The 72,089-nt window shown below is 38.3% G+C and overlaps 2 protein-coding genes and 1 pseudogene across 10 annotated transcripts in view; 1 reads left to right on the top strand and 2 right to left on the bottom strand.

Moving 5' to 3' along the window:
* Positions 1–34,563: 34,563 nt before the first annotated feature.
* LOC147494175 (pentatricopeptide repeat-containing protein At1g20230 pseudogene) lies at positions 34,564–36,945 on the bottom strand (annotated as a pseudogene).
* Positions 36,946–37,843: 898 nt separating this feature from the next.
* LOC147494174 (pentatricopeptide repeat-containing protein At3g48250, chloroplastic-like) lies at positions 37,844–46,655 on the top strand. 9 transcript variants are annotated; one of them, XR_015199349.1, is made up of 4 exons: positions 37,844–39,836; positions 39,922–40,129; positions 45,990–46,064; positions 46,238–46,655. XR_015199349.1 is itself a non-coding variant. In XM_086566995.1 (3 exons), the coding sequence occupies exons 1-2, from the start codon at positions 37,946–37,948 to the stop codon at positions 40,112–40,114; spliced, it is 2,058 nt and encodes a 685-aa protein (XP_086423121.1). In that variant the 5' UTR covers positions 37,846–37,945; the 3' UTR covers positions 40,115–40,129; positions 45,710–45,887. The 9 variants fall into 9 exon arrangements, 3 of the variants coding, with proteins under 3 accessions (XP_086423121.1, XP_086423122.1, XP_086423120.1); XR_015199350.1 differs by having other exon boundaries at positions 45,914–46,064; XR_015199346.1 differs by having other exon boundaries at positions 37,846–39,836; positions 39,948–40,129.
* A 24,796-nt stretch (positions 46,656–71,451) lies between these two features.
* LOC147494173 (uncharacterized) overlaps positions 71,452–72,089 on the bottom strand; it is a 741-nt gene continuing 103 nt past the window's right edge. Inside the window, exon 1 of the mRNA XM_086568061.1 lies at positions 71,452–72,089. This exon is cut by the window's right edge and continues 103 nt beyond it. Within this exon, the coding sequence (XP_086424187.1) occupies positions 71,452–72,089 (638 nt within the window).

Genomic DNA, 72,089 nt, shown 5'->3' with positions numbered 1-72,089 from the left:
CGGGTGCGCTCTCGGTAAGGCAAAATCGAGCACGTGTCGCGCTCTCTTATTTTCCTCAAACTCAAAACTCCAGTAACTTTGTTTCATGAGAGGCTGAAAAAAACTATCTCTTTTTCATGGCAAGGGCGCGGGCGCGCCTTGGTCACGACCAATCTGAGCACGTGCGCGCTCAGACTTCTTCACACGAACAATACTGTTTCTCTCTTTCATCCTCATCCTCATGTGAGGGATAACTCCAACAATCTCCCCCTCCCGAACAGTGAGGGAGGCACCTCCATGCATTCCCAAATCAACAGGAGGAGTGTGCTACTATTCCAGCGGTAGCGTAACAAACATCAAACTTATCTTTCGGTAAGACTTTGGTGATCATATCCGACCCGTTCTTGTCGGTATGGATCTTCTCAATGCTCAAATGCTTGTCTTTGAGAACTTCTCTAATCCAATGATAACACACATGTATGTACTTGGATCTAGAATGAAAACTTGGATTCTTGCTCAAATAGATGGTGCTCTGACTGTCACATAGAACTACAAACTGTTTCTACTTTAGCCCTATTTCATCGAAGAACCTCTTCATCCATAGCATCTCTTTGCAACACTCAGTGGCTGCAATATACTCGGCTTCTGTAGTAGTGGAGAGAGCAACACCCTTTTGCAACTTAGATTGCCAAGAAACTGCTCTCCCTGCAAAAGTAAACAGATAACTAGAGGTGGACTTCATAGAGTCAACATCACCTGCCATGTCTGCATCTGTGTAGCCTTCAAGCAAGGTCTTACTTTCACCAAAACACAAACACGCTTTGGAAGTGCCATTGATCTCAATATCCACTGAACACCTTCCCAATGCTTTTTACCCAAATTTGACATAAATCGGCTTACAACGCCAACGGCGAAAGCAATATCCGGTTTTGTACACACCATTGCATACATCAAGCAACCAATTGCGGATGCATAAGGAATCTTTTCCATTTGACTCTGCTCATGCTCACCCTTTGGACATATATCTTTGGTCATGCGGAACTGGCCACCAAGCGGACAATTGACTGGCTTCGCTTGATCCATGTTGAATCTCTTCAACACTTTCTCAATGTAGTTTTCTTGAGAAATCCATAACTTCCCACTCTTTCTATCATGAGTGATCTGCATACCAAGTATCTGCTTTGCTTGACCAAAATCCTTCATCTCAAAGGACTTACTCAAGTTTTTCTTCAGCTTAGATATCTTGTTAGTGTTCTGGCAAACTATCAACATATCATCCACATACAACAAGAGCACTATAAAATCCCCATCTGGAAATTTCTAAAGAAACACACAATGATCGGAAGAGGACTTCATGTAGCCATGCTTTACCATAAAGGAATAAAACTTTATATACCACTGTCTCGGTGCCTGCTTCAACCCATACAAACTCTTTATCAGCTTGCATACTAGGTGCTCCTTGCCTTTGACCTCAAACCCTTCTGGCTGGTCCATGTAGACATCTTTTTCAAGGTCTCCATAAAGAAAAGCTGTCTTGACATCTAGTTGCTCAACCTCTAGGTTCATACTTGCGGTCAGACCCAATACCACCCTGATAAAAGTCATCTTAACTACAAGAGAGAAAATTTTATCAAAGTCATCAATACCTTTCCTCTGACCGAATCCCTTCACAACAAGGCGAGCTTTGTGCCTTAGTTGTGGATTACTCTCCTCATGCTTGGCTTTGCAGATCCACTTATTCTTAAAAACTTTTCTTCCTTTCGGTTTCTCAACTAAGTCATAAGTGTGATTCTTATGCAAAGAATCCATCTTATCATGCATTGCCTTCAACCACTTCTCCTTGTCTGTACCTTCAAGAGCCTCTTGATAGTACATAGGTTCTGCACACTCAGATAGTAAAGCATACGTATGAGGTGGATACCTAGTTAAAGTTTGTCTCTCTCTATCAGACCTCCTTACCCTATCTTCTTGTGGCTCAGGAGGATGCACTTCTGCTTGCTCAGGTGGTGGTTTATGCACTTCATATGCATCTTCTATATCAATAGGTTCTATCCCATCATGAGCAATAGGATCATCATCATGAGCTTCAAACTCATGGTTCTCTACATTCTCAATGCCTTCTGCACGTTCCACAATAGGAACTTCTGATTCTAAGTCAACAAGATCACCAATGAAAGCTTCTAGCTTCTAACTATTCTCAAACTCTGCTATGGTTTGGTCTTCCAAGAACACAATATCTCGACTTCGGATTACTTTCTTGTTGATCGAATCATAGAGTTTGTAGACAAACTTCTCATCCCCATACTCCAGAAATATGCACTGCTTGGCTTTGTCATCAAGCTTGGATCTTTCATCCTTGGGAATATGAACAAATACCCTGCACCCAAATACCCTCAAGTATCCATAATCAATATCTTTGCCTAACCATACTCTTTTTGGATAATCACTATTCAGAGGCTTCGAAGGCGATAGGTTGATCACATGTACGGTTGTGTGCATTGATTCTACCCAGTAACTCTTGGATAACTTAGAGTGAGACAACATGCATCCCATCCTCTTTACAATGGTCCGGTTCATCCTCGCGGCTATACCATTGTGTTGCGAAGTCTTAGGAATGTTCTCATGGTGAATCCCATGACTCTTGCAATACTCTTCAAATGACCCAATGCACTCACCCCCATTATCTGAGCGAATACACTTCAAAGGCTTCCCTGTCTTTCTTTCCACCATGCTATAGAAAGTTTTGAACGTGCCAAGTACTTCATCCTTGGTCTTCAGACTATATGCCCATATCTTTCTTGACGCATCATCAATAGGACTACATAAGTCTGTGTGTACTAGCTCAAAGACATTGTCCTTTCTGTGAGACGAGAATCTTTGGAAAGACACCCTTTGTTACTTTCCTACCAAACAATGTGTACATCTATTTAAATGCGTACCTTTGATGTTTGGCAATGCCTTTTGCTTGGCAAGAACTTCTATGCCTCTCCCATATGACAGTCTTTTATGCCATAGTTCGGAGGAACCTTCTTCTTGTGCCGCATTTAACTCTGCTTTACATAAACTAGCCTGTGTCTTGTAAAGCGAGCAAGTTTTCTTCTCCTTGGCTACTACAATAGAACCTTTGCTCAGTTTCCGTATCCCATTACCAAACGAGTTTTGAAAGCCATCATCATCTAACTTCCTAGTGGAAATTAGGCTTAGCCGAATGTCAGGGACATGTCTTACATCCTTGAGTGTCAAGGTGTAGCCGACATTGGATTCTACATGAACATCCCCATGCCTACAATCTTAGAGACTCCACTGTTACCCATCTTTACCTCACCAAATTCACCACAGCTGTAGGTAGTGAAGAATCCCCTGTGCAGTGTGATGTGATAGGATGCTCCTGTATCTATCACCCACTCTGTATGCTGGCATGAGGTACTAACACAACACTCACCATAATCTGACACAATTCCCACTAGATCATCATCGACTAGTGCGGTAGTATCTCTGCCTGTGTTTCCATTCCTCTTTACCATGTCTTCATGTACACATTTATTCTTCTCATCCCTCTTCAGTGTTCTACACTCATACCTGAAGTGACCCTTGGTGGCACAATAGTAACATTGTCTCTCTACCTTAGGAGTCCTAGTTTCACCCCTAGATTTGCTTATGTCATCACCTCTAGAATGAGATGATTTTCTACTCTTACCTCTCCCCCGCTTCTCTGTGACAAAGATCTCTGAGTGAGAGAAGCTGCTTCGTGAACCCCTTCTATCTTATCTCCTCATTCAATAATGCCCCGATAGCCATCGCCATGGAAATGATTCCATCCTTGGCGGCTCCGTTAAGAGAAACTGCTAATGTCTCCCAATTGTCGGGTAGAGAGTTTAATAGGAACAAAGCCTTAACTTCGTCACCCATATTAATCTTCATCAAGTGCGACTGATTGATGGTATTCTGTACTTCATTAAGATTCTTAGACATTGAAGAACCTTCTTTGTACTTCGTGTTAGCAAACTTTTTAATTAATGAGCAATACCTTGTTTCCGGCTGACTTCCTCTCATAGAGGTCTTCGAGTTTCTTCCACAAGCCAAAAGCGGTAGTCTCTTGGAATACATGGTGGAAGACACTGTCGTCAATCCACTGTCGAATATACCCAATTGCTTTTCTATCAAACTTGCTCCACTCAGCCATGACAGTCGCTTCCGATTTTACTCCTCCATTTTCAATGGGTTGTGCCAAGTCCTTGCAATAGAGCAAGTTTTCCATCTTAGCTTTCCAAATAGAGTAGTTAGTTTTATTCAGACTAGTAATACAAGTGTTTATATAATGGTCCATCTCTACAAGCTATTTCAACTCAAACCTCCTCTCAGGAATTTTATTAAACACCTTCTGGGCAATATTTGGATAACAACTTTGTTGGGCTTAATCCAACCTGACTCTGATACCACTTGTTGGGAAAACTGATACCAATCGATCCCCACTAAGATAACTTGCAATTGGACAAACTACTACTCCAGACAAAAATCTAACATTTTACTACAACCAACAACAAACCCAACCTTCCAAACAATCAACAATTATCACAAACATATAATAATAATGCAAAGAAAGTAAAGCATACCACAACACAAGATGTAACGTGGTTCGGCCAATGATGCCTACTTCCACAAGAGCTAATCCTTTTTATAAGTGTGGGAAGAAAGATTACAATTACTCCTCTCAAGTCTCTCTACCTTACTAGATCACTTCTCTCTCCTTACAACCTTTTCTCTTTGCAAGGGTTTTCTCTCAATTTTAATTGCTATCAAAATTAGGTTTCTATTCAAGACTTGGTTTTCCAAAACCTAACTTCTGTTTTTATACTAAACTAGTTTGCAATTTTGCTGTTATTGTAGAAATAGAAACTGACAAGTTTAGGCATGAGCGTGGGCGCGCTCTCGATAAGGCAAAATCGAGCGCGTGCGCGCTCTTTTTTTTTCCTTAAAGTCAAAAGTCCAGTAACTTTGTTTCGTGAGAGGCTGAAAAAAAACTATCTTCTTTTTCATGGCAAAGGCGCGGGAGCGCCTTGGTCACGACCAATCTGAGCATGTGCGCTCTCAGACTTCTTCACACGAACAGTACTGTTTCTCTCATTCATCCTCATCCTCATGTGAAAGATAACTCCAACAAGTTATATAATAAATTAGTTTTCTTACCAACCAAAAACACAAACAAAAATATTAGGAGATTTACTGTATCACAATATTATTGCCTCACAAAAATGACTGAACACACGGCCTGTATGAATGTGCAAACGAGAAGAAAAAAGGCAGCACATAATGATATAATCGTCCAAGGATTGTTGAAGTAATCCTTCCTTAGGTTTGCCTTCTATTGATGCCATGGTCTGTTGTAGTAAGCATTTAGATCTTGTAAAAGCGCATCGTAATAATGGGAGTCTACACTTGGAATTAGGGGTGACTTTGGATCGGATCGGATATAGGGCTTTCGGAAAAATTTCCAATTTGTTTTTGGATGGCAATATCCTTTCCAAATCCGATCTAATTATTTTTCGGATAGCAATTATTTTTCGGAATTCGGAAAGTTCTGAAAATTTTCGGAAATTTCAAAATCCGCAAAATATGAAAATAAATCGGAAATTTGAATTATATAATCGGATTCTCTTTTAGAATAACCATTTTTTTTTTATCCAGTTAATACATTCATTTAGTAATCATTTTGAAATGTATTAATTCAGTAAACAACTTAGACTTTTTAACACGTTCATTCAGCAAATTTTTTCTTCATGTTAATGCATTAATTCAGTAAATAAAATAGAAATATGAGATAAATTGAGACATGTACTAGAATGACAATATTGATTTCTTGAAGTTGTGAGAGAGACAATGTTTTACTTCTCTAAGGTTTTTATTTGGTTTGTAAACTATATGTAGTTTTAATTTAGTAATTATATGAAATAGACCGCTATATGTTAAAAATTCGAAAATTAATCGGAAATCGGATCGGATCGGATCGGATTTTGAAAGCACATCCAATTATTTTTCGAAAAAATCGGATATCAGAATTTCAGATATTGAAACACAAATATCATTGCCAAATTCGGAAAAATATGGGATCAGAATTTGGAAAAATTGGGTTTTCGAGGCACCCCTACTTGGAATTATCACCCTTTTCCGGATATTTTTAATCATTTGCGCTATTTCCTCATTGCTACCAAGCCAATTTTCAATAATTCCATTGGATTGGAGCAATGCAACATCATTAGCAGTATTGACGAGGCTATCCAATATATGGAAATACCCACATATGAAAATAGTATTATCATTTTGACATTGCTCCATAGCGATCAAATTTCGGAGCACCAATTCTGTTATGTCCTGATCATCTATGGTTGGGATGTTTATCATCCCGTTTGTAAATGCTGTCTAAAAAGCAATTGGTTGTACCCTTCTTAAATTTTACACCAGACTCATGAAGTGTAGTTGCACTCGGTATTCCTCAAGATTTTGCAGTTTCGTTGGTCGGTATTTTGATTGTTGAGGGCACAAAAGAAACTAGCAATATATCCAGGAGATGCTTTATATCGTAGCTGATCAAGTGATCAGGCTGACCCATTTTCACAAAATAGTTCAAGTAAGAGCATCTCTAGGTAGTAGTATAACCTGTCAAAATCTTCAAATTTGAAGAAATATTTCGGAATTTCCTGGAATTCTAACTCTAGGTGGCCTCAAATTCGATCGCATCACCTGTTCGTTCGCATTCTTGTTCGCAAATTTGACAATTTGGATGCGGATGTGGAGCGACATTGGTAATGTCGCCTTAATTTTTTTTTGTTACTTTGACCAGCACCACGCGCCAGTGGTACTATTGCGCGCCACTACTACTGTCGCGTGGGTTTTTTTTATTTATTTATTACTTTTGGAATAGTTGCACGCCACTCCTAATGTCGCGTGGGTTGTTTTGGAATTGTACATGCGACACTCCAACTGTCGTGCGATAGTGGTAATATCGCGTGGGTTGTTTTTTACTAATGGAATTTGCGACCACCTAGAGTTGGTCGAAATTTGCAACCAAATTCTCCAAATTTTTTCTTCAAATTTGAAGAGTATACTACCACCACCTAGAGATGCTCTAATCTAACGTGAGCTGAAGTAACGAGCCTCTAAAGCAACGCTGTTCAGGACCATTTACTAGGTTATATAAATTATTAAGAACAAAATATGGGAGCTGATTTTCCAGTAGCAATATATCACGAGCAATGCTATTCAAAAGTGAATCTGACTTGATGACTAGGTCATATTTATTTACTTCGTGAGGCTTCACCAGCAAAAGGAAAAGCTCAATTATAGAGCAACCGTCCAATAACATCATTCTAAGAAATTTGTCGTCACTGCTATAGCAACACTAAATTGATCTTCAAAATAAAAATTATGAGCCCTTTCTTCCAATCCCCTCAAAAGTTTCACACAATCTTCCAAGCTTATGTCTGAATTTCTTTGAAGAAAGGAACTTAGATACCTTTTTTTGTGAGCTTCAAAGGGCTGCAATTTTTTTTCCTCGTGGTGTAGAGGCCCAATTGATATTACTATGGGCGTGTAGGCTTCCTCATTTCCACTTCGCAAAGACTCTGGAACCTTAAAAATACAACACTCTGTTGGCAATGGAGGCACTTCTCGTAACATCTCAACCATGGTAGTTGCCAATTGACTGTCTGCACCAACTTGAATGCTTGGACCGGCCATTGTCTCTTTTCTTTGACTTGATTACTAAAAGAAATAAATAGACAAGTATATTAAGTGATCAGTGATGGGACATAATATTAACTAAAAATTAAATCTTACTCGGCATAATAAAATTTAGCAGGAAGGCTCGTACCTTGGAATACAGAGAGTTCTTAGAAATATCGAACGCCGTACTTCTGCCTTTTTACGTAGTTGTTGGAAATAAGGTTGGATAGACGCCCACCAAGATAAGGATAAACCACTGAGTATAGGACTCTATCCTATCTGATATTAGATGAGTATAGGACTCTATCCTATCAGATATTAGATGAGTATAGGATTCTATCCTATCAGATATTAGATGAGTATATGACTCTATCCTATCTGATATTAGATGAGTATAGGACTCTATCCTATCAGATATTAGATGAGTATATGACTCTATCCTATCGATATTAGATGAGTATAGGACTCTATCCTATCAATATTGAGGAGGTGGGAACCTCTATAAATAGACCCCCACCTCTCTCATATTAATAATCATCCAACAACAAGAAAAGCTCTCTCTCCTTTAATGGCGACCTCCAACATTTTCTAAAGTAGAAACCAGTAATTTGTGGAGATTCCATAGGTGGTATCCTCCCTAGCCATTGTCAGTTCTTGGTTCTTGGTTCGTGAAAAAAGGTTGCTTCCCGTTTGAGGTTGGAACTTGACTCCAGCAAAGTTAAGAAGAAGAAGATCTTGAGTGTGCCAAGAACATCTTCTCCTGTAGATCAAAGCTTGGAACTTCAAATTGAAAGCTGTGACCAAGGTACGATCTTTCATGTTTCAAGGCTATTTTATGCATGTGGTATAACGTAATTGTATATATCATAGGAATCATGCATGAGATACGATAAAATCCTACATTGGTATCAGAGCCAGTTTTCCATGGTTTGCATGCTTTTGTTTGCGATTTTGATCTTGTGATCTACAATTTTTGAAAAACTGCGGTTTTTTCAAAATCTTTTAATTAATTTTTAAATAATTAGGTTGTTTAAAATTAATTAGATATTGCTTAATTTTTTTGCAAAATAAATTATTTATGGGAAATAATTAGTGAAAATTTTTTCTAGGAAATTTTTTTTCTTAGAAATTTATACATGGAAATTTATTTTTGAGATTATTTCTCTATAAATTTTAGGATTTTTTTTCACATGTATTTTTCCACAATTAAAAATTGACATTTGGATGTTTATTTTACCATGCAAGAATTATTTGAATGGATTTTTACTATTGCATGTATATAAAATTGTTTGTTTTCTATCAACGGTCATATGAAAACTAAGGCACAATGCCTAAGTCACATAGACCAAACTTGTAGGAAAATCGAACCGGATCTTGGGAGACGGGCTTCCAAGAAACGCATATTTGCTAAGCAATATAGGAGAACCTTCAAGAAATCTTGTCTTGAAATCTGATAAGATAGAGACAGAGCCACCATTACCAGAATATACACAAAAGAGCCCCAAATTCTATTCGGGATAGGAATGAGGCTCGACCACTTAAATCTCCTACATCGATTATGGGGACGATGCTAAGGAACCAAATCCATATGATGTGTCATCGGGGTTTATTTTCCCACCTCACGGGAAATAGAGGAAGTGGCTAGTAATTTTCAAATGGTCGATAGTGATTTGTGAGGATGAGGATGACTCCCCTGGGCACCCAGGACGCTTCTATGTTCATGGTTGACTAGCTCTGTTTAGTTCTACATTGTTTTTTGAAAGATAGGAAACTCTTTTTTGTAGAAACAATTTTATGAAATGGAAATTTAAGTAGTAGATTTTTTGCATATTCTATGTTATTGATAGTCAAATGCATTGATTTTATTTAATGGCTAGAATCATGCTAGTAGATTATCATGATCATCTCATATGTGAAAATGTGGATTACTTAGATTTAATTTAAGAGATGATTCTTATTCGTAGTATCTTATTTTTGGAATTCAAACTTGATAGAATGGCACCCGATGGAAAATCCCCGTTTACGATGCTACCTGAAAAGGACTTGTTAAACGATAAGAATTACGAACTTTGGTCTAGGAAAGTTAGGCTAATTCTGGCAGATAGGAAGGTCATTGATGTAATAACTGAGACAGTAGCAGAACCTACCGCTGAAGGATTAACACAAGCTGCTTATACTGCTGTACTTAAGAAGTACAATAAGTATACAAGCAAAGATAATGTTGCCCGAATTGCCATACTTGGCACCATGAGGAATGACTTCATGATGCGGTATGATGGCCTTAGATCGGCTAAAGAGCTATGGGAAGCAGTAAAGGCGGACCTTGGGGGTACGACTACTGCACAGCTAAGGAGGCTACAAATGAGCTTTGACAAATTTATCAAGCTGCCCCATACCTCTATGACACAACATTGCATGGTGATGAGAAACATGGTTGCTGAGTTAGCCCAAGCAGGACAGGTCCTGTCAAATGAACAACAAATTCAAGCTGTCATTAGGTATTTACCTAAAACTTGGGAACAATTTTGTCTTATCTTGACGCATGGCGACAGTATCACAAACTTTGCACAGGTGCAAAGGAAATGTGAGCTTGAGGAACAAAGGCTTCTCAATGAAAAGCCTGTTGTTCAAATTGAAGCAAATGTTGTTAACTCCAAAAATAGGAAGGCTCCTTGGAACAAGAAAAGTGGAAAAGGGAAAGGCAAGGAAAAGGCCAAGCCTAACCCACAGCAAAAGAAACCTAGGAAGTCGATAGACATGACTAGTGTTGAATGCTTCCGTTGTCATCAGATGGGACACTATGCTAGGGCATGTCCTTCTCCTGAGGTGAGTTTTACTTTAAGTACTGTCAATGTGATAAGTAATGTCATGCTGTCTGATTCATCACAATATTGGATTGTAGATTCAGCAATGACATTGCACCACATAAGCCGGGATAGGTCCCCGTTTGAAGATTTCGGAAACTTCCACAAGGAACTCGAGTCCACATGGGAAACCAAAGTGTAGCTGATGTTTTGGGCAACGTGCACTTGTAGGTTGGATTTTATGCGAGTGGGAGATCCATCCTTATTGAAGAAGTACTCTTTGTACCCTCAATTAGGAGAAATCTTTTATCGGGTTTTGAAATTACTTCAAGAATCCTATGTGTTTAATTTTTCCCTTAACTCGCTTGAGATATCTTTAAATAACAGTTTGATAGGTCATGCTTATTTAATGAATTCTTTTATGACATTACACTTAGCACAAACTGAAGTTTTTATGTCTAAATTGGTTGGTTGCCAATTGTGGCATGCTAGACTAGGACATATTGGACACGATGGGATAGACCGCTTAGCAAGGGAGGGTTGTTAGGTAACTTAACCTCCGTTAAAATGGAAACTGTGGAAAGTTTGTCTTTTGGAAAAGCCACCAAGAAACCTTTTGGGAAAGCCCAAAGGGCAACTTATCCTTTACAACTTATTCACTCGGACATCGTGGACCAATGAATGAATGTAAAGCAAGGCATGGGGCTTTGTATTTCATTACCTTCACGATGAGATGACTATACACGTTATGGGACCGTGTACTTGATGTCTCACAAATCGACGCCTTGGACTGTTTTCTAAAAGTACAAGAACCTAGTTGAGAATCAACTTGATAGGACAATAAAGGCCTTAAGAACTGACCGCGGATGTGAATATCTTCACGATGAGTTTAAGGAACTCGCGGAAAATAAGGGTATAGCTAGATGACTAACTATTCCTTATACCCCCGCCAGAATGGTGGTCTCTCGAGAGAAGGAATAGAACCCTCTTTGGACATGGTTAGATCTATGATGGTTCGGGCTAACTTGCCTATCTCATTTTTGGGGTGATGCATTGTTAACGGCCCAAGCACATACTTAACCTAGTTCCTTCAAAACCGTTGACAAAACACCCTATGAACTATGGACCGGTAGACAACCCATTTTGAACTACCTTAGACCATGGGGTGTCTTTGCCTTTGTCACTTCTCAAAATCGAGAATTTGGAAAGTTGAGTGCTCCTGGAAAGAAGTGTATCTTTATAAGATACAAAGTGAGACTTCTAAGGGGTATGTCTTCCTAGGGGAGGATACTCAAGGGCATGTCACGTAAATAGAAGCACGTAACGCCGATTCTTAGAGGATCAATACCCAATGAGGGGTGAGGTTGATAAGGATATACAACTTTACGGGTTGATAACCTTATAATAGCTGATGAACAAGGCTTAAGATGAAACTTTCATCAACCCCGATTCTAGTAACAATGGCTTTGGTCAAATGATTGATCAATCCCAACCTCGTAAGAGTGTTAGAGGCCATATCCCCAAACGCCGGTTTGAGATTGAAGGGGGAGATAAATATGACCAATGCACTTTACAGAAATATCTGATGAACCTAAAACGTTCAAGGAGGCTATTTCTGGGTCCAATACAAGTAAGTGGATGGAAGCTATGAAGGAAGAATTGGAGTCGATGAAGAAAAACAAAGTATGGGACTTAGTTGATCTACCTCCAAACAGGAGATCTATTGGGAACAAGTGGGTTCTCAAGATCAAGAAAAATGCGGAAGGGAACATAGACAAATTCAAAGCTAGGCTTGTTGCAAAAGGTTACACCCAAAAAGAAGGAATATACTATGAGGACACCTTCTCACCAGTAGTGAGATTTGCCTCCATACATCTCCTCTTGTCAATGGTTGCCCATTTAGATTTAGAGCTTTACCAGATGGATGTCAAAACTGCTTTTCAATAGAGAATTACAAGAGGAAATCTATATGGATCAACCCAATTGGTTTTTCAATCAAGTGGTCGGGGAACACAAAGTGTGTAAACTGAACAGATCCATATATGGTTTAAAACAGGCCTCTAGACAAGTGGAATTGAGATTCCATGAAGCAATGCTTCAAGACAAATTTGAAATGGTAAATGAGGACCATTGCAGATATGTCAAGACATCTAAAAATGGTTTTGTGATTCTATCTCTATATGTGGATGACATTTTGTTAGCAGGTAACAATAAGGCATTGATAAATTCCACTAAGGAGTGGTTGTCATTAAACTTGAAATGAAGGACATGGGTGAAGCTAGTTATGTCTTAGGAGTTAAAATAACTCGCGGATCGCCCAAACGCTTGTTATCTTTTTGTCTCATGAGACATATATCAAGAAGGTTTTGGAAAGATTCACAACATGACCGATTGTAAGCAAGTGGATCTCCCAAGAAGTCTAGGAGAGTCTTTGAGTTCTAAAATGTCTCCCAAGAATCCCATCAAACTCAGGCTATGAAAAATGTACCATACTCAGCGCAAATCGGAAGCCTTATGTATGCAATGTTGTGTACAAGGCCGGACATCCGCTATGCAGTTGGGTTAGTATCAAGGTTCCAAACAAATCGGGTCGCATTAATCGAAGGTTGTCAAGAAGATAATGAGGTATCTAAAAGGCACCGTGGACTACTCACTTGTCTACCAAGGGGAAAGATCTTAAGTCGATTGGGGTACTCCGATGCCGATCGGGCTGGAGACCTTGATGAGAGGAAGTCAACTTCGGGATATACCTACATAATGAATGGAGGTGTTATATCCCCGAGCAAAGAAGAAGCAAACTTCCATAGCACTTTCAACTATGGAAGCCGAGTATATTGAGATGTTGCTCGCCACACAGTGAGGCGTGGTGGCTCGACGATTCATCAAACACTTGTCAAGTGTTCTCAAGAGTCTTGAACAGGTTCATATCGGATCGACAAAGATGGCTGCTCTTGCATATGCTAAAGATCCAAAGTACCATGGAAGAACCAAGCATATAGAGTTAAAATACCACTACGTACGACAAATGATACTGAAGAAGAAAGTGGTTCTAAAACATATATCCACTGATCAGATGGTTGCGGATCCACTGACCAAACCTATACCAAAGGAACTCTTCCTTGCACATGTAAAAATGCTTGGGTTAAAGAGGATGTGATTATGTTAAGAACACTTTGATGGTTTAATGAATAAAAGTGCATTCTTTCCAGATCGATTGCATTCTCATTATACTGTTTATCATCTCATATGTATGTCAGTAGGGTTGATTGGTTCACTCACATGAACAGTCACTTCCATTTTAAACAGTGGGAGTTTAGCTTGACAAGTCACTAAACCTTATAGGAAGGGTGGAGCTAGTGCCGAGTCATGCCCCTTCTTATAATTGGATAAGAAGAAACAGGCTTCATAGGGAAGATTCTGTCTAAACCTACAAACGGTTATTGCCAAGTGGGAGCATAGTATCCTTGGAATTGTCATTAGGGATGACAACACTTGCATGGTATGAGAGGACATACAGATATCTATTGTTGAGTAAACAAATTAGATACTCTTGCCATGACATGTTTTCACACAATATGTGTATAGTTGACCACCTGAGAGCAAGAAAAGAAATATCCCTAAAATTCTTGCTATGTGAGCTCTATTGATATATTTTTTGTTTAAAACATATCGAATGGTACCCTCCTTGAACTTTTGACCTTGTCAAGAAAATAAGAGGACTACTCGTAACTTTGGTTTGCTCCCCACAAGCTCTTACTAAAAGGCTGACTGGATGCATACTGGGAAGTTGGTAGAACTCTGACGACAATGACTTGCGTGCAAAGGGTAAAAGAACTGAAGGTTTATCACACAATCACTGGGATTCTACCTGGCAAGGAAAATTGATGATAATTGTGAATCATGTGATACGTTTTTGACTTTATGGTGTGGACTCATAGGGATGAGTGCTATTTGTCAAAGTGATGAAACAAACAGATCTTGGGGTATACATACACTCTCTGGATATTAGGTTTTCGGATTCATCTTCTTTAAGATCACTTTCATGGTAGATCACCGCGGTCGTGCTTTTCATTGCGACTTGCTACTTCACAGATATCATGATACGTGTGCTAGGGTCACACGAACCATTTGCCGTGTGAGACACACAAATGGCTAAGCATTATACTTAAATGCTTCTCTTAGAAACCTTCTTCGTTGTGGGCGAGTGGGAGATGTTGGAAATAAGGTTGGATAGACGCCCACCAAGATAAGGATAAACCACTGAGTATAGGACTCTATCCTATCTGATATTAGATGAGTACAGGACTCTATCCTATCAGATATTAGATGAGTATATGACTCTATCCTATCAGATATTAGATGAGTATATGACTCTATCCTATCTGATATTAGATGAGTATAGGACTCTATCCTATCCAATATCGAGAAGGTGGGAACCTCTATAAATAGACCCCCCACCTCTCACATATTAATCATCCGAACAACAAGAAAAGCTCTCTTTCCTTTAATGGCAGCCTCCAACATTTTCTAAAGTAGAAGCCAGTAATTTGTGGAGATTCCATAGGTGGTATCCTCCCTAGCCATTGTCAGTTCTTGGTTCTTGGTTCGTGAAAAAAGGTTGCTTCCCATTCGAGGTTGGAACTTGACTCCAGCAAAGTTAAGAAGAAGAAGATCTTGAGTGTGCCAAGAACATCTTCTCCTGTAGATCAAAGCTTGGAACTTCAAATTGAAAGCTGTGACCAAGGTACGATCTTCTTTTTTTTTCAAGGCTTATTTTATGCATGTGGTATAACGTAATTGTATATATCATAGGAATCATGCATGAGATATCGATAAAATCCTATAGTAGTTTATCCAACCCCAGGAAAGAAGCTCAAGTTTGTAAGTCCACAGTTGGTAGAAAATAATATAATGAAATTTGTGCTGTAAGAGATCAGGGCGTCCAACCACTACTTGTCAGCCTCAACTTTGTCAACAGGGGAGAAGCTCAAGTTTGGCAGTTTACGAGTCGATCGATGCAAAACTTCCCTACACTAAGTAGAAGAGGTGAATAGACTTGTTTGAATGAAGAAATACAGACTTGATCAATGTGAAGGGCAACAACACTATACCATTCGCTCTTAGAAGACATGGGCACATGAGTTGTAAAAGAAAGCATATTGTGCATGGGCAATGCTCTGGGGCCATGGAGGTCATACCTTTCCCACTTTTCCTTTGGTTTAGCACACTTTTTGAACTACTAGCCTCTATGCACGTATTTTCACCAAGTATTTGTGTTTTTTCTCAATGGGTGGGTCCTATGATGTGACGGGTTTTTTGGGAATTTATAAATTTGTCTATTCACTGGAGTAATTTCTAATAGAATTGTCCCTTTCAAACTTGACCTAATGGACTTTGGGCTCACTTTAGAGGCCCAAAGTCTCATTTTTTTACCTATGCACGAAAATGTAATTCTAACCCTCTCATATATAAAAAGGGTTAAGCCTAAACACTTTTTCTCTTTCACCTCCTTAGTTAATAATTAGTTTAGTTTTTATTAGTTTTACTTTCTTTAGGGTTAGAATAATTTAGTTTGTAACCACAATTAATTCCCATCAATAAAAGCTTAGTTCTTCAATTAATTTGTCTTTTCAATTATGTCTTTAGTTTATTTATTTAATATGATTCCAATGAAACAAGGCTAAACCTCTATTAGAGGAGGTTTATGAGGTCATGTGAGAATAAGTAGCTATTAGTTTTATTGTGTTGTATAAAAGAACGTCAAGTTCTTCGTTATGAGTAACTAGAGATAGAGCTCATAACGGAGAACTAGAGTATAGAGCCACCACCAAATAGATTTGTGGTGGAGCTATACTCTCATGCTAGTGGAACTTTGATCCAAGAGGACTTGGTCTTCACTAGGGATCAATACAACTGATTCTATACTAACTAATAGTCAATCGAATCGCATGGCGGATCTTTATTCGTCATTTAAATTCACTATTTTTCACCTCATATCTACTATTTGGACTCTCATTAGTGAAGCATACTTCTAATCTAGACTCGCATTCAAGTAGTGTACGACTAGAGTTTAGCGAACACGACTACTCCTCTCTATCTCACATGATTTAGAGAGTTTCATATCTTGATAAATTAATGTTTCTCCATCTCCATATCTATTGTTCATCTAGTCTATTTAAATTATTTCTTATCAATTGCATCGCCCAAGGAAGCTCCGCTCGGGGGCGCCATGCAGTTGTCTTAATGTATGGTTCTCCAGAGGGAGTGAAGCTGCGATTGTGCTTGAGGAGGTGTGAAGCCAACGAGGAAGAGATGTCCTTATTGTGGCTAGGCAGTTGGTGGAATGGCGGCCTCAGTAGGTCATCCTAACTCGGGTGTTCATAAGCTTTGTCTTGACGACTGCCGGTGTAGTTCGAGAGGAAATTGGGTTGGCACCGGCAAGGGATGGATCACTTGGCTTTGGCGAAACCTTGTCTAGTGTGATGGCAACTTCGGCATGGGGATGACTTCACGACTCCTACTAATTTGCCTCGAGTGGGCTGTGTTGTTATCCCTGCTTTCCTTGGTTCGGTCTCTGGGGGCAAAGAGAGTTGATTGAAGCTAGCAGTGGCTTTCACTTGAGGGTGAGGCTCGTCTTATGCTGGCTTTGAATCACTTCTTGCTTGCTTGCTGGGATAATTAGTCGTCGACAAGCGATTGTGTCTGGGATGAAGGCGGGGTCATCATCTGCTTTGATGAGGTGGCCATTTTGTGTTGGTAGACTTGATGCATGATACATGTCGAGGAACGTAGAAGTCTGCAACGAATGGATGGGGCGAGGTGAGCCCTCAGTGTCTTTGAAGAGTGGGAGAGTGACTGGTGATCATGTAATATGAGAATTGTAATATGAGAGAATAACTTGTACTCATGTAATATGAGAATTGTAATAAAAGAATGCCTTTGCCTTTTATTCTGTTGCGAAAGAATCTCTGCTTCCATGTGATTGATGTAGCTGTCAAATGTAGCTAGCATATTATTGCCTATGACTTGTTGTCTGTTGTTGTTGAGTATTTGTTGATGACTAGTTGGCTGGTTTGATTGGGTTGACTGGAGAGACAACCCTCAGTATGTTGAGGTGTTGAGTCGCGAGTCATATTTGACTAAACTGACCGAATGGCCTATGCGCGCAAATGAATGATTCTTGTTGAGACTGTAGGTCTTGTCTTGATTTGAAAAGGAGTGATTCTCTTGAGTAAGAATGAATGTAGTCTTGGAGGAATCGTTGGAAGACTTATTGTAAGAACTGAGTCTGTGATAGTCGATTTTGTAGGGAGCGATTGAATCCCTGAGAAGTCATTGTAATACTTGTTTGTATAGTGGCAGTCTAATAAAGGAGTTGTATGCATGGAAACTCCTTGAGGTTGAGCCTCAGTAAAATGTGAGCAGGAGAGGGCTTATGAATTGCCTCAGTAAAATGTGAGCGGGAGAGGGTTTACAAACTGTGTGTAGCCCTTGGTTATTGTAGGCCATGGGTGCGGCTGTTAGCCCTCAATGTGGAATTTGAGGCATCGTGCCTTCATCATTTTGAGGGCATGATTTTAATTTATCCTTCAATTGTCGAGTATTGTTTGTAGTGTGATGCTTTTTGAAGCCGTTGGGAGGGCGTTGAGCATATGTCACTAAGAGTTAGGCCATTGGCCTACTTGGGTTTAGGATTTGATCGGTTGAGTACATAAATCAAAATCAAGCCCCCGGTGATCGAAAGCTGTTGGATTGACCTGCAATGTGTCAAATTATGCCATAAAAAATGTCGATGGCAGTTAGTAAAGGTTTAGAATGTTGTGAGTAAAATGAAGATGAAAAAATAGAAACGTTTTAGTTTGGTTGTCAATGACACTTCTGTATTCACTATGACTTGGTTTGGTGAGGGCTTGATAAAAATCTACACCTCAGTCATCAAATATTGTTTTTAGTGGAATGATGTATGAGGCTGTTGTGAGGGGGCTCAACATATGTACCAAGAGTTAGGTCGTGGACCTACTTGGATTTTGTAGTTATGCGTTGATGAGGCCGCTGTAAAGGCGCTCGGCATGTGAATTTTGAAATTGAGTTTCAAAGGATATAAATTAAAGCCAAGCCCTCAGTGATCAAGCACTGTAAATACTGAAATGTCAGGTTATTGTTAGTAAAAAGGGAAAAATGTAAATGAAAAAATAAAAATACTTAGCCTTGAATATGTTGATGCTTTGGACAAATGCCTGAATCGATCTGGAATGAAATTCGTGGTGCCTCGAGCAAATAGTTGGTGGAGGTGCTGGTTCCCCACAGACGGCGCCAAATGTAAATGTCTAAATTTACACCAAAGATTAAGAATTAATTCTTAGCTTTTAAGTTGGAATAATAAAGAGGGGATGGTTTTGTTTGGTGTTAATGGTTACTCTTCATGAGTAAGAAGATGCCTACGTATCCAACACAGTGTCCGTGAGACTGGAATCAAGCCACACGTAGCTCTAGAGGGTGGCTTTTATAATCATCAGGAGTAGGCATCAGGTGCGATATGTGTACTGATGAGTACAGATGTGCGGTCGAGATGGATGACATGTGCCTGTAAGAGGCACGTGGATAGCAGTTGTAGGTGTTTAGGTCTATCTGAGTTGGCATATAGTGTAATGATGGCGAATGGCTGTAATGGTGCATGTATTATGACGTAAAAGGGGCTTAAGGATAAAGTTGGTAATGATGACAGTGGCATGTGATGACATCACGAGATGGGGAGTGACGAGTCATTGGGCTGCTAAGTATAGTGAGTGCTTGGAGTTGTTTGCAAGTGTGATGGGTGCTCGTATGTCTGGGGGTCGCATTATATTGGGGGAGTCGTTGGATGTGAGCCTCGCGCACATCACGTGACTGGTGGGATGTCCCTTACACACCATCATAAAGATACTCCACATTTTTTACCCATTGGAAATCCACATATATTATGCTATATATAACCTGATAATTCAAATCCAAATTTGTGCAAAAACATGAAGTTGCAACATGATATATCACAAGTTGTAGGTAACTGATATTTACCAATTTATGTAAACTAACTATCTATGCGTAAACACAAATAATCAATTACATAAACAAGTGCTTAGATCAATATTCCTACTCTCAATTTATTATACAATATAGAGAGTCAGGATTCGTTCTACTTTTAATCTATCAAGACTAAATAGAATCCAATTAATCTAACACAAAGAAACAATGGTGAGAGTAATATTATGTTGAGAGATTTCTATTCTATGATTATACTATGTATTCAAATAAATCTAAGTTAACTAAACTAATAAAAATAGGGTTTTGATGGAAGAGAAAGTTATAGAGAAGAGTAATCAATCTACCTAATAACTAGTTTCATGCAAGAATCAAATTATTCATTGAAAAGATATCATATTTAGGTTTTCACGCAATGATTCAACCTAAAGCCTCAACCTTTATCATCCTTAGCAACAACCTACATCTCTATAGTCATTATTACTAACATATATGATTATTACAACCAAGTCTCTCGACTTAATTATAATAATCCCTAGTTTAATTTACTATATGCTTATTTTGGAAGTCATACAATAAACTAAACTCATTGAAATACATACACAATTAAATAATTCTACTAGCAATCTATTCCTCATTAGGCATCATAATCACTCTCTCTAATGAAGGGGATTAACCTAATATCATTGGATTAATTAAACTAAAGCAAGAAAAAGAAGACATAATAATAACTTGAATTGGATTGAAGTAATGGTGGGTAGGCTAAAGAAAACATAAATTAGGTTATACTAAAGAGAGAGAGAGAGCTAATTTAATTAAACTAAGAGGGGAGTAGCCAAGTTTTGCTTTGCCTTAACCCTCTTTATATAGGAGAGGGTTAGGTTTACAATTTCGTGCATAGGCTTTTAGGCTAGGTTATGGACCCATAAATCAAGTCCAGAACCCAATTTGTTGAATCAAAGACTTCCAATTCTAGGTGTGTTACTGTAGTGCAAGTTTTCACTAACTTATATTATTCTGATCGAGTCAAGGTTTTGATCATTGGAAAGAGCTTTCTGAGCTGGTCATTTTGATATAAAATGGGCCCAAATCCGAGGTCTGAGTACAAAGATATGGCTTTTTGAAGTTATATTGACTTTTTTTCACTTTTCTAATCCGGTTTGACTTTCACTTAACAACTTTGACTTGGGTTTTTTAAGAGTTTTTTTTCTATGAAACTTGGGCTTTCTTCATAGAACTTTCATAGCAATCACTTTAGCTCCTTTTAGCGCCTAATTAGTAACGAATTTATATTTATTCAACTCCGAAGCCTGAAAACTCAAAAGCACGTAATTAGTGATAAAATTATATTATTAATAACATAATTGGCTAAATAGAAATACTATTAAAGGGTTTAAACTACAGTTTTGGGCTCTTATCAAACCACCCCCAAACAGCATTTTGCTTGTCCTCAAGCAAATATGTGAAATTAAAATATGTGGCCAAAAATATATTTTTAAGTAGTCTCATTTCGCTGAGTGCGACTGCATTGACCATATGCAATAAGGTCTTAAACCACTAAGAATTCCCTAGTGGACGAGTTATAGCATCGTGAGAGTTTTCTAGAGAAGGTACTCACAAACTTCATTTATACTATACCGACTAAGAAATAACAGTAATTGTTCCCTAATTTTATCTCAAAATCTAAGCATCTCACTAGTATTTAAACAAGGATGATCATTCTAAAACTTAAACTAATACATGCATAATACTCAAATCCTCTTAAAATAAACAACTATACAATGAACTATGATATGAAATGCAATGGCAGGTCTATTTCTGAAACTTTTGGGTAGCGTGCCCAAGTAGGTTCTCACAAGGAATATAATGTGTCAAAATATATAACACTCTGATTTTTCCATTCAAGTTTGCTAACTCCAGTATGCAGTGGGCACACATTTCCTGACAATCTCAATGACAATCCAAGGAAGCCGAGGTCGATCAAACACATCTACCACTTACTATCACACCAACCTATTCCTAATTGAGCTAGAGGTCTTTATTAGGTGATACGGGGCATAGGTGTTGGTTAAAAAAAGGAAGAAAATGGATATTCAAAAAGACAAGTATGAGAAAATAGGGTCTTCATATTATGTAACTAGAGAAAACCTTGTTATTTTGCTTCTGCACTTTGTTTCCATCCTTAGCCTTTTTATTTTGGTTTTTTGACTCCTTTTATTCTATTTTTGGAGTTTTTATTTTATTTTTATTTTCTTTGGATAGAAACTTCTTTTTCTTTTTCTTTTCTGAAGCAACTAACTAATTTTTGTTTACACATGTTTTTCTCTTCTCTTTTCTTCACTCATCCTGTTTCTCAGACTTATCCAGATAGTAGGCTGATTTTATTTTTTATTTTGTTTTATTGGGTAAAGGATTTGTGGTTTGTGAAAAGGCTAATGAAAGGCTCAATGGGGCGACTAGTGGATAATAAATTTCATATAGTTGCAAATTTCTGGCTATATCGATCCAAAGAGAGCCTAAATTCTCGCATAGGATATGGTGTGGTAATCAAGCAAGTGGATGCATGATTTCTCTACTCGGATTTGACTTCCCCTTGTGTCATCACTCAGATATTTCACTCTTATGAGGCTTTTAGGCTAGATGCTCATATGATATGTATTAAGTACTCTAACCTAGGTCTCAGAAAATTACTGCCAAGTACAATCAAAGATGCTCATGCAAGATGTTCGTGAAAAGATGCAATGACTATTACCTACGTAATAATATAAGTTTCAAAAATTAAATCCTAATTCAAGTACTATGTGAGATTTCTAGACTAATATAATCATGGAGAAGGAAACAATACCATTATCACTAAGTGCCTAGTATAAACAATATTTATGATTTTTAATATTTTATAAAGAAAAGTGTGTAATTTACATCCTAAAAGTGCCTAATTTTTGCAAATGTCTCTATCCCACCCCAAACAATCGAACGTTTTGTCCTCAAAATGTAAAGAGATAAGGAAAGAATTTATCATAGAAACGTGATAAAAATTGGTAGTACCTGTAACAGAAATATTATAAAGATGATATAATAACATGAATCACAATATAATTAAACTGTTACGTACTAACTAAATTGGAGTAAACATGACAGGCAATGGGTGGCAAAATGTTTTGAAATGAAATACCAAAATATGCCACCCCCAAACAAAATTGGAAAACTCTTTTTAAGTTTAAAATTTTTTGTTTGGCCTATACTCCAGAAAGGTGGTATTGTACAAAAATTTGGGTATTTTAAAGTCAGATTCCCTAGACTTAATGTGATATATATGTATTAACATGTAGTTTACCATATATCAATAATCTAAATAATTGTGGATCTTTCTATAAATAGTTAACACGGAATGCACCATCAAACAGAATCAAGCACCAAGATTTTCTATGACGTGGCTTAGTGGAATGGGAAGGAATTCTGATGGATATATAACCTAATCGAGCATACAGTTTCTTCTTTTTCCTCCTACGAAAGGGAGGCCAAGTGAATGAACATAAGAAAATGGATGGTTGTGGAAGATACATGGGATGTGGATAATTTTGAGAAGGAAGGAATGGAAAAAATGAAAAAGTGTCAGGTGGCTTGTCTTTGGGTGTTACTTCTTCACCAGATGGGTTTAGAAAGTTATGAAGCATAGGAGAAACAAGAAGGTCAAGTACAAACTCAATGGTTCTTTGAAAAGGTAGAGGGCGAGGAACATTTGTGATGGAAGGTGAATGAGTAACATGAGGATGTGAGGTGGGTGAATGGTGCTCAACTAGTGTTCTTAGTTCTATATCATCAGAAGCTTTGCGATATGCAAGACATTCCTCAATAGGTGGGTAAGAAGAATCACTGGGATAGAGGGTGAAAAATTCTTCTTTCGTCATGGCGTCAAGAGATGAATGGATGTCAATAGGAGGAGACTCGCGAGGTGGCAAAGAAGGGTTGTAAAAGAGTCAAAGGAAATCTTCCTCGATGTTATCTACGTCTAGGGAGTAGAAATTGTGATCCTTGTCTTCTTCCATAAGAGGTGTATCTACTAATGTGGGGACTAAAGCGTCAGCCGCACTAATGTGAGGTACAAAACTCTCAATGGACTTCACTTCTCCTTCTACAGGCAAACCTAGTTGTCCCTGTTTTTGTCTAAACATGTTAACTTCCACAAAAAGATTCCCAAAAGAAAGAGTCATTGAGCCATCTCGACAATTGATTTGGGCATTGGCGGTTGCCAAGAAAGGACACCCTAAGATGATGAGAATGGAATCATGAGCAACTTCTGGCTCTGTTTGGCAGTGTGAATAGAGAGTCCATATTCAGGAATTGGTGATGTGGCAGTCATGCTTACCTTGTATAGGTGTTTGGTTTGTTTAAAATGTGGATACTATAGTAAGCCCCTTGAATTGCGGGAACACAAAAGTGTGGATAAGCAAATCCAAAGGAAAAGCCCATATTCGCTAAAACATGTTTTCAATCCATGAGAGAGAGAAAAAAATAATAATAAAAAAACACGTAAAGAATGCTATCTCTCTCTCTCTCTCTCTCTCTCTCTCTCTCTCTCTCTCTCATGGGAATCCTAGTAATGGAACCATAACCTTAAGTATTTTCTCTCTCTCCGCCTTATTTATTTTCTCACATTAAAACTTTTTTTTTTTTTTTTTTTTTTTTTTTTTTTCCAAAAAGTGGTGTTTAAATCTTCACATTATTCATCAAATTGGGATTTTCCTTTTTTTGGGATGTTTTTGTATAAATCAATTGGGTGCTTATGTATTCAATATTTAATTAGAGGTTTTTCCTTTTATTTGTTTATGAGCTTTTATTTGTTTTTAAGTTTTTATTTGCAAATTTTGTTTATGTTTTTTTTTTTTTTAGTCTTTTTTTTGTATGATATAAAAAATGGGTATATAGGTGTGAATGTCAACCAAACAGTAGCCAAGTAAAATATGTGACAGGATAAGGGGCAGACGCACAAGTAGTTCATCTCATGACTTGTATCACCTAATCATAGTTAAGTAATACAATATCTCTTACAACCAAACAGAGCCTCTATGTCGAGAATAACAAAGTCGGCTGGATAGCAAAAATCCTTAACTTTAATGAGAATGTTTTCAACTACACCCTTGGGATACATAATAGAACGATCAGCTAACTGCAAAGTCATTTTGGTTGGTTGAAGTTTTGTTAGACCTAGTTGTTTATATAAATGAAAAGGGAGTAAGTTAACACTCGCTCCCAGGTCTAATAAAACAATTGTTATGAAGGTATCACCTAAGGTGCATTGTACAGTAGGACGACTTGGGTCCTTGTACTTAACAATTTCGTTATGTTCAGATAAAGAGGGATATTGTTTAGTTAAGAAGGCTTCATTGGGTATGTTGGTTTTCTTCTTCTTGGTGCACAACTCTTTTTTAGAAACTTAGCGTGTCTAGGTAGACTTTTTATAGCATCTAGAAAAGGTAGGTTTATAGTCAGATTTTTAAACACTTTCCTAATCTCATCAAAGTTCTCATCATTTTTAGACATAACTAGTCTTTGGGGATACGGTGGTTTATCTCTATATTTAACATAAGGTTCAAAAGTATTATTAGTCTTTGCGTTTTTTTAGCCATTTTTCATCTAGGTGTCCATACTGGAACTTCTACAGTTGTAGGGTCTTCAGTTTCTATGACAGTATTCGATATGGTTTCATTTTCAGCATCTGTTTGCGAGCGATCTGCAGGCATAATCACTTTGTTATCAAATACTCTCCCTGAATGAAGGGTACTGACTACTTGTAGGTCCCCAGGGTTATATTACCATTACATTGAATATTGTTTATTCCGAGTGTTTGGTTAGGAGACATGTCAATAACCTTTTGGCACAAAGACTGCATCATTTGCATTGTTTGTTGCATCATTTTAGAGTTTTGATCATGTTGATCTTTCATCAAGTTAGAGTTTTGTTGCATAATTTGATTTCGTTTTTCCAACAAGGTCACTACTACTTTGTCTGTAGATGGTTGAACTGGAATTAAGGCTTGTTGAACGTTCATGTCTTAATGTTGATAGTTCTGGGTCATGGGCACTAAACCTTTATTCTGGTCACTTAAGTTTCCTTGTCCTTGAGGTTGAGTTAACTGGTTGAAGTTTGATGGTTGTGGTGGTGGTTGTGCATAGACAAGAGGACAATAGAAGTCGGAATGCTCAAGACTAAAACAGACATTACAACGAGTAGATTTAATGTTCATGACTGGAGTGGGTTATTGTTGAACATAGAGGACATATACCTTTTTAGTGAGGGTATCGATAAGAGTTTTAAGCTTGGAATCAGGTTTATCCTCAAAAGAAGAAGTGGAGCGGGAAGAGTCGTTACCTCCCCAATTGTTGTTCCTCTTAGATTGATCTTCTAAGAATTTATAAGCCTCTAAGACTCCTTTACTAAGAAAACTACCCCCAGTCATGATATCTAGAACCTCTTTATGATAATGTGAAAGCCCTTTGAAAAAAGCACGAATAAGCGTGTCTTTTGTAAGGTTATGATGCGGACATTCTATGAGAATATCAGTGAAACAGTTCCAGGCCTCTGAAAAGGATTCATGAGGGTTCTGGTGGAAGAAATGAATCTTTTGAAGTATTTCATCGGTCTTCAGTGGTGGGAAAAACTGTTCCATGAACAATTGAACAATTTGAGCCCATGAGTCCACAGAGTTTGGCGTTTGGACAGTTAACCAAGACGCCGCCTTGTCGGCTAGGGTGAAAGGAAACACCCTAAGTTTAACTTGATCTGGACTTACGCTAGGGTGATGGAATGTAGTGAGAACTTGTTCTATCCTACGCATATGCTGGTAAGGCTTCTCATGATCTAAGCCATGAAAAACCGGTAACAAGTTAAATATATTAGGGGGAATTTGAAAATCCCCCACTAGGTTTGCACGAACGATGCACGACTTAGGGCCATCGTTTAGGGCTTTATAAAAATCAGAGAGAGGAGTCTCTGGTTCTTTAGCCATTGATGCAGGTGTAGTGTATGAAATTCTAGATAAGCGTGTGGTATTTATGTCTACGAAAAACAAGCCTAATTATACTAGAATTAAATTCCTCTGACAGAAGAAACGAAGAGTGAAAGAAGGAGTACCTGAATGCCTCCTTGCTATGCATTTGAATAACGTCTTGTATACGCGATCTCAGTGTATTCAAGAAGATAGAAACACTGAATAACTTGAATAAATGAAAGTTTAAACTAACCTATGAAATCGGGCTTATTCAGAAGAGGGCGCGCGGGCGCGCTTGGAATTAGTCTATTAAGGGCGCGGGGCGTGCACTTGCCTAACTCGAAGTCCAGGCGCTTGAGGGTGGGGCACGCTTGGAATTAGGCTAAAACGGGCACGGGTACGCGCTCCAAAAAATTTGAAATTTTTACAGTAGTTTGCTAAGACGTCCAATAATCCGTTTGTAAAATTTTAGATCCATCGGAGTTATGAAATTCCTTCTACTTCCCTGCAAAGTTTGTGAAACAGATTTCGGACACAACACAAACAACCGAATGGTTAACAAATCAAAACAGAGCCAAAAATCGCCAAATTTTACTGGAGACTTCTAAAAGATCATGCGGGTTCCTGTAAAAAATTTAGAGCAATTGGAGTTCTATAAACCCTCTTTATCGGTTGTTGTTCCTGAAATTAAATGTTGCCAAACTGCAGAAACACACTAAAAACAATCAACTAGTTAGATGGTCAAAACAAATAAAAAACTCTTCAAACTTTTACTGTAAACTTCTGACTTATGATAGATACTACTGTCAAAATCTTAGAATTTTTGGACTTGCCTAAGTAACCTTACTTGTCAGCTTTTCCCGAAACTTACGGTTTGAAAGCTGAAATGCAGTACTGTAAAGATGGTATTAATTCGCTAGGTGAAACAACAAGGAAATATCTGAACAAATTCCAGTAAATCAATAACACCTTAAAAATTATGCCTATAAATTTTTAGAATTTTTCGAAATTTACAAATACCTTTTCTGCAGTATTCTTCACTGTGAATCCGAATACACAAGGGAGGGCGGGCGCCTCTGTGCCTAAAACAGTGAATGATACCGAAAATGCAAGAAATAAGAAAGAAAAATTAAAATAGTGGGTGGGTTGAGAATGAGGGATTGCCCTTTGGATTCAACCAATTGAATTCTTGTCCTTAAGGAGTTTAAGATGGCAGCGACGCCATTTGATAATTACAAATTTATGTAAACTAACTATCTATGCATAAACACAAATAATCAATTACATAAACAAGTGATTAGATCAATATTCCTACTCTCAATTCATTATACAATATAGAGAGTAAGGATTCGTTCCACTCTTAATCTATCAAGACTAAATAAAATCCAATTAATCTAACACAAAGAAACAATGATGAGAGTAATGTTATGTTGAGAGATTTTTATTGTATGATTATACTATAGATTAAAATAAATCTAAATTAACTAAACTAATAAAAATAGGGTTTTGATGGAAGAGAAAGTTATAGAGAAGAGTAATCAATCCACCTAATAACTAGTTTCATGCAAGAATCGAATTATTCATTGAAAAGAGATCATATTTATGTTTTCACGCAATGATTCAACCTAAAGCCCCAACTTTTATCATCCATAACAACAACCTACATCTCTATAATCATTATTACTAGTATGTAGGATTATTACAACTAAATCTCTCGACTTAATTATAATAATCCCTAGTTTAATTTACTATATGCTTATTTTGGAAGTCATACAATAAACTAAACTTATTGAAATACATACACAATTAAATAATTCTACTAAGCAATCTATTCCTCATTAGGCTTCATAATCACTCTCTCTAATAGGGGGGATTAGCTTAATATCATTGGATTAATTAAACTAAAGCAAGAAAAAGAAGACATAATAATAACTTGAATTGGATTGAAGTAATGGTGGCTAGGCTAAAGAAAATATAAATTAGGTTATACTAAAGAGAGATAGAGAGCTAATTTAATTAAACTAAGAGGGGAGTAGCCAAGTTTTGTTTTGCTTTAACCCTCTTTATATAAGAGAGGGCTAGGTTTACAATTTCGTGCATGGGCTTTTAGGCTAGGTTATGGACCCATAAATCAAGTCCAGAACCTAATTTGTTGAATCTAAGACTTTCAATTCTAGGTGTGTTAATATAGCGCAAGTTTTCACTAACTTATACTACTCTGATCGAGTTAAGGTTTGGACCATTGGAAAGAGCTTTCTGAGACCGGTCATTTTTGATATAAAATGGACCCAAATCCGAGGTCTGAGTCCAAAGATATGGCTTTTTGAAGTTCTATTAACTTTTCTTCAACTTTCTAATCCGGTTTGACTTTCACTTAACAGCTTTGACTTGGGCGTTTTAAGGGATTTTTCTCCATAAAACTTGGGCTTTCTTCATAGAACTTTCATAACAATCACTTTAACTCCTTTTAGTGCCTAATTAGTAACGAATTTACATTTATTCAACTCCGAAGCCTGAAAACTCAAAAGTACGTAATTAGTGATAAAATTATATTATTAATAACATAATTGGTTAAATAGAAATATTATTAAAGGGTTTAAACTACAGTTTTGGGCTCTTTAGTAACCATTGAAATTTAACATGCCAAAAGCTAAATATCTAATAACCATATAAAGCGAGGGTTGCCTTCTCTTCAACAACCATAGCATCATATGCATTCCCGTTGCCTGTATTGCAATATTGGAAATGGAATAATCAAGTGAGCGGAGCGAAAGTTCTTGAGCTAGGTGGGGTAGGTGGCCCAAAATATTGTTTGGTTGGTTTCTCTCTCTCTCTCTCTCTGCTACAATTTTTCTCTCTCGCCCTCCCCCCATCTCTCTCGCCCTCCCCCCATCTCTCTCTCGATACCCCCATCATCTTTCTCGATACCCCCACTACTGTTTTGGGGTTCATTATTTTTACTTTTCATTGGTGTTGTACAACGAGCACCAGATTAGGGATGATAAGTTGATATTGTTGACTGATATTGCTGGGATTCTCTTGCACAAATGAAGGGTAAAACATTCTTTACATACTGAAGTTCTTACTAATGAAGGGTATGGTATTTCTATGAAATTTCTAGTACTAAAAATTGTGGGTTGATGTTAGTTTGTTTAGTTAAATGGTCTTTTGATCTTTGTATGTTTATAGTTTATAATCTTGAGTCAGAGTAGAGTTCAATTAGATTTCTATTAAATGTGTACGTCCAAGTCTTGACCCAATAATTTTAGGAAGTTGAGAATGCATTATCTCATGATGTGAATAGTTTACTATTTTATTTTGAAGAATGCGCAAGAATGCTTGTTTTGAGTGTTGATCAAAGTAATGATGCTAGTGTTTTTTTGGTTGGAGCAAGTTGTAATTATCTAAAAAACATTAGAATGGTTATTTTTGGTCTTTTAGTTCTGGGGTTAGAATGGTTGAACCCTTGATACAGAAGTGGCTGGAGTTGGTATTATTCGGATATGGTAATACTGCAGAAGTGTGAAAATGTCGCATTGTGGAAAAGAGTTTATAAGAAGTAAGAAACGTTGAACATATCTCTTGAATTTTGATGAAGATTGAGACATTTTTTTTTTGTATAGTAAGAAAGTGAATGACATTCTAGAGGTATTGAGTTTGAGTATTGCCAGAGTTTCTAGTGCAGGTCATAAACATGTTCCTAATGCGCTTTTTCAGTGGAGTTGCAATGCCTTTTCTTTTTATATGAACTTATCATTGCCCTCGAAACTGGCATTTCTGTGTGTTTGTTATTATATTGTAAATTCAAAAATGTTTATCTAGCTGTAGTTATTGGACCTGCATAGATGCTTCAGAATACACAGTTTTTGGTTAACTTGTTATTATGCGGTCTTTATTTTTGTTGATATTTGATCTAAAGCCCAGCTCCGCTCCCGCCCCCACTACAATGCAAGAAATGAGGCTTAACCCCTTGGTTCTAATTCGGTTGAGTATAAACTCCCTCCCATCGACCCATATCACATAACCTCCTTATTATTTAGGTCTCATTAAATAACCTCCCTGCTTTCCAAAAAAAAAAAAGATAAAATCTGGTATGTTTTTATTTCCCATTTTATTTATTTATTTATTTTTACCCTTTTGGGATTGAAAATTTCCCGACTATATGTAAATGTATTTTTACATAGTCATATATATATGTAAAACTATATTTGCATAGTCATTGGAGCTATAAAAACTTAAATTTACATAGTAACTTTTGGGATTGAAAATTTTCCGACACCTGACAGAATATATATAAATGTATTTTTACATAGTCATATATATGTAAAACTATATTTATATAGTCATTGGAGCTATGAAAACTTAAATTTACATAGTAACTTTTGGGATTGAAAATTTTCCGACGACACTGTTACAACCATGTTACTGCGAATCTCGCCAATCTCTAACTTTACTCAAATTCACTCTATATTTTGGATCGGCTGCACCAATTCGGTTGCCTACGTACCCATTTCGGGATCAAGCCGCCGTAGTTCACCTCTCTCCTCACCCCTCTCTGCCTCTATTGTTAGCCTCCTCCTTTCTCCCTCCCCCTCCTTCTTTTTATATCCCTCTCTTAGGTTTTACTCATGGGGCATAGTATGGTCATGGGCCTATTCTCTGGGCCCAATACATACTATGGTATGGGCCTTATCTCTTGGGCCAGTACTTATGTGATGCATCCCTGAATATGGCTACTACATTTGCCCCCTCTCGGGTTCGGCGACGATGACGATGGCGGACCCGAGAAGTCTTCAAACTTTCTTGTTTCTTTCTTTGAACTCTAGATATCCACAGTATCCTGTGACTGTACGTAGTTTTCTCCTCCTCAGGACATTTCATATCCATGTACTCTGCTACTGGACCGTATGTCTGTGAAGTACTCAATCCATCAGTTCTCGTTCATATACCCCATTAACGTATCCACGAAGGATCTCATCCCCTTCGCTCTCTCCATTCAACTCGATACAATGCTCACAATGTGTCTCAACCCAGCCATAAGCTCTCCTTCATAGAACTCACTACTATGTCCACGGAGTGTCTCACCTCAGCCAACATCTCTCTTTCCGAAAACTTGCCACTATGTCCGCGAAGTGTCTCATACTGTCATAATCTCTCCTTCACATAACTTCACTTCTATATCAGAGTGTCTCACCCTTTCATTTCCCTTTTCGTAGGACTCAACTATCTCATCCCCACTCTCTCTCTTCAACTCAATACAATGCCCACGATCGTCTCAACCCAACCATCACCTCTCACATAGAACTCCCTACCATATCGGCGGTATGCCTCCCCCACCACCGCTTCTCCTTCTCGAAACGCGCCTGCCTCATGCGGGTGTATCACCTCGACCACCATCTCTCGCCCGAGAGAACTCACTACTATGTCCGCGGAGTGTTTAGTCCCCCTGTATTTCTCCTTCTCATAACTCACTACAATGTCGCGGAGGTCTCTCCGTGACCATAAGCTCTCCTTCATAGAAATCTCTATCATGTCCGCGGAGGGCTCATCCCCCGTTGTCTCGCCTCCGGAGTGGAGAGTCGGATGAGGGGTAACTCCACTTGCTCCCAGGTTTGACTCGGATCTCATGTCCGCAGAGGGCTCATCCCCCCCGCTATCTCTGCTTTGGAGTGGAGTCTGATGAGGGGTAACTCTGCTTGCCCCCAGGTTGGACTCGGATCTCATGTCCGCGGAGGGATCATCCCCCCCGTTGTTCAGATCTCATGTCCGCATATCTCTTGCATCTCCGATCTGCGGCTCAACCAGGCTCTGGGGCTACTCTCTTTGACCTGCATGTCTCTTGCCCTTACGTCCGCGAAGGGGCTCATCCCCTCAGCGGGCTCGCTCGAGCTCTCGCTGTTGGGCTCTCTCATTGCCTCATGTATCTCTAGCATCTTTGGTCCGCGGAGGGCTCATCCCACTCCGCGGGCTTGACCGGGTTGTCGCCGGTTGGGGCTCTCTCATTGCCCAATGTATCTCTAGCATCTCTGATCCGCGGAGGGCTCATCACACCTGGGCTCAATTTCGGGCTCTCGCTTTGTTGGGGCTCTCTCATTGCCCCATGTATCTCTAGCATCTCTGATCTGCGGAGGACACATCCCACTCCGCGGACTCGCTTGGGCTCTCGCCAGTTGGGGCTCTCTCATTGCCCCACGTGTCTCTAGCATCTCTAATCTGCGGAGGGCTCATCCCACTCCGCGGGCTTGCTCGGGCTCTCGCCAGTTGGGGCTCTCTCATTGCCCCCAGTATCTCTAGCGTCTCTGATCCGTGGAGGGCTCATCCCACTCTGCGGGCTGGCTCAGACTCTCGCCTGTTGGGGCTCTCTCATTGCCCCATGTATCTCTAGCATCTCTGATCCGTGGAGGGCTCATCCCACTCCGCGGGCTCGACCGGGTTGTCGCCGGTTCGGGACATCTCTGCCTGCCCCACACGCGCTGTTTGGACACAAGGGTCCGCGGAGGGCTCACCCCTCTCCCGGATAGTCCCACGACATATCCACGAAGGGTCTTCTCGAACCCTTCCGCTCTCGCCGGAATGCACATCGGGGAGCGGCTTTCGGCCTCCCCGTTTGATTCGGGACCACGGGGCGGCGGAAGGCTCATCCCCCCCGCTCTCTGGCTTAAAGGCCGCTCATCTCTATCTCTTCCCACATAAGAATAGACCAAACATCATCTAGTAAATATCAGCTCAATCTCCACTCTATTCCACGGTATCGCATATCTTTCTCTTTCTCTGTAACCTGCCGCTGTATGTCTCTGCATCTCTTCTGTAATCATCTTACCATTTGTATTCGGACGCTCCAATCTGTTGATCTCAGTCCCAAACTCTAGACCTCTTTGTTCCTCTAGATTTCCGAGTTATTCGTTGCATTCAACTCGCCTTCATATCACTATGCAACCTTCATGAAGGATTCCCTTTTTCACATGTACACAGAACAAACATCTTTACGCGCATTTTGCCAAACATTCCTCATGCACTTACTTTGGCTGTGAAACACAACTATGATTTCTCCAGACTTTATGTGGAAGCCAAGGTTCCATCTCCAATACATACAAATAACTACACCATCGTCCTACAGTTGATCGAGAGCAGTTACGAGAATATAGACACAATGGTTAGCCATGTTACCCCTCCGGGTCCGCGGACACCTAGATAACTTAAGCTAACAGTTCAAGCTAATATCCGCGAGGTTTGGGGATAACCCAAATCTATTCCCATCTTCTTGACCTTTCTCTCTCCACACTACTAGCAGTAGCCACGACCTTTTCAACACTATGGCCGACCATTCTAGTGGAATAAACTATTGGCGCCCAATTAAGGCTTCGAAACTTCTCCTTGACATCCTCTTCATAATAGCTCGCTGTCTGCAACTTTTTATTTGGTATGGTTGGTTGACCCAGAAGATACTAGAGATTCTGTTACAAACTGCTCACAAGTTTTGGTCCCTGTAGGTGGAGAAAGCATTTGAGCAATAACACCATCAATTCTCTGCAAACCAAGATGACTATCTTGGTTCACTGTTTCCAAGGATGAAGCTTTCACTTGCACTTCTTGGCAAACATTCTCGACCGATAGCATCACATTCTCTACATTACTAACAATACCACTTTGGTTCCACGAAGCCTTCTTCAACTTCCTTTAATACACTATTGGGGCGTACCTTGGAGCAGAAACCTTTGTGTCTTCCTTGACATCGTGGGTATTTCTTGCAACCGGTTCGCCCGGGATGAGAGACAATTGAACCTTCCAATATTTCCCAAGATCGCATAATTTTCTTGCATATCTCGAGTACAAAGTCTTGTGTTGTTGGTTGAAGAAAGTATTTGCGGGACTTTCACAATGTCGGTCCATTTGTAGTATCTAGAAGAAGGACACGAAGCTATTGAGACATGAGAGAATCGGCGATTAACTACGGGTAGAATGGAGCACTTCAATTCCTAATTCCTTTCAACCACCAATGTCTAATCCATCCAACTTCACCATTTCCTCAATGCGGACCAATTTACCGAAGTTATCTCAATGCGGACAAATGAAGATGGCGACATTTTGAAAAGTGAAGTAATGATTTCTCACCAAGTAATCACCACAAGAACACAAACCATCCTTAAAATGATGAAAGCGATTAGTGTCCCTTACATATATCTCTCTTCCTTCAAATCTGGCTATAAACTTTATTGCGGTATGGCAATCACCGCCAAATCGAAGGTTCTTGATAACACGAAGGCAAGTTCGGTGGAGTACTTAGAAGACCTAAACATCTGACTAATTTTGCCGCACAATATGTTCTCCTTGTCCTGTTCCTCCACATCTTGGAGCACAAAGTTGGTGTGCGGGCCGGTACCACGACTTCTTCATCTCCATGCCTAATCTTTCCGGTTTTCGATTATTCGGGCCATATTTGGATGTGATCTATCCCTACTAAAAGTGTGTGAACCTTGTTCTTCACCTCAATCCAAGCTGCAACGGGGTTCTTCCTCAAGCCCACGCTTTCCATCACACCCCTCACTCTATTTACTTCCTTCCACATTCCCCTTCGCAGCATAAATATTGGAAAGAAGCACATAGTTTCCGGCATTATTAGGCTCTAACTTTCGAAGAGTTGATTAGCAAACAACTTCCCGAGACTCACGTTACCATGAACTCTGCGGGGAACTTAGCAAAGCTCCCCAAACACAAGCATCCGGTTCAGATCGCATCTCCTTTATCATGGCATAAGCTTCTTCAAGCCTTCCTGCACGACTTAGGAGTGTAATCATGCAAGCATAATGCTCCATTCTTGCTTCAATTCCATGTTCCTGATGCATGTTATTGAAATAGTGCCACCCTTTTTCTGTTAATCCACCTTGACAACAAGCAGATAAGACACAATTTAAGCTAATAAAATCAGGCTTTTGCTCACTTCTCTACATCAACTCAAATATATCAATAGCTTCCCTGGCTAGTCCATGCATTGCGTATCCATGCATAATCGCATTCCAACAAACCAAATTTTTAGTGGGCAACCTATCCAAACAATTTCGAGAATCGACAATCTTCCCACACTTGGCATACATATCCACCAAAGAACTACCCACATAAACATTGTGGGAAAATCCCCTCCTGAGAGAGTAGCAACGAGCTGCCTTCCCATGCATTAAAGCCGCAATGTTGGAACAGGCTGGTAATAAGCAAGGAATTGTCACAGAGTTAGACTTCACTCCTGCAAGTCGCATCATCTCTAAAAGCTCTAAAGCTTCTATATCCTTGCCATTTTCGCGCACAACAAGCAATTATAGATGTCCAAGACCGACATTCAATTCAATCTCTTGGTCCTTGAATTGCATAAAAGTATGCAACGATCATCAACAAGACCGTTTACGAGAAAGCCCGGAAACCCGGTAGCATTGCGGGAACCTAAATCCATTTCGCCCGACTCATCAAACACTTGCTTCATCTCAAGCGGACACCCACACTTCCCATACATATCAACTAGTGCACAAACAACACAATTATCTCCCTCGAGACCTTGCTTAACCACATATCCATGAATCAATCCCCATTTTCGAATCACGTAAGTCACCAACAACGAGGTAAAACCTAAGAAATCGTGAGTACCGTCCGGCACAAATCCTTCGAATGCATCCTACATAAAACACCGACCGACTTCGGACAAATACCCATTTCGATTAAACCCAAAGAATCAAACCATTCGAGGGAAACTAAATTGGGCTCAACACCAAAACTTGTCATTTCTTCAAACAACTCCTTAGTCTTATCAACCACGACCTTTTCTCGCGATAACCGCCACCATTGCACTCCAAGTAGCAACATTTCTATCACACATCCTATCAAATAATTTACGCGTCAATCATTTCACCACACTTAATATACATATGAACTAAAGAAGAGTGAACAAAAGAGTCGAAAAGCAAAGCCAATTAACACGCAAGTCCATGAAGCTCCCTACCGATCCTAACATCTAATAACCCAAGACGGGCCTTAAAAGCTTAGGAAATATATAGCTATCCGGAAGTAGACCATGGGATAGCATTTGATGGAGAGCTCCAAGGAGTGAATTAAAGTGATTAAATTTTGAACAAGCGGAGATGAGGGTACTAAAGGAAAAGACATCCGGATTCGGGATTGTGTTGATAAGGAGATGGGCTTCGAGAAAAGTTGAGGCTATTGGTAGAGTGAAATGAGTTTGGTGCTTTGAAGTAATGCGTAGTTGGAAAGACCGGTTTTCAGAATGTGGGCATGAGCTTGTTGGGTTTGTGATAGCGAAGATGTTAAGGAATTCAGGTGGGTGATAACTGTGTAGTAGGAATATGATTCACCGATTACTGATAGACCTTGTTTTTCTTCTCCAGTGATCAGCAAGTACTCATTCACCTTTTCGCAAAACTCACGACCCAGCATGTTATCCAATGCAATATCAACATCATGACATCTCGTACCCAACCTCTTGCAACTCTAAGCGTAGTTTTAAGATTGAAGTGACAAACCACTGCTAATAATAGATCTAAGAATGGATAGAAAACTTATCTGTTTTAAAACTTTTCTATCCCCCAGGGCGAGCGCCATTTATTTACAACCATATTCTACTGCGAATCTCGCCAATCTCTAACTTTACTCAAATTCACTCTATATTTTGGATCGGTTTGCACCAATTCGGTTGCCCTACGCATTCCCATTTCGGGATCAAGCCGCCAGTAGTTCACCTCTCTCCTCACCCCCTCGCCTCTATTGTTAGCCTCCTCCTTTCTCCCCCCTCCTCCTTCTTTTTATATCCCTCTCTTAGGTTTTACTCATGGGGCATAGTATGGTCATGGGCCTATTCTCTGGGCCCAATACATACTATGGTATGGGCCTTATCTCTTGGGCCAGTACTTATGTGATGCATCCCTGAATATGGCTACTACAGACACCAGACAGAATATAAATTTAAATTTAAATAGGTTAAAAAAAATTGTAATTTTATATTGTCATATGTAAATACAAATTTACATAGGATGATGTCAGTCCAGTTTGTCTTTAAGCCGAAATTATAAGTAAAAATTGATGACGTCAGCCCGGTTTTTACAGGTGTATTTTGGTCTGTTTTGGCTTTGATGTTATGTTTTAAATAATAGAGAGGTTTTATACATTTGTTCGCTTAGAGGGGGTTTTTGTGCAACCATTTAAATACCAGGGAGATTAAACCGATTGTCTACACTACAATGCAGTATACTATTGATATATAAACCCATATTTTTTTTTTTGGATAATACCATCTCCAATAAACCCATTTGAATTCGGCCAATGGGCTAACTTATTGAGTCCAACAAATAAGGTCGTTAAACCCAAGAAAAACCCTTCCAAGTTCAACCCTTGCATTTCCAAAGCCCTGAAAAACATTTCTGCATTTGAACCTAAAACCATGAAAAGAGCCAAGGGAATTCTCGCTTCACTCAGACTTGCTGACTCATCATTCCTTCTCACTCGCTCTCTTCATTCCAAGGTGACTCGCATTTCACCATTGCTTATTCCTTCTTCTTCTACTACTACTACTTGTTTGCTGCAAAATGAAGGTTGTGATAAGTATGACTTCTTGGATATTACCCATCATCATAAGTTTTACTTTTCATCTACCCCGACTTCGATAGTCGAACTCGTTACGACCAAAGAATGGTCTCAAGAGTTAAAACTAGAGTTAGAGAAGTCGCATTCGACACTGACCCATGAAACTGTTCTTTATGTTTTGAAGCAATTAGATAAATACCCACTCAAGGCTTCTGATTTTTTTAATTGGATATGTGGTAAAAACGGGTTTAAGCCTAGTTTACCGGTTTACAGTCTAATGCTTAGAATTCTGGCTTGTAAGGAAACTATAGAGGAGTTTTGGGGCTTAGTCAAAAGAATGTCTGATGAAGGATACTATATTGACGAAGACACGTATAGGAGGTTGAGGCATAATTTATGTAAGGATGAGTTGACTAGCGATGCTAACACTCTGAAAGAATCTTATACTAAGATGACTCAAGAGAGTGCTTCGGATGCCAATGTGATAGGTGTAGTTGATTTGGTATTAGAATTGGATTGGAACGACGATGTGACAAAGAAATTGGGAGAGCTGGAGATTCAATTATCAGAAAATGTCTTATTAAGGATCTTTACGGCGCTTAACAGACACCCTTTAAAGGGTTTATGCCTTTTCCGTTGGGTGGAGGAGCACATGGGTTATACACACAATACTGTTATTTATAATAGCATGTTAAGGGTTCTTGGTAAGAAAGAATCAATTGACGAGTTTTGGAGTTTAACCAAGGAACTGAAGAGTGTGGGTCACGAAATAGATAGTGATACATATATAAAGCTCTCAAAAACTTTCATAAGGAGCTTGATGTTGAAAGATGCAGTGGAGCTTTATGAGTTAATGATGGATGGCCCTTATAAGCCCTCAGTTTCAAATTGCAGTTCACTTTTAGTTGCAATCTCACTGACTGACACCCCAGATTTGGATTTGGCCTTTAGAGTTTTCAATAAGTATGAAGCAACAGGGCAAATGCTCCTCAAGAGTGTATATGACGGGATCCATAGGTCTTTGACCGCTGCAGGGAAATTTGGTGAAGCCGAAAAGTTTTTGGAAACCATGAGAAATGCAGGTCATGAACCCGACAACATCACTTACAGCCACATAGTGTTTGGGCTCGCTAAAGCAGGGAGGATGGAGGAGGCCTGTAAAATGTTGGGAGAGATGGAAGCTCGAGGATATGTTCTTGAGTTCAAGACCTGGGACATTATAATTCAGAGGCATTGCTTGGCTGGTGAAATTGACCAAGCATTAAACATTTTCACCCAGATGTTGGAGAAGAACTTTGATGCTGATTCTGGTATTTTAGAAGTCTTGGTAAATGGTTTGTGTAGTAAGCAAAGGGTGGATGATGCATACACTTTGGTCATTGAGATGGTGGAGAAGGTCAAAATGAAGCCTCTACTAGATACATACAAGAATTTGATTCAGAAATTACTGGGAGAACGTAAACTTAAAGAAGCATTGAATCTTCTTCGCCTACTGAGGAAAGACGAGCATCCTTCTTATGAAGAACCATTTAACAATTATATATCCAAGTTTGGCAGCGTGGATGATGCTAATGAATACTTGACGGCGTTGAGAGTAAAGAAATACCCACCTGTTTTAATATATTCTCATGCTATAGAATCCTTTTGTAAGGAAGGTAGAGAGTCTGATGCCCGAGATTTGCTTGACAAGTGTCCTCCTCATATCCGTGGAGATGCTGGCATCTTGAAACTTGTTACTTCACCAAACCGTAAGATCTGTGCTAATAATCCTCTTGTGGCATATGATTGCAATATGAATGATGAAGTATAATCTTTTATATTTTTCTTTGTTAGTATCTAACCATTTTGCGGCAATTCAGTGGGCACACAATCAAAAAAGAAGAGGCGAAAAAAGAAAGTGGGGAAGGGGAAAAAGGGAGGAAGTGGGAAGAAGAAAGAAGTGAGAGCAGGTGCTGAATGTGACTGCTGCGAGAGAGGAGAGGAGGGAACCCAACAAAAAGAAGTTGTCGAGACCGGCATTCACTAATTGTTCCTGATCCAAGTAAGAAGTCCCTCCAGTTGTAATTGAAATTCTAATTCACTTATGCCGTTTCTGATTGCTTCAAAAATTAATGGTGATTAAGTGATCTTGTTTAGGGATGTCTTAATTGTTTCTTCTTCCGTTTTTTATTTTACAATGCCTTTTGCGTTTTCTTTGAACTTTGACTCTGACGCTCAAGTTTCCATCTTAGTATTTTTCTCGGTGGTTGGAACTAATGAGTTTCTTGGTGAATGGATGCATGTGGTCTGAGTCTGAGTCTGGCCACTTTGTTGTCTTTTACCCTTAGTAGAGAATTTCTGTTCTACTTAATCTAATTAAATTTGAAAATAGCATAAAACTGTTAGGGGTGATTATGATATGTGTGTAATGAGTATATATGTATAACTGTTAATTGGTTGAGGAGAACTAAAAACCAGGTCTGACCTTGTATCTTGAAGTTTAAATATCATCTCTTTGATCCTGGTAACACTATGATTTTGTTTGATAATTAATTCACAAGATCGTACCTAACTGGCTGAATGTAGCTCTTTTAGGCTATGACGCTCCATTATGTGCATTTCCGTGCTATGGCTATGCGTGCCAAATCTCTAGCCATTAATTGTCTTTTATATCTAAGGGCATTGACAAGAGAGCATTCCAAACCCTTAGTTACAATGATTTGTGTGTTAGCATAATACTGTGTACTGATGGTGCTGATATTACAATTATCTTCGGTGAAAAAAGGATAAAAGGTATGTATATCTGTCATGGATTGTGACTTTGTAATCAAAGCTCAACAGGAAGGTTATGTAGAAATTAGATATCTGCAAAAACAGACAGGTCCCATCTTTGTGCTGTGTTATTTTTATTTTATTTAATATTTATTTTCTGCATTTCCAGTATATAATGTACTGAAATTCTATATATTAGTTTAGAACAGAAACTAAATACTTAAAATTAGTAAACTTTAATCTAAAGAAAGTACTTAGAGTACATCCATTTGATAAGCTCCAACTCCTCTCTAGAATTGGATTTGAGAATGAACGCCATAGGGTTTATTGATGGAAATAGGGTGATGAAGAAGTTGGAGTTGTGAGATGAGGAGGTACCTGATCAGAGAAGGAAAACAGCAAAGGAAAGGGCAAGGTAGCTGGGGAGACAAGCATGGAAGCTAGTAAAGGTGGTATAGGTATCAAGAGTGATTGTTTCCTTAGATTTGGAGACTGATGGGGAGTTGATACTTCAAAGAGTGGGGACAATATAATGAAGGAGGATTGACCGATTGAGAAGAAATGGTGGAGGAGGCATGAATAGATGTAGAAAAATATTTGGGAGGTGTATCTGTAATCAAACCGACTCTTGGAAGCAGAGTATGACTAACAAATGAAGTTCTTCTTTAGATATTTCTATGGTGTAGTCTCTTTGGTTCTAATAGAGGGGCTAAGTGGTAACACTACAGTCCAAATTTTCCCTGTGAAGCTCTCGCTTGGAAGGTTCCTATTTCTCTAAATGAGCAAATGCCAAGTTTTTTCCTTTGGTCTGCATTGCTTGGGCACGCTCTTAATTGCCTATTCACTTATCCATGGAGGTGTGAACATCTCCCACACTCTGTAGTCTGTCCTCTGTCACTATGTGTTATACACTCAATGAATGAATGCCATCCTAGAACTTTATCCTATTATGATGCTACTAGTGGGCAACTACTTTACTCACCTATCTGAAACTCTCTCTCTCGCTCTAATGTAGATTGAAGTGGCGGAAGCAACACTTAATCAAAATCTACACTTTGTAAAACCCTAAAAGTCTCACATTTTATTGATAATCACTCAATAATTCATAACACACATAAACACAACTAAAACAATTCCCTGAAACCCTAACTATAAGCCTTTATTTATACTAACCCTAGAAATCATAAACCAATAGAAATACGACATGTGTGACAACTAACTAATGGACTCAAACCATGGGCTTGGACTCAACTAAGGGCGCATGCCCATGACACTGATAACAACAACTAATGTTTTATATCACTCTCTCCATGTTGAAGAAGCTTGTCCACAAGCTTGTTGACATGAAAACCCACCAATATGCAAAAGCTCTTCAAATTTCAAACTTGTATACGTCACCCTCCCGAGGTTCTGAGGAATTCGACCTCGAATCTTGTTCAAATATCGGCTCAAACTATTAACATGACACCACAATGCTGCTAGTACTCCTTTCTTGAAACACAACGGATACTGGAAGTCACGAAGTATGCGTTGAAGTGTTTTTTGGCGGTGAGCAAAAACCTTCTCAAAATTGGTTAGAAAAGGATCAATATAATTACCACTTTGTGCTTGCTGAATTGGATGAACAAGACCTTCATAGATTTGGTCAGCAGGACGTCTTTGTTGTACAGGAAAGTGATGAACCTGCTGATTTCGTTTGTTATCACGCTCAAGACATGACACAACGACTTCAGAAATTCCTTCATTCTCTTTGTTGCCATCAACAACGACCGGTGTTTTACATTGGGCTATAGAAGCTCCACCAACGCTGGGGGGTTTGGGCTGCAAAAGCTCCACCATAGCCTCCCTAAGTTGACTAGTCGCTTCTTTTAATTGATCAAACCTCTTTTGCATCAAGGCTTCTCTCCACTCTTCTAATTGAGCAACCCGTACTCTAGGGGTTAATATGAATCTATAAGTTCTCTATGAATTCTTCATCTTTGACGTTGTAGACATATCTTGATTTACAAGAATAAAATTAGATTCGCGGTGAAAAGTAACCGGGTGAACAGTGTTTTTGCACCAATCTCCCAAAAATCAACATGCTCCGATATCAAATAATATAGATTGAAGTGGCGGAAGCAATACTTAATCAAAATCTACACTTTGTAAAACCCTAAAAGTTTCACCTTTTATTGATAATCACTCAATAATTCATAACACAACTAAAACAACTCTCTGAAATCCTAACTATAAACCCTTATTTATACTAATCCTAGAAAGCATAAACCAATAGGAACACGACATGTGTCACAACTAACTAATAGACTCAAACCATGGGCTTGGACTCAACTAAGGCACATGCCCATGACACTAACAACAACAACTAATGCTCTCTCTCTCTCTCTCTCTCGATCTCTCTCGATGAATGATTATATAGGTGGCATAAACTTAGGGTAGGAAGCTTTAGGGCAAAGGTTTGGAGATTAACACCCTAGAAGGTGGGGTGGTGGGCTATTTGGAAGATGAGGAATAATAGGGTCTTCAAGTGTAGGCGGTCTCGGTAGAGAGTGTAGGTATGAAGCGAAGGCATTTCTGTGGTATTGGCTCTCCACTTGACCTAGTAGGAGAAGGTTTCGGTTTAGAGACTCGGTTATGGACTGGCATTGACTTGCATTGTTTGTTTTGATTGTTGTTGCTTACGTTAGTTTGGGGTTCTGCCATATTTGCTAGTTTCAGCAGTAGTTAAGGACCTCCCCCACTGCTCTTGTTACCATTGTTTGATTTTAAAAAGAGAAAATGTATACATGTTATATCTATTTAGGGTGTTTCTCATTATTGGGTTTAAACCTCTGATCATTCCAATTCAAACTGACTCAACCTTTATACAGGACTGTCTTCTTAGATCTACTGTCCTTGTATGCTTAGCTGAAATTTCAAAACACAGTACGCTTTTTTAGATGACACATGGTGATTTTCATAGTACCAATATATTTCATATTTTGTAGGATACCTAGCTTGACATATTGATGTTTTTTTGTACTGATCTAGATGATGTGGTTCCCTATCTTGCTTGATCTAGCTTCGACATATGAATTTTTTTTACTGATGTAGCAAGCATACTATATATAGATCTATCCTGTCTAAGTGCTTGCTTCAGAACATGTGAAACACACTAGTGTTGAGGTTCAAGAAAATTATTAGTCACCAATCCTTTCACCCAAAATCTCATTACCCACTTAAGTAAATGAATAACAGATTCACAGCACAATAGCAACTCAAAGCAATAACTACGCTTTTTTACCGGATCATAACTTCTGACAGTATTTTGGCCATGTACCTGCAAGGCGTTTCTTGCCCTAGGAAACTTTGGCAAGAGACTAAAGCCTCAAAATATAGTCCTTAGTTGGTTTAGTTTAATTTTGTTTTTTAAGAAACTTTTATGGTTATGATTCATGTTTTGTTCCCAAATTTTAGATAGATGAAGATGTTAACTTTTTGTTTTTCGATAATCTTACTTCCTATTACTTAATTGAAATTGAAGAGTTTACAGTCATCTCTAATGGGTTTTAGCCATACTGGAACATACTCCATTGGTTTAACCCTTGTGCCGAGTGGGCTAGATCATGGACTTCCTCATTAAGCTCCTACGTACCCAAAAAACTCAACCCTAGCACTACTTCTCTCCAGAGTCTGCCAAATGGCTGTGCCCAAGGCCCAAAATATCGATATCGATAAATATATCGGTATACCCAAAAACCAATATATATCGATATATCCATTTTTTTGGTGACTAGTCCAAACTATTTAAAATATCGGAAATATTGGATATATCGGAAATATAATATCGGAAATATATTGAAAATATCGGATTTATATTAAAAAATGGTCAAAAAGTCAACCCGATATATATCGTAAATATCGGATATATTAATTATATCGGCGATATAAAGTTTTATATCGGAAATTCCGATATTTATCGGAAAAAAGGGTTCTATATTCGGTGGATATATGTCAAAAATATCGATGTCGGTGTACCAAAATACCGATATATATATATATCGGATATATCGGCGATATTTTGGCTTCTTCTGGCTTCCTGAGTGCTGTGTTGACTCCTTGGTTATCTCCTACCAGGTGGACAGAAATTCTCCCTTCCCTGGTTGCTAGGATTGCCCCAACCTCTGCTGCCAAGTATTCTGCATCTTTAGGTCTTTGGGCTCTGACTTCTTTGTATGCTTCTGCTAGAATTCCCCCTTCCGAGTCCTTCAGAATTGCTCTAGTTGCTCCTTTGTTAATTGTCTTGTCAAAGGATGCATCAAAGAAAACTTTAGTCCAACTGATACTCCCCTTTTCTGCAATTGAAGGTCTGTCGACTTTATGATGCTTTGATGTCTGCGACAAAAAGGCCTCATAAAATGTTTTCTGGCAACTAATGTACAAAACTACAAAATGCCTATTTTTAGACTTTGCTTCAGGCCCAATTTTGTCTCCCATGCACATTTGTAGACTACCACAGGGGTTTCAATGTTTAGAGGTTTAGGTACAAGTCTATAAATGATAATATTTAAAAGTATATGTAGGGCGTGTTTGATTCGTGGGAATTATTCCTAGACTCATTATAGGCTAAAATTCTATCGGTTAGTTCATATTTTATGCTGACTGGAAGTTTTAAATGAGGGTTTCTTTTTTCTTTCCCTTTCTCTCTTGGGTGTATTGTAAGATATAAATTAGACCATTACTATTGTTCAAGGTCATTTTCCTTACATTTGATCTTAAGTCAGTATTTGCAAAATTACATCAATGACGCATTGACGCCATCCTGACAATTGCAATCCAAAGCGTCCTCTTCTATTTTCCTTTCTTTTTGACTGATGATATTCATCATCAGGCAATGGTGTGGCATTGTGATTTGTGACAGCCACTGCTCGCAAGAGCACAATGATGCATGCATCTTGTAGTCTGGTTGTTGGAGGGAGGCAACACTCCATATGCTTAGCTTTTGCCATGTAGACCATGTTTGATATGTCAGGTTGAAAGAAATTTGACATGCACCACATTGTTTGCAACTGAGCAACTCAATGTTTTTGCATAGATTTGGATTAGAATGATGAAGCCGTAAAGTCTAATATATGTGGACTTAGTGTTGTCACTTGGTTGCAACGTTGCAGTCTTGCAGACCTTCTATGGTTTGCAAACGTGGGGAGTATCTCTAAGGTGGCTGTGAGAAAGGAACCAGAATTAAGGTATATTCTCCATCCTCTACTTCTGATTTTATGAGCACAAAATTTCCACTCTTTTTGCCAACTCTCACAAAGAAATTTCTACCCTTGCCTGCCAACTCTCACAAAATTGCTTCCAGGGAAAACTTTTTATGGTTGAATCTGCATCCATTTTTGTGACACTATATATGCCTCAGGGTGACAAGTGATAGACGCGTTTGTTATCAGAGCTTTGGATTCAGAAGTATTCAAGTGGAACACCGCCTCACTGAGGCCTGCATGGACCAGATCAAAACACAAATGTTAGACATGCCATCTATTGGGAGGATGTCCCTTAATATCCAATGGGTCTCTGAGGTTCTCCGTAGTTAGAAGTAAGTTGATGCATAGTTTTCCACAAGTAATTTGCCGGTATTATGAGTCGTGTAATAATTCTTTAGGGGTGATTTATACATTTGCAAAATGAAAAGGAGCGTGTGATAATGAAGAAAAAGGCTAGAATTACAACAATCATAAAAAACATGTCTACTGTAACGATGATTTTGTAGCGAATAATGTATGTGTATGTGCATATTTTAGCAAATAGATATGTAACACGTGGCAGCATCTTTTTAAGGCTCGGATATGGTCTTGGTGTATGTAGAAAGTACCAGAACACACTTCAAGTCCAAATCCTCTCACTTCCCAGGTTCGGAATTGAGACACTTCTTAGGTTCGGAATAGGTTCGTGGGCTTTGGAACTAGTTGGAGTAGTAGGTTTGTATAACCAACTCTTAACTATGAACTCCAAATCCGAAGCTTAACTATTAGGCTCGGAGCTCTAACTACTACTCTGAACCTAAACATGTTTTTCTGTTGTTTAAGTCAATAAAAGAGATCTATTTGACTTGGGAAACATGAGACTTTTAGAAGAGTCAAGATGAGACTTAACAAGAGATGGTCTCCTAGTTAAACACTAATTGGGAAACCTTATTTATTCGTCAAGATGAGACTTAACAAGAGACGGTCTCCTAGTTAAACACTAATTGGGAAACCTCATTTATTTTTATAAATAGAATAGTTGAATTACGTTTTGAGTTTGATTCCTATTGACAGGATACGTAGACAACCATTAAAGAACGTGGTTCAACCCATCATCTTCTACATCTTTTTTTCTTTTTGATCCAATATTTCTCATTGTTCTTTGATCATCAACAAAATACTTGTGTTTCTAGATTAGGAAAAATCATCACACAATTGGTGTCGTCTGTGGGGACACCATATTTGATTTCTTGGTCGAAATTTTTTCGGTTCTAGGTTTTCCTACCCACCAATTTTTTTTGGGTTTGTTGTTCTTTAAAAAAAAAATGTTTCTTTTCTTCACTTTGATTCAAAATCATAGTTACTACAAGAGCCAACGCGAATCAAGATAATAAGGGGAATAATGAGATCAATAACCCACATGTTACTTCTCAAAGACAATCTGAACGTAGAGAAGATCGTCGTTTTGGACAGGGGCGTGAAGAATATGAGCCTAACAACGATACTCCCCAATCTGCCATAACCAACCAAGCCGTTATGGATGCTGTGATGGTCGAATGTGGTCGGCAGGAGGCTCGTTTATATTTTTTCCAAGACTACTACCGCACGAAGGAGGGTCGTTCACCTCCAAAGGTGTTGCCTACTGATGGAAACTCGAGGGGGCAGTTCCGGCCACCAAGTCTCGACCATGGTGAGGGTTATGTCCCTACGCCTAGGGGTGTCAAAATGGCCCTCAAACCCTTAGCCCGCCCACCCCGACCCGGCCCATAGGCCGAAAAAGCCTTCAAAATGAGGCCCTCACACATTCGTGGGCTGGGCCGACCCGGCCCTCAAGCCTTTGAGGGGAGGGTAAGGGCCTATACTTCGAAACTTAAGCCCTCCCTTAAGCCCGGCCCTCATTAGGCCCTCAACATTTATTACATATATTTTAATAAAAAGATTTACAATATATTTCATTTTAACATTAATATGCTAAAAATCACTTAAAAAAACGTTTATCTATTAAGTTTGCCAACCTTATAATTTCATTATAATATTTTATGAAATGAATTTAATTGATCTTAATTGACTAATACAACTTTAACAAGTTTTTTTAGTAGTTTGAAGGTTTAATTGTGAAGTGCATTCGATTTTATCATTTTTAACTAATGTTTCTAAATTTATTTTGTAAATCAAATGTATAACATTGTATCCGGCCCTCACGTTTGGCCCTCAAGCCCGGCCCTTCAAGCCCTATCGAGAGGGTTGAGGGGCGGGTAAAGGCTTCGAGATTTAAGTATTGGCCCGACCCGACCCGGCCCTCGAAGTAAATGAGGGTAGGGCTGGCCCGGCCCTCAAAACATGAGGGCTTTATTGTTTGAGGGCCGGGCCAGCCCGGCCCAGCCCATTTGACACCACTACCTACGCCTTATATCCCTTACTTCGTTGGGTATCATAGCGACCAACCAGATTCGGATTATAATCCGGAATTGGATCCAACCCGACACTCGAGTTCACACGGACCTGACTTCTCTTGGTATTCAAGTTCTCGAGGTACGAGGGATGGACATCTGAATGTGTTTGCCCGGAATCCACAACTATCAAGGTCACCCTCGATACGAAGAAGACTTTCAGTTCCAAGGGAACCTTCATTGCCTCGGAATCCCTCAGTTTCCCGATCCGGTTTTGCAAACTCCTCCACTCGATCCTGGGAACCAGAACCACGTTATCATCGAGATGAGAACTATGAGAGTCCAGGTCCAAGGTACAACAACGAGAGAACTCCAATTCATGAACCAACATACTTTTGCACAACTTAAGGCACAAATATTGGAGGAACTGCGAGGGTCACAACCTACCAAGATGGATGAGTTAGTTGTTCAGTCAGCAATCGAGGGAGACATTGGAACTCCTTTTTCACGACATGTTATGAGTGGATACATCTCCCATGATTATAAACCACTGAAGTTCTCTAAATTTAATGGCAAAGGAGATCCGGTCTCTCATGTGCTCGGTTATCGTCAAGCAATGGTGGGTCTTTCTAAGAAAGATCATTATTTGTGTCGGTATTTTGCTTCAAGTTTGACGGACTTCAAAGACTCATCGGTACGAAGTCGCTGCCCGGGCGACATCCACGAGTTTAAGGTGTTATCCATCAATTTCATTGCGAAATTCAATTGCAACCGACCCTACATTAAAACCGCTGATGCACTATTTGACATGAAGACCCGAAAGGACGAGTGTATTAGGGATTTCACCAAAAGATTTAACGAGGTTTAATTGCCTGTTGACAACGTCAATGAGACCCTCGCCATTGTGGCCTTTAGAAAGGGGTTAGATCCCACTTCTGGTCTATACATGTCCTTGAAGAAAAAGAAGCCTACGAACATGACAGAGTTGCAGGCTCGGATCGATAAGTATGCGGAACTGGAAGAAGACCAATTGGATAGAGAATCTTCTCATAAAAGAGTGATAACCAGTGTCACCTCGGCTCCTGTTGGTAGGAGCTCTGCTAGTCATTATAATGATAGGAAGTCCGAGGAACCACAGTCGGAACACAAGTTGGTCGACAAGAATTCCTATCAAGATAAGTCCAAGAGACAGAAGACTGGTGACACGTTTGGAAGTAATAAATTACCCTCACAGGATAGGGACTTTACCACTTTAACTTATCCTTATGAGGACATCTTTGAAGTTAACCAGGAACAAGATGTTCATGAAAAATCCTCCAGCGGTGAATCTCGATGCTAACATGTACTGTTTCCAAATAATGTTACACTACTCTTAGTTTCTAAGAGACAAATTTTTCACAAATTTGGATATGCTTCCAATATACTGGGGGCATGATCTATGCCAATCGATTCTCAATAAAAATTATATTTCTCTTTTCAGAGCATTGTTTTTTTTATAATTTTCTGCTGGGATACTTTTTGGATGTTGGGTTAGAGATCTCATATGTTGGCCAAAGTCGTATCAGAACCTTTAGAAAGCTTTCTCGGAATGATGAGTGAAAGATCTCATGTGTTGTTCCCCGTGTGATGGAGAAAGTTTAACTTAGCTTGGATTTTATCCTCCTAAGAGCAATTCTAATGCCTTATGCTTATAAGTGTCGGTTTATGCATTAGATACCAGATCATTTAAGGACTTTACAGGAAATAATACAGGAGCACACCCTACGTTCCTACAAAGTCTTATTTCTTAACAAAACTAAAAGTATTTACAGGAATCGACACAGGGGCAAACCCTATATTTCTACAAAACCTTGTTTTTCTAAGATTCGGAATACAAATTTGTATAAAATATAATTCGACACTTGACATATCCGGAACTGCCTCGACAATTGAAAAAGTCAAAACGGATTGACAAGGTCATCAAAATTGGTAGTGTGCAGTCAATTGGCAAAGTTGGAACTGGTTGACCTTGTGATTGGCCATAAAGTGATCGAGGACTCGGTTGCCAGCGTCGGACACATGAGTGTTTAGCTTGGGAAGATGGTGAAACGACTATTAATGGCGAGCTTGTAGTTTTTCTTTTACGATGAACTTTTCGGGTGCAAAATTCCAGCTTGTACAAGATTAAAATTCAAGTTTTGATTCAAAAATCAGCATGAGCAAACCCATAATTCATGGTCATAAAGATTTGGGTGATGACAGCAAAAAACTTCAAACATCCCATTAATGGTGGACTTGAAAATATGTTCAATACTTCTTTCAACGAAATCGGTGGACATGAATGCGGAAATAATGATTCGAACTTCACAAATTCTTACTGGCGGCAGCAAGAGAACTTGTATGGGGTTTACAATATACAAGAGTTATACTAAAAGAAAAAGAACAAGGCTTATACTAGCAAATAGCACATAAGAAAGGAAGGGATTCCTTTACTTTTTCTCTCCTCACATGTCAATTCCGGATGAGTTAAACCTAAGTCCGGGTCATGGTGATAATTGGCATGGTATGTTTTGATGACTTGATTTATCCAAGTCCGGATCATTATTGGGTTTGGTAAAGTTGGCATGTCCGGATTTGATGAATTGAAGTTCAGGTTCGGGTTGCAATTGCAAAGTTCAAGTCCAGGTCATGTGACAAAATTCAAGTCCGGGTTATGGTGGATTGTTGAGGTCCGGGATCTGCTAAGTCCGCGTTTAGGTCCTTGTACTCAACGAATGAATGGTTTGGGATTGACAGCCATTGAAATTTACCATCGACATTTCAACACCATAACATGAATTATTACGGATATAGATTGGATTTTGGCGGGTCGAGCGAACATTTTCGGATGAGTGATTATGGCTTGTACATAAATTTCGATGAGAAAATCGAGGCACAAGACGTCTCCTACATTTTTACCTGGCCTTTTTCTTTAAGGGTTTGATTCACAACCCATGAATAAAAAAAAGATTATGGGAGATTTCGAAAATGTATGCATATCTGGCCTTTTTTAGCAAAATAGATATGTTGACATCTTCTTAAGGCTCGAATATGGTCTTCGTGTAGGTAGAAAGTACCAGAACACACTTCAAGTCTAAATCCTCTCACTTCCTAGGTTCGGAAGTGAGACACTTCCTAGGTTCGAAACAAGTTCGTGGGCTTTGGAACTAGTTGGAGTAGTAGGTTCGTATAACCAACTCCTAACTCTGAACTCCAAATTCGGAGCTCAACTAGTAGACTTAGAGCTCTAACTACTACTCCGAACCTAAACATATTTTTCTGTTATTTAAGTCAATAAAAGAGACCTATTTGACTTGGGAAACATGGGAGATTTGTGTATGCATATTTTAGCAAATAGATATATAACACGTGACAACATCTTCTTAAGGCTCGAATATGGTCTTGGTGTAGGTAGAAAGTACCAGAACACACTTCAAGTCCAAATCCTCTCACTTCCTAGGTTCGGAATTGAGACACTTCTTAGGTTCGGAACAGGTTCATGGGCTTTGGAACTAGTTGGAGTAGTAGGTTCATATAACCAACTCCTAACTATGAACTCCAAATCCAGAGCTCAACTATTAGACTCGGAGCTCTAACTACTACTCCGAACCTAAATATGTTTTTCTGTTATTTAAGTCAATAAAAGAGACCTATTTGACTTGGGAAACATGGGGCTTCTTGAAGAGTCAAGATGAGACTTAACAAGAGACGGTCACTAATTGGGAAACCTCATCTATTCTTATAAATAGAATAGTTGAACTACGCCTTGAGTTTGATTCCTATTGACAGGATACGTAGACAGCCATTAAAGAACGTGGTTCAACTCATCATCTTCTACATCTCTTTTTCTTTTTGATATAATATTTCTCATTGTTTTTTGATCATCAACAAAATATTTGTGTTTCTATATTAGAAAAAATCATCACACAGTATGGAATTATGGCAAAGAACAAGCTCATTATACTTGACTCATGTATACGGTCTAGAAAGAGGAATGCTAGATAAAATACTAGTTTTGAAGTGCAAACTTACATTTTTATACGTGAATTTACGATATCCCATCTGCGAAGTTGCGCTGTTTTTACTCGGCTTTAATTCTGTTTAAACTGTACGTTAAACTTCTGCAGTACAGCAGTAGTCCCATAAAAAGCTCTCCAACACTAAACACTTAGTGCTGAAACTGCTGACAGGCCTGTTAGTCCACTGGAAACAGGGCCTCCTTCCATATGCTTCCTAGTTGACTTCGTCACAGCAGTAAAAAATCAGAATCGAAAGAGATGCAAATTCAGTGAAAACTTGGGTGCATGAAACCTGGTACCAACTGCCTGAATCATACATATTCTCGTAACTATGATGCACGTTCGCTACACCAGAACTGGTGAAATGCGACCCCTGATTTGTGTACCAAATGACTCTCATCAGTTGCCTACCACGTCGACAGACTCAGACGCTTAATCTAGCAGTTACCAATTGCCGACATGTCTACACGACCTCACCTAACCAACAATTATTCAAATTGTTACATATCAGCTCTGAGCTATCAGCTTCGGACGAATATGCAAACGTAGGCGTTTCATGCTTGTTTGAGCAATAGGCGATTGCAAATTAGCAACGACATTTCCTGGGCTCCCCAATTGATTGGCCCAAGAAGTTCCAAAACTTGGATAACGCTTTGTAAATGTTTGAAGCACCTTTTTCTACCTAGAGGCGCTACTATAAGGCCGCTACTAGGCCAAGCCGCCTGGTTATACTCGAAAGGCATCTGCGCAACTCACTATCTTTTCTGGAGTGTCTGATAGGTAGGTAAACATGCACATTTTGGACCCTGAAAATGATTAAAGCAAAATTTAGCAAATCTTTTAAACCCCATTACACAAAGTTTCTTGAGGATAAATTGCTATTCTTGAGGATATCTATCCATAGTTCCTTACCAAGTCCACTTTCCTTCTTGCCATCAATAATACCCCCTATACGTGAACTGACATCTACACAAGAACATTGGACACGGTCTGTAGAAACAATGCTGTATCAGTTTCAGGATTCTTTGCATTTAAGTCATTAATTATATCTCCTAGCATTTCAAAACAGTCCTCGTCACCACCAAGGCACCAACCAAAATGATTCTAGTAAGCTTCCCCTTCTTCAAGAATACAATTACCCCTTTGAGATAGAATATGTGAAGAGTGTCATACTAGTCTAGCCATTATAGTAGGTCAGCATGTTATCTAAGCACACAATATCTTCATGTTGTTGCGGATCATCTTCACACCTTCAACCATTGCCAACTAGTACGACTGGCTTGGTCATCACAGATTACTTCAGCCCATTCATCCATGTTGGAGATATGGAGTATAACACCCCGCTTTTTTCTTTTATTTTTTTTCTTAGTATAATCTTATATATAAAGCGGATACCAGATTTCCCAATTAGTCTCCGTATTCCCTGTTTTAACACAAAGTTTTTAATGGGAAGGGTACCGGAAAGTTAGACAATCACTTACTTTTTGTTCTTCATTGAAAGGATAAATTAAGTAATTTACATTTTTTTTCCAGGACTATAAAACGCAACATCTTCAAAAACAAACCGAGACACCGTTTTGCGGTTTCACAATAAAAAATATAAAAAATGTTTGTTGTTTGTCTTCTCCGATATGCCCAATTAAAACTTCGATGAGTTTGAAAATTCAAATGCGACCAACAAATCATGCTATTGGGATTAGCTATTTTTTCCCTCCATTTTTCTCTTTACGCACGGAGACTTCCAACCGGTAAGAGTTTTTGTTGGATTAAGATATCTCTTTCTCTCTCTCTCTTCTAAAACAACCCTTTCTCTTTGAAACCCAAACTCTTTCTCTCTTACTCTCAAATCCAAACTCTTTCTCTCATACAAAACAAAACTCATTTCATCACATCCGATCAGAACATTTTGCGTGTGGAATTTGAAGCTTCAATTATTTCATATAATTTTGAATGAAATTAAAAAGGAGGGTTTTGGAAGTGCCTCCAAAAATCAAATCTTTTGTCGATGCGTTACCCGGTGTGGAAAATATACAAGAACCCCTAAAAAACTTTGTGCGGGATTTTGATAAGGCAGATTTTCACTCTTTGGGTTGATTTTTCAATCATTTTGATTCTTTCTTTGAGAAGTACATGAAGTCGAGGATGGATTTGCAAGTTGAGGATAACTTTTGAGGAGTGATCCTCCCTTCCCAAGAGATGCCGTTCTCCAAATTCCACGTGTTATTAGGATCATCTTGGATAATTGTACAAACAAACACCTCTATAATTCTTACGAGCATCATCTTTCGTTTACGCTTGCTTCTTTGATGCAGATGTGGTCGAGGCAAGCCTTCAGATTTTTTGCATTCTTAAAGAAAAAAACAACAGGGAAATGTTCTATCTGAGCCACTTCTTTGAATTGAAGCTTTTTGCCTTTTTCAAGGTTGGGGAAAGGAAGAAGGTCTCGGATTGATTGCATGCTCCATAGAGAATGGGTGTGATTTTGACCTCTTCAACAAAGCGTAAACACCGTTTTCACGGTTTCCCAATTAAGACAAAAGAAAACTGCTGGCGTCTTCGTTTCGACCAATTACCCCACCCTCCCATTCCCAAATTAACATTAAAATCGAAATTCCTTATGTTCTCATTCTACTTTCTTCCCACCAAAACTTCGATAAATACCCCTTGAAATTTCTTGATCATTTGGTAATGGTTTTCTTTTCTATCTTATTTCTATCATCACCTTCATTTTCTAATTTGAGGACACCTTCCGTTTGCCTCTTTTCCTCTATTTATGTAGATATCATTAGAATTTGAAATGAATCGATGTATGTCTAATTTTCACAAGTTTATATACATTTTGAACTTTCTATTTTCTGCAACTCTAATGTATTTGCTATTGCCTGTTTCGTATGCGGTTTTTTTTTCCTTGATTATAGGCGATGGCTTTGAGGATTTTATGCTAGGCAATGTCTGAAGATCGAACTAATGTCAGGTGCACCTCTTACTCCTCTTAGTATGCAATGTCAATGTTTGGTCACTGGTGTTTCAGTGTCAGAAGATCGAAATAATGTCAGGTGCGCCTCTTACTCCTCTTAGTATGCAATGTCGATGTTTGAAAGGTCTTGAGTCAAGTTTTGGCACCATTTGATAAGAAGGACCATTTACAGATTAATTGTTGCCATGTCCCATGAATTTTGTAGGATGTTTTACTTCTTCTTTGAATCACGAAACAACAAAAAGGATCCTTTGGTTATATGGTTATTTGGACCTGGGATGTAGTATTGAATTGGCTATTTTCTATGAAAATGGACCTTTCACTATGGTTGGGATAAGGTATGATCATTTCTGTCTAATTTCCTGGTTCACTTTATCTGCGTTGGCCATACTATAGAATAAATGATAGTAAGGATTTAGGGCATAGAAATTAGGTTATTGATAAAGTAGAGATCCTTGACAATTGTTCTCTTTAAAAATCAGTCGCTAAAAAGATCTATCAAGCATACATCCATGTAATGCATTGTGATAGTCCTGTACACCAACAGTCTCAACATACTTTCGCTTTCGTTATGCGGGCATCAAACCTTTTGTATGTCGTAACCCACCCCATGGAAATGGTTTCAGTTTTAGTTCTCGATAAAGCGACCTTCACCACAATGAACGGAAGGTTTAGAGGCGATAATCACAAGTTTTTTTTTTTCATTTCTTATGATTTACGGCGATAATCACAAGTTTTTCAGTTGTGAGGGAGTAACTAACTTATAGCTATTTGACATACTTTTTTCCGAAGGATTAGAATTTTTATCACGGTGTAATTGTTAAAAGAGATGACTAAGAGTGAAGATTCGGTAGTCTGGATGGAGTCTTTGCATATTTTATGCGGACATCAAGATGTTGCAAAAGTTGTTGTAGCAAGTAGCTACGCCGCAAAGACACCCGCTTGTTTGATTTTCAATTAAAGATGACAATAGTCAATTTCAAAAATTTCAACGCCAGTTCACAAGGGTATTAAAAGGCTCCTCACCTCCTGCGTTCGAAGTCAAGAAAGCGGCATATAATCCCAAAGTTTTGACTAGCCTGAAGCGTCAGTGGGCAAGGTTTCAATTGCATGCCATGGTATGCTAATCTCTTTCTTTGTTCTTCTTCTAATCAAGTAGTTGATGTGAATTTTGCTTAAATTTTCACTTATCACACTCTGTAGTACAGCAGAATCAATCATTGATAATCGTTTGTGTTAATGAAATCAGAACTTAAATATCAAAGTGTGAATCTTCTTTATGGAAACTCCCGACAAATTTGATGGCAATACTGTTTATCAATCTCTTAAAAAGAGTAGCACTTTAGTCCGAAAAATGAATATGCAAAGGTGCCTTCCAGAGAGTTCATTTGTTGCAAAACGTCAAATTCATTTACCTTTGTGTTTCTTATTTAGTCTCAGTGTCACTGTTAGCTCTGATTATCTATGTTCTGCAGGGTCACAGATCTATAAAAGATCCTTTGAGGCTATTTGAGAGCATGGTAGTTCTTGGACTGCATCTTAATACTGATATCCGGGCACTTGAACAGCAGATTCATGGGAGAAGGTCCGAATTTTGATTCAAATTTCATTTAGGTTCATTTACCACTTCCTTTGGTAAGCATAAATTTGCTTGGTTCTGTGGGTTTTTTTTTATTCATTGTCAATGATATGATGTCGTACCACATGAGGTTAGTTCAATTCTTATTGGTGTTGGTTTGTTTCCTCCCTGATTTATTCGTGGTATTTCCTTTGGTTGATTTGATACTTTTTACTTAATAGGGCAACATAAGCAAGCAAGTGACCATTTGCAATTTTTTAACATTTTCTTAGTGCTTGATTTGATTTGATTTTTACGATTTGATTTTAATTTATTTTATTGTGATTTTATTTGTGTTGTAGTTTGTTATTGGCTTCTTAATGCAAATTATAGTTGCTATCGAGATCGAGAGATCGAGTACCACTGAAATCCAGGTCCACGTCTTAGTTTTTTACATAATTCAATGGTTAACTATAGAATTAAGAAAGTACATGAAAGAAAATTGTCTTCGCTGGTAGTGTCTATTTAGGATCTTATTTCTCTTCCCTCCGTCATGTTTTCTCTTAACTAGACATGTTAAAGTAAGTTCTATGTTGCTGCAGAGTTTTCTGATGCAAAAACTTAATTGGAATGTATACTGCGCAGTACATGGAACCAAGTTCAGTCGTTGCGATAGAGAAAATTGCACCTTACATGACCAGCTCTTTCCAACGCCTCTTTCGTCTGTGACAATTGATATACAGAGATAAGCACTCTCCTAACCACTTTTGATATTGGTAATATTGTTTGTGTTGCTGGTTATTATTTTTGCAACTCTGTGTAAGATGTTTTTTTCGTAACTCCTATTCAGGTCCTACATCTATTTGGTGGTTAGTAATATTGCAATTGGTGTTAATTTTACTTCAAGCTTCAGTGCTACTAAAGTTGTTTTTTTTTGCAACCTTTTTACTTATTCTTATGTCACTAGCTGCTATATATGTGGTAGTTTGAATTTATTAACAACCATGACTACTCTTAGGGTTGATTGAATATTTGGTTAACGTTAAGGTAATTTTTGGTCTCAATCTAATCAACAATAACAGGTGTGGTTATTGTGGTTCCTGTAGTTGTTTAGCTATGTTGATTAGGGATTAGAATTTTTTTAGTCCCTTCAGGTTTATTTGCTTGCTTTTCACTGTTTTTTTTTTTGTGTTAGATGGCTTCCAGTATGGAACTATGGATTCTATGGCTTGATCGTTATTGGACAAAGACGCGTTTGATGAAGTCTTGATAAGAACTCACTGGTATAATCTGATTTTCTTATAGGCCTTTATCTATTGGTTCATCATATCGTATATGTATGCATCACATCTTAGAATATATGAAGAAACTTAAGTGATTATAGTGAGCTTAAATGCATCTTGGCCAATTCTCAATGTTTGAGCTAAATATGTGTGTATGGCTTCCTCATTGATGGTCACAATATCAAACTAATCATTCATCTCTTGCAAGTTTGTGTTATTTGTCGTGTTGTTAACTGTTCTTAGACAAACCTTTCATTTAAACTTGGATAAACATTTCATTTCAATTTGGTGTTGGAGTTTTCCATGTATATGAGCTTAGTTTTTTCATGTATATGTCCTGGAGCCATAGAAATGTTAAAAGCACTCTAAGCTCTTTGCCCCCTGAATTTACGGTGTATTATGTCTTTGATATTTGGGTTTTGATTTGAAGTGTTGTCCTTGCCATGGTACTTTATTATTCTCACACTACACAGTAAATATTATATCAAGCTACATAAGAGTGAACTGCCCTTGATGAAAGGTTGCAGTATATAATATTGTGATTGCTCCCAGTAAAATGCTAAATTTCGCCAAGACTTAACCATATATTAATTTTTCCATTCTATATTTTACTCCCATCTTTTGGCTTCTGAGTACTTGGATTTCTATACATAAATGACTGTTAGCAACAGTCCCCTGCTTTTGATTTGTTAATTTATTCCTTATATATTCTTGATAATGGGTTTGAATGCAAATTCTTGAGGGTTTGAAGGCTGTACCTATTTCTGTGGTTGGTTGATTCTTGAAATTTGGTATTAGAGCTAGGTTTGGAGACATGGTTAAGTGTTTTGAATTGAAGGGAAAATGATGTTAAGGGAGAAGGGAAGCTACCAAGACAATAATGAGTGTCATAATGGAAAGAGTTATCACTGCCATTGGAATTCTTAAGCTACACGTGGCTAAGGTTTATTAGAACATGGCTGTAGTGCATTTAGGTTAAGGTCGAAGCTACTAACATGTGTACCTTGAAAATGGCGTTAATGATGTTGTGACACTTTGTTGTTAGCAAGCTACTTTGTGATGTGGTCTTGGGACAGTAAATATTTACTGTGCGAGCACGACGCGTTAGCTCAAAAAATTTGTTCTATCTCTTTAGAGTACTAATACGTCATCTTTTAAGCTTATTTTCCAATTTCTTTAAAAATGAACTATTTAAAAAGACTGGCAGTCGCGGGATCAGATGGTAAGTGTTCTTAAAAGTAACAAATTCACAATATCATGAAGAGAAAAATAATCAGACTTTGTTGGTTATTGTGTTAGTAAAGTATGTTTTTTTACTAAATTACATTTGAATGGTTTATAAGCTTATCGTCCTTTTTATTTTCTTAGAATGTAACTATGCAACCATTCTATCTTTAATTATTCTACTTCTCGGATTGTTATTTTTGTATTCCTTGATTTGATGTTCTCAACTACATCTTATCTTCTTGTAGATGTGAAGAAATAGATTCAAGCTTGCCTCTCGTGACTATTGCAGATCCCGTTTCCCATCTACATTAAATCTACAAATACTGCCCTGAATTTTTCATTGAAAAATACTATTGGTTTGCATAGTAAACTGGAGTGATTGAATCAAGAGAACGAAAAAAAAAAAGGGAGGGTTGTACCTGGTTTTGTTTGTATTTGTATTTTTTGATACCTGCTAGGCTATTTCAGACTGCAAATAGTTCTGCACAGTTTAATTTCTTGATCACTAGGCCCAAACTTTCAGTGCTTTGTAAGATGAGAATACGAGAAGGCTGATAGAAATTGAAGTTCCAAAAAGTGTATTGGCTTGGTTTGCTGCATTTATATTACATGGTACTCAATTAATTCAACCTTTCTGTGTAAATGGTGCTCCTTATACCTGAGAATTGTTTTTCATGTTTGCTTATGGAAATGGTTCTAGAGCTTTTCAGTTGCATCGACTTTTAGTTTCTATTTATTTTCCTTATAGGGTTTCTCTATATACTCAAGGGGAGCCAGAACAATGGATATCATGTTTTTTGTTATCAATCTGAAATAATATTTACCTCGTGCTATTTCTTGAATTTACACTTCATATATCTGTACTCTCTGTGTAACCTCCCAGCAGTAGTTAGTAGTTCAATCCTAATCTACCTGTAGAAGAAAGTCAGATACTGAAAGTATTTTTTTTCCTGAAAGTTCAATATTAAATTAACCAAGTAAATGAATGATTTAGAATCCAATTAACTTTTTTACAGTTCTTAATTGATTCAAAGGTTGTTGAAACGCAGATAAGCATTCAATACTTTTTGTATGTTTGAACTTGGAAGTTTCAATTTCAAAGTGGGTTGTTTTGAGTTTAGAAGCCTAGAACCAAAAAAAGTCGTCAGCTCCTTAGACCACTTTTCATTTCTAGGAGAGAGATAACAGTGAAAACCATTCTAATTTACATGGCGTTCATTCTTTTCCCCCAATTTTTCTTTCCTAGCACGTGCAACGCACGTGCCCGTTTACTAGTAATAATAATAATAATAGATAAAATAAAATAGGATAAGTGTTAGTGGAAATAGGAGACGTGGGTTTATAGGATAAACCCTCTTCCCTATTTCGGGGGTTTTTAAAAACAGAAAAGAAAAAAAAAATAGGGTTTGTCAAAAACAGAGAGTTTTACAGAAAAAAGAGTTTCACAGATAGGAAAGGGAGAAGTTTCTTGCTAAAGATCTTGCTGACAACAGGAGGAGCAAATAAGTTATGTATCGGTGAGTAGATACTTTCAACGATATAAAAAGTTACACTTTGAAAATCTTTAAAACGCTGTTTTATTGCGGGATCGTCGTTTTTGTTTTCGACTGTAAAGTTTTGGAAATTTGGTCGTATAAGCATGTTATTGTTTGAACTATATAGTATATCAAAGGAAAACAAAATGTATAACGCAGAGGAACAGGTATACTGCAACCTCGTCCTCTGATATCGAGGGAAAATGGAAGACGTTGTCTTTCTGTTTAACCATAAATGGAATCGAGTTTCCATTGAATGGAGTATTTCATTGTTCTTAGAATAAATCAAAACTTATTGATTGTTGTGAGTGTAAACTGTTTTCATTGATGTATGAGGAATGCTATATCTTTGAATTGTTTTCTGTCGATTGAATTGAATGGTGTTTGTGGTGGGTTTTTACTTGGTGGTTGGTAGTTGGATGGTGAAGAATAGACAGGCTGTTGGTTTAGGTTTGAGGGAAGCTTTAACAGAGCACTAATGACATCGATTGTGATTTTTGCAGTATAAGGGAATCGCGATTTGTTGGTATAGGTATATAGGGGTTTTCTCTATGAACCAAACCGCTGGGTTCAATAGTGGTGGCAAGTGATGGTTGTGGGGGCTGCTGTGGCAGTGGAGGCGCTGGAGAGTGGGACAGAGAGGAAGATGAACAATGCGATTTTTGTTTGTTGTTGGGCTTGGGCCGAACTTCGTGAGTGGGCTTGAGTGTTTTAAGTTTTGGAATTTCATTTTGGATTTAAGTTTTAGACTATGGGCCTTAGTCCTTGGGTTTTTGGGGTTAGATAAGTTTAGACTGCTTGACTGCTGACCAGTCAAACCTTTGACCAGTTGACCAGGGTTGACTTTGACTAGTGGACGAGGTTTGACTTTTGACTGTTTGCTAGGATTAGGTCCAGTAGGATAAGTCTAGGGTTATTAGTGTGCTTGGCTTTAGGCTAAGACATTTATAAATATACGGGTGTACGTGTATTAACTACTATGTGATATTTCAGCCTTTTATGATATACGACGCTATGACACTTAGATATCTATCTATATTAATAACGCGTAAACAATAATACAAGAAACAATATACTCCTCCATTATTTGAAATAATATATACAATAAAGTTCAATAGTGTTCTCAACAATTTACCACACCCTTTTAGAATCTCTCCACGCCTCAAGTTTTGGAAATGAAATTTTATGACTGAAGATGTCATGTGATAGGTGGGTATTAATTGACTGGGCCATGAATGACCTGGGTATTCATTGAATGTGGCGAGCATGACCTAAGGTACATAGGTACTAAATGGTGGGTGTATAAGAAAAGTAATTAACTAATTAATAAGATAAATTAATTTGATTGTACGAGTGTGCTTTGGTTTACATTTGAATACATATAGGATATTTACATATGTTACATAAAATTTCTAACTTCCGTTTGCAGGAGGGTAGGACTTAATAATCTTTTGTGCAGGGATGCTGTCCTACCTTTATACTGAAGTGGATATCGGTGAGATTTAATTCAATTATTAAGTAATTAAGATGGGTTATTATAATGAGTTAATAGAATGGAAGTCTTGCTTAGGAAGAAACTATGCCGGTTGAAATGACGGAACTACCTGTCTTCCAAGCTGAAAATGATTAAGTTATGGAAAGATATAAAGTGATTGTTTGGATAATTAAAGTATGACATTGTATTTATGTTGTTAGTCTACTCATACCAGCAAATTCCATTTTGCTGACCCATGTTTGCTTTGTTTTGGCAACGTGGGTGTGTTCTTGGGAACATAGGTGGAAGACAGTGGAACCACGGCGTTTGATTTGGATTTGTTTCCTGGAGCAGTTCGTTAGTTCTTTTATTAGGTCTGATCTTTTTGGAAGTATGTAATAACGTAGTTTTGTATTCATATGACATGAGAATACGATATTGAAGACTTTTATTCTTAGAGTTGTTTGATGTTTTATTGGGACGGAAGATAGCCTTTTTATAAAGTGAAATAGAGAATTTTGGAAGATTATTGTTGTTAAGTTGATTATTTATGATGTGGGTTTTTTTATTTTGGTATGTGTTGTATCCACCCCATCATAGCCTGGGTTTTTAGACAATTGAGCATAGCGATGTTTGAGATATTTATATTTCAAATATTCACTTTGTAATTGTTTAGAAATTCGGACTATGACATGGAGAATGACATGTTTTATACATTCTCAACTGTTTCCTCACCTACAAAGTACAAAAGTTTGAAATATATTACTAGCATTCAAATCTAGATTCAACATAACTTAGATTCCAAAACATCGACAACACTAATGAAAACGACAAAAGAGACCTACTACTATCCCTAATAGATCCAACCCTGAATTCCCGCTATCCACAAATCCCACAATTCCACGAGCGTAACATGAAAGCGTACTAATCCGAAAAATAGAAAAAAGGGAGTGAGCTTCCAAGCAAGAAGCCCAATGAGTTACTACAAAGAAAAATGTGTTGAATGTATAATAATACTATAGCAACAATTAATATTTTCCTAATAAATATAAATGCACAAACCACGCACTTAAACATCAAAAATCCTATTCTAATTATGTGAACACCATGTCGACTTAACCACTCCACACATGTTACCATAGGGTTGACTTTCACACCTATTCAACCAAACATTCCTCGAGCGTGTGCACCAACGCCTATACACATGGATCTAGTATTCCTTTTGGGTGTTTCACCATAGGGATAACAACTCCCTTCTTAGCCAAACTCGATAATTCCGTGTCACATATTAAGAATAGGGATAACGAGTTCCCAACAAAATTTTATAAATCATTTACATGTTCAAATTTAACAAGAAAAACAATTACACGTGATCACACGTCCTTGTGAATTAATCATGGAACTCATAAGAAAAATCCATATGCATAATCCTTGTAAATTTTGAAATAGCCTATCGTGCCATAGTTTAATAAAACTAGTTTTATGCATGATATTTACAACTCATTTAAACGAAATAACAACGGTTACCTACCAACATGTTCTCACAAACAAAATATGTTTCAATACTTCTTTGAATAAGTAATTGATGCAGAGCATTAGTTCGTCTGTCAAGTGTTATACATGTGCGCCCCTTAGCTGAGTCCAAGCCCATGGGTCGTGAGCCCACTAGTTTAAGTTATTCTATTTTAGTTGTTGACACATGTCGTGTTCCTATTGGTTTATAGTTTTTAGGATTATTATAAATAATGGGCTGGTAATTAGGGTTCAGGGAGAGTTGTGTTATTGAGAATATTTCAGAGAGAAATAAATATTTGTTTAAGTTTTAGTTGTTTTGTTTAATTTAAGAGTAGATTTGATAAACTGAAGGTTCCGCCAGTTTAATCTACATTATTTGGTATCACTGTATCAGAGCACGAATCATTCCTGAGTAAAATCCAATTTCTTTTTTTCTTATTCGTTTCAATTTTTCGTGTTACTGTTCATCGATATTGTTCACGCAGTACTATTCATCGTGTTACTGTTCACCTGAAATTAAATTTCAATTTTTTGCTTCTTTTCTCATCGGAGATTCAATTTTTTTTTTTTCAAAAAAAAAAAAAAAAAAAAATGATTATCTTTATTTCTAAAGATTAAAGTTTCAATCTTTACAGAGCTATGTCGATAGACCTGACTGGCATGACAGAATCAGAGTTAAATCAGTTTGATGAAGACGACTGGGATATAGGATGGGGTACTGATGCTGAAATTGACTGGGATGCGCCTAATCCTAATCTAGGTGAGCCTTTGTAGGAAGCACCAAGTATTGAGGACACCGTGTTAAGAATAGTGTTGACTTCAACTGTTCAAGCAAAACCGTCAGCTCAGAGTTCCCCGAAACAGCATCCACAAGACCCAATAATGTCAGCGACACACTTCTCTTTAGTTGCAACACCAGCAATGATCATTGGGGAGGGTGATAAGGAAACATGGAAGCGTCATTCTATTTTCAGAACCAGATGTATCAGTAAAGGTAAGTTGTGTACTGTTGTTATTGATGGTGGTTCTACTGATAACCTAGTTTCCCAAGAGATGGTCAATAAACTAGGACTACAGACCACTAAACATCCTAAACCATTTTCTATCCAATGGTTTAAAAAGGGAGATCCAGTGGCAGTCAATCATCAATGTTTAGTTCCACTGACTATAGGACCTTACGAAGATACAGTAATATGCACTGTGTTCCAATGGACGTTTGTCATCTCCTACTAGGGCGTCCTTGGCAGTTTGATCACAGGAGTATTCATGATGGTGCCAAGAACACTCACTCATTCTTACATAACGGCAGGAAATTAATCTTGGAACCGCTCAAACCACCAGATATAGAAACCACTATGTGTACGACATTCTTGGCTGAAGCACGGGAATCTGGTATGTTTTTCTCTCCTATATCACATGAGAAAAATAAGTATGCTAAAAAACCAGAAATCGAGACAGCAAGTCCTGTTCAAGCCGCACCAAGCACTACAGTGGACAGCCATGATGCATCCACTTTTATGCCCGTTATGGCTTATTCTACTTCTTCTTCTACTGAAGATTTATTTTTTGGTGAGGGCTGTAATATGGAGTTATACTGTGTTGATTGGGATTCCCCTCCTATTTTTGATGTTTGTCTAGAGGAGGATCATGATAGTTTTTTAGATACTCCACCAATATTTGATGAATACGGAGCAGATGAATCTGAATTTTGTGTCACTACTCCCTCTTTGTCTGTGAATCTTTTTGTTGAGTATGCCGATCCGGTTTGAGAGGATTTTGATGTTAATTATACAAGGCTCTTTAGTTTTGTACATCTAAAGTTACAATTGGAGGTATGCGTATTTGCTGTTTTGGGATGTGGTAGTATTCCCATAGAGTAGAGAAATCATGATGGTGATTTTGCAAACTTGCATACATTATGGTGCATTCTTATTTTAGTGAGTAATTATCTGGGCAAAATTCGAGGTCGAATTCGTTTAAACAGCAGAAGAGTGATGGGCATCAGTTATAATGAATTTCATCAGTCAATTGCGTATACAAACTCGAGACGAGTTCTTTTCAAACTGGGGAGAATGATGTAGAGCATTAGTTCGTCTGTCAAGTGTTATACGTGTGCGCCCCTTAGCTGAGTCCAAGCCCATGGGTTGTGAGCCCACTAGTTTAAGTTATTATATTTTAGTTGTTGACACATGTTGTGTTCCTATTGGTTTATAGTTTTTAGGATTAGTGTAAATAATGGGCTAGTAATTAGGGTTTAGGGAGAGTTGTGTTATTGAAAATATTTCAGAAAGAAATAAATATTTGTTTTAGTTTTAGTTGTTTTGTTTAATTCAAGAGTAGATGTAGATTTGATAAACTGAAGCTTCCGCTAGTTTAATCTACATCAATAATAGTCCATATAATCCCTCTTATTTTACCGAAAACATAATCCAAAAGTTTAAGGAAAAACACCAATTTGAATATCGCAGACTAAAATTGCCATAATACTTTCAAACTAAATATTCTTTCATGTCAGAAATTACATATAGGGGATAATATTATCATACTGAAATCATCTAGTGACTACAACAAGAAAAGTACAACTCACCTCGCAGAACTAGATCAATAGGAGTTCAATTGAAAGGATCACTTCAGTAAAGCTATGAATAATCGTGCCTACGAACTGCAACTAAACTCCTTTAACCCAATACCCTCAGCAATTCGTTCAACACTCCAAGAGATTGATTTCTTTTTGAGTCAATGGAAAATCAACAGTATCAATCACCAAAAGCATTCGTCTCCTTTTAATTGTTCTGCTCGCCTATATTTCCTCTAACCAACTGCCCTGTATGCATGACCCCATTGCCGTTATCCCATTTTTCAAGTTTAGTTCCAAGAGTCCCAAATTACTAGGACTCTAGTCTTGAGTCTTGACTAGTTCAAACTCTCTCTCTTTAACAACACTTCACTCAAGTGTAAACCTTTAATGTTTGCTTCAATTTGTTCTAACTTATAATACCCCTACACCACCAGATATAACCATCTGTCCCTACCCACTCTCATCGGACCAACACCAAGTAATTGCTAACTAACTTAGTTCCTGACCACATGCTCACCTCAAGCAACCAAGTCTTGCCTTTTTTTAGTTTCTCACTGAATTCTCAAATAAACACAAGCAGTAAACACAACCCATATATAATCAAAGGAACAATTCCTATGCTCCAATATCTATTAGAGTATTAGACTAAGATAATACCAAAAGAAATACTATAAAAGAATGCATGTAGAATATAAAAATAAACAATGATTAATTATGGATTTAGAATTAATACAAATTATAATAACAATAAAAAAATAGCAACGACATTAAATATAAATAAAGATTTGGGCTACCCCGAGGATATCCCTATAGGGATGAGTGTGCCGATACCGTTGGATCCGAGATCTAACGGTCCGAAAATCAAAAACAAAAAGAAAGAGATAGAATGTGAATTTGTTTTTGATTTTCGGACCGTTGGATCTCGGATACAACGGTATCGGATGTCGTATGACGATATCCTCGGGGTAGACAAACTCATAAATAAATAATCCAAGATACTACACCTCAGATGGAAACTTGAGTGTCCCATGTTAAAGTTGAGAAAACGTAGAAGACCTTGTAAAATCAAGACAGCAAGGAGAAACAATTTAGACATCCTTACACAAACTTGCTCAATAAATCTTTAACTTTTGAAGCAATCAGAAATGGCATAAGCAAATTAGAAGTTCATACACAACAGGAGCAACTTCTTACTTTAATCGGGAACAAATAGTGACCACTTGTCCGGTATCGATGATTCTTGTTGGGTTTCATCCTCTCCTACGCATCAGTCACGTTCCTCGCCAGTTCTCTCTTCTTTCTCCTCCATATTTCATTCCCCCCCCCCCCTACCTGCTTTCTTCTTCCGCCTCTTATTTTTCGATTGTGTCCCCACTGCATTGCAGTAAAATAGTTAGAGAGTATTGTAATAGTATTATTTCTTGTATATTTACTGTAACCATTACATGAGTTTATATAGACTAATTGTTACAAGTAAATCCCATAATTCTAGGAGAAGAATAAGGGATTGATACCATTCTATGGGAAGTTTCCTATCACGTAATTATATGATAGGAAACTTGATATATATCCTAACACCCCTCCTCAAGGTGGTGCGTGGATGTCATTCATGCCCATCTTGATAAGAGAATCGATAAGCACATTTGTTGCCACAGCTTTAGTCAGAATGTCTACAAGTTGTTGAGCTGATCGGACAAAGGGAAATCTGATTATGCCAGCATCAAGATTCTCTTTTATAAAATGTATGTCTATCTCTACATGCTTGGTTCTGTCATGTTGAACAGGATTATAAGCAATTTCTATGGCAGACGTGTTATCACAATAGAGATTCATTGCTTGTAGAGGAGGAAATCCCAATTCAGTTAGTAATATTTTCAGCCATAGTAACTCACACACTCCTAATGCCATACCGCGGTATTTAGCTTCTACGCTGGATCTCGAGACTACCGATTGTTTCTTACTCCTCCAAGTCACAAGGTTCCCCCCAACAAAAGTTAGATAGCCAGAGGTAGATCTTTGATTATCAACGGAACCTACCCAATCGGCATCTGTAAATCCATCCACATTCAAATGTCCATGTTTAGAGAATAATAAACCTTTGCCCGGAGTCGACTTTAAGTATCTCAGAATGCGCTCTACAGCATCCATATGTGGCTGGCGTGGATCATGCATAAATTGGCTTACTGTACTTACCGCATAGGCAATATCAGGTCGAGTATGAGAGAAATAAATCAATCTCCCAACAAGTCTTTGGTAGCGTCCTTTGTCTGTACTTGGATCACTCAAGCAATGGGAAAGTGAGTGGTGCTGTTCAATGGGTGTATTAGCTAGTTTGCACCCGAGAAACCCTGTTTCGGTCAACAGGTCTAAGATGTACTTTCTTTGAAATAGAAATATACCATGCTGAGAGCGGGCAACCTCAATTTTGAGAAAATACTTGAGATTGCCAAGTTGTTTCATCTCAAATTCAGAAGTCAAATGACATTGTAGACAGGAAATTTCATCAGCATCATTACCTGTGACTATCATGTCATCCACGTATATGATCAACACAGTGAGTTTACCATTTTTATGCTTCAAGAACAAAGTGTGATCAGCATTGCTTTGTTTGTACCCAAACTTGACCATAGATTGTGTGAATCGACCAAACCATGCCCGTGGAGATTGCTTGAGTCCATACAAGGCCTTCTTGAGCTTGCATACTAATGAAGTATTCTCGAATTCCGAAATTCCCGGAGGGGGATCCATGTACACATCTCAGTAAGATTGCCATGTAAGAAAGCATTTTTAACGTCAAACTGTAGAAGAGGCTAGTCTTTATTAACAGCCAAGGATAAGAGAACTCGCACTGTATTGAGCTTAGCCACAGGTGCAAATGTATCTTGATAATCCACATCATAGGATTGAGTATATCCTTTTGCCACCAAGCGAGCTTTAAATCTTTCAATAGTACCATCTGCTTTGTGTTTGATGGTAAATATCCATCGCAACCACCATGTCTTTTTTTCCATATGGTAAAGCAACAAGATCCCAAGTGCCATTTCTTTTTAAGAGTATCCATTTCCTCATCCATAGCCTTTGTCCATTGAGTATCCTGTCAAAGCTTCCGCAATGTACTAGGTGTAGCGACGGATGATAATTGACACACATAAGATGCATATGAGTTCGAGAGTTTGCATGAGGAAACATGATTACCTATTGGGTATTTGATCTTGGCTTTGGGGTCAGGGTTCATATTGAATAGGTGGTATACCTCGATTAGTGCGTGGTGGAAGGGTGTAGTGAGAATTTAAAATATGTTCGGTTGAAGGAGAAAGAGATACCTCAGGTAATGCCGAAGAGGGCGGTGGTGATGAAGTTGTATGATGGATTGGACTATCTGGTGGTAGATCAGTAGCATGGTTAACACTGGCAATACTGTCTTCTGGAGTATTCTCCCCACTAGGGCCACTCTCAATACCGGCAATACTGACTTCTGGAACACCTTCTAGAGTATTCTCAACACCGTTTGGGATCAAAGTTCCGAAATTCCGTGCGGTGCAGGTTTCTTTGGTGGAGTAATACAATTCGGATTCATGGAATACAACATCTATAGAGATATAAAATTTGTGAGTAATGGGATCGTAACATCTATATCCTTTCTGAGTTGCTCCATATCCAACAAAGGTACATCGTATAGCTCGTGAATCAAGTTTAGTGCAATGTTTGGAGGATAAGTGCACATAAACTACGCATCCAAAAATCCGTGGAGGCAAACGAACATGAGGTGGAAGAGTACAGTGTTCTGCCAGCACATCTAAAGGTCGTCTAAAAGATAGAACACTAGATGGTGTTCTATTCATCAAATACACAGTAGTACTAAGGGCTTCCCCCCATAAGTATTTTGGAGTATTACCTCCAATCAATAAGGAGAGAGAAATTTCCAGAAGGTGGCGATTCTTCCGTTCTGCAGTACCGTTTTGTTGAGGAGATTCTGGACATGAAGTATGATGAATGATTCCATTAGAATGCATAAAATCAGTCAATTCTTGCTTAAAGAATTCACCTCCATTATCGGTGCGAACAACTTTGACAGATATACCAAATTGTGTGAGTATCATTTGATAAAAACGTTGAAATATCATACAGACATCACTTTTATGTTTCATCAAATATACCCAAGTCATTCTAGTGTAATCATCCACAAATGAAACAAACCATTTTAATCCGATTGGGGGTAGATCTTTGGAGATGGCCCCCACACATCTGAATGTATCAATAAAAAAGGAGTTATACTTCTAGTTGTTGATGAAGGAAAATGAGTACGATGGCTTTTAGACAGAGCACAAGTTTCACAAACCATATCCGAAATATTACAACCAATAAATAATGAAGGAAAAATCCGTCGAAGATAACCAAGTGACGGATGACCTAATCTCTTATGCCACAGCCATATTTGCTCTATATTGTCTTCCAATTTCTGTGAACTTACTGCATGTGCCAAGCTTTTATTAACTGGTGGAGCATCACCTTCCAGGTAGTACAATCCATCACGCAGCTTACCATTGCCAATCCTCTCCTTGGTATGGAAGTTCAAAAAAGGCGATTGAGTAGGAAAAGAACAAGCCAACACAATTATAAGCTTGGATAAATTTATTTACCGAGAGCAAATTGCATGCAAGAGAAGGAACATATAGAACATCGAGATAGGTAATGAAGTAGGTAAAATAAGCGCACCGATACCAACAATTGGTAATGAAGCCATTGGCGAGTAATGGCATGTTTAGAATGAGAAGCAAATAATTGGCTAAAGTTAGATGAGTTGCATGTCATATGATCAAGCTTTTGTGTCAATTATCCAATCGCTAGACGTAGTACAAGTAGAAAAACTAAGAACATATTTGGACATACCAGTTGATGCCACCAAACCTGTAGAAGGTTCACTCGGTTGAAGGGTTGGAGGAACAGCATGTTTGAAAGTAGAACTTGTACCAGATACCTTCTTACCCTTAGGATGCCAATCCGGGTAGCTATGGAGTTTGAAACATGTTTCAATAACGTGATTATCTCCATTACAATGGCTACATTTGCGCCCTCCTTTCTTCAAGTCAGGCCGAGATAAATTTCTGTGAGCAGCCATAGCGATGCTATCCACAGGTGCACTGCCCATCATAGCATCATGCCGGTTGGCTTCAGCACATATCTTGGCATAAGTCGTTTGAAGATTTCGGAGAGGGACTGTGGAAAGAACGCGACTGCGAACCCCATCCAAGTAAGAGTCTAAACCAGCAAGAAAGGCATACACTCGTTGGGAATTGACTTTGGATGTATATCGCCCAATATCAGTGGGACACTCCATAATACAGTCATCAATGGCATCATATTCCTGCCATAATTTGCATAACTTCCCAAAATATTGAATAACAGTGCCACTATTTTGACGAATAGATAATACCTCACAATGCAATTTGTATG

Source organism: Coptis chinensis, chromosome 6 (genome assembly GCF_015680905.1).
Source record: "Coptis chinensis isolate HL-2020 chromosome 6, ASM1568090v1, whole genome shotgun sequence".
Taxonomy (NCBI): domain Eukaryota; kingdom Viridiplantae; phylum Streptophyta; class Magnoliopsida; order Ranunculales; family Ranunculaceae; genus Coptis; species Coptis chinensis.
Note: the sequence above shows the minus strand (reverse complement) of the source record. Positions and strands in the feature narration are given on the sequence as shown.

What these genes read in the sequence shown, in the direction of transcription:
- LOC147494174 (XM_086566995.1), top strand. Translation starts at nt 37,946, where the DNA reads ATGAAAAGAGCCAAGGGAATTCTCGCTTCACTCAGACTTGCTGACTCA. An exon ending in ACTTGTTACTTCACCAAACC is followed by an intron (nt 39,837 to 39,947) that starts GTAAGATCTGTG and finishes GCGGCAATTCAG; the next exon opens with TGGGCACACAATCAAAAAAG.